Here is a 61,630-nt window from a genome sequence, read left to right on the forward strand (position 1 = left end):
GAAAAGAAAAGCATTTTGTGCCAATGTTCCTGGGAAAGAAAGTACCAGAATTTGGGAGTGGAGCTAATAGAGAGCTGTGCAATATGAAGCTCATGCAAAACCGTGCTATAGTCATCGTCCATATTCTCGGCATTGTCACAGGTGACGGACATTTCGGTTGATTTTATCGATCTGCTGCATACACTGTGTCGTATAGTTTGTCGTTAAAATCGTCATACATAAACAAGGGAGGATGAACTTTGTGGGCAAAAGCCTTATATGACATTGTGGGGATGAAGACTCGTAGCACAAGTCATACATCTGGCACCGGAGATCGAAAAAAGCATGCATGAATGCATGATTGGCATTGATTTGATACATATTGGACATGGAGATCCGATTGTACTAGTTCAATGTACGTAAAAGGACGGGTAGAAATATATATTCAACTCTGTCACTCTCTTTGATTTATTATTCATGCAGGGCGGCAGTGGCTCACGTAATATAATCGTTAATTACTATGATGAATGAGAATTATATGATCTGTTTCTTCCAATATATAACATGTCGATGACAATGACTCGATCGATATAATCCTCACATTTTCCAGATAATGAACATTATCAACACCAGGTACAGTTATCCATGTGCTTCCTATAAATCTTTAACTTTTCCTCTAATTAATTGGTTTTGTTGAGTTTTATATGAAAGAAAAAGTCAACCCCTATATATATATATATACACATGCATATATGTAGATATACAGTTCCTGCAGCTAAGGATTAAGTTCCGTGTGGATTTGTCTCACTCTGTCATCGTCGACATACTCACAACTAGCTACATGTTACGATCGATTGTAACGAGGCATATTTGTTGATTTTCTTTTATAATTTATTTATGTACAAAAATATATTGATGTTTTCAACTTACAGAACTTGTCTAGTACCATTTGGTTTAGTGGCATAATAGTTTCTCATTTAGTTAGTGGAATGATGTGAGTTCGATTCACGCAATTGTAATTTACTTGATAAAAAAAATAAACTTACACATGAACTTGTTAGAGTTTATTCATGCACAACAATATATCGATATATTAAAAATACCAACTTCATGTGATAATAATTTAGTGTTTTATTATGATCACGAGTCAGTATGTAATTATGTATGTTGTTGGAGTTCGAGAGATGAAGAAATGTAATAAAAACTGTATCAATACCATAATATGTTGTAAACTTTCTCTCGTCGATGATGCAGATCGAGTAATCAACCTGACACCGAAATGAGTGGATCTACACAGACCTAAAATCTTAGCTCTACCACTGTCCTGTGGCAAATAAGATGTTTCTCGATGACGTCTAAAACAATTTGAACCAAACAAGACTCGCCCGTGGAAGCATTTCATGTATAATTAGTCCAACAAATTAAAACCAATCATCTTTCGAATTGATTGTCAACAAAACAGTGTTCTATATATTCTATAATTTTTCTAACTTCAACCGCTGCTCGTGTCAACTAAGTTGAATTCTCGTTTCCTAAACTCATACATGTCATAATATCATGCATAAACGTACACTACTGAGCTATGTCAGATGTCAAACACAGCAATGAGCAATCAGCTAACTAGCTAGTTAGTCCTGTCATGGTAGCCGACCTATCAATGTTTTAGGCTAGGGTTTCGTGAATATCAGCTACAGCAAGCTTGACATCCCAACCAAAACAATGCAGATAATCGAGGAGGAAGAAGAGGAGCAACATGTCTAATCAGAAATTAGTAGTCTAATATATCTTAACGAGCTTAGCTTCGCTAAGATAATGGTAGAACCCTAGAAGTCAAACAAGGTTGGATTAATTGGTTGATACCGATCGAGTTGGTAATAATATTCCTGCTGTTCATCTTTTCCCTGAATTTTTACGTTTTTGGTTTCAAACTTTCAGACTTTCAGGCTTTCAGCAAAGTAAGGTAAGCATTTATGCATGCCCCAATTACCAATTCATGAAAGTCTCTGAAAAGAGCAAATCACCAAACACATATTTGTAAACCTTGCAAACTGGCCTTTACTCTCTATAAAGCCCTTTCTATAGTTCTTTTTCTTCTACCCCCCACTGTATCGATCTCACTTTCTTCAGTGTGTGTGTCTATATATATATATATAATATATATATATATATATATATATATATATATATATATCTCTCTCTCTCTCTCTCTCCGAAAACAACAAAATTAAGCTCCGGCTTTTCTGGGCTAGCTAGAAAGTTTGGCTTGCTAATTGATATATAAACATGCAGGTTCTTACTTTACTGTAATGATTCAACCTCCCATTGACAATACTAAACGCGATCTAAACAAACGAATGAAACCCACTCGTAAATACAATTTGATATAGGAATAGGTGAGATTTGGAGCTCGAGCAGTGTAACACCTACATATAAGAAGCATAAATTTCATGTAGCTTAGCTAGAAAGCAAAAAAGTATGCATGAAGGGTCGGTGAAAGGCTTTAAAATGCTCAACAGTGCGCTCAATGATATAGATAGATACAGCAGCAAGCTAGCAAGCATTCTGAATCGAATCTTGTCATATATATTATTGTAGTGGGTTTTTCTGTTTTTCTGAAAGTTGGAAGTTGCAACTGTAAAAGCTGAGAAGGACCGCAGGAACGTACAATCACTGGTCGAGGCTGAAGATTGTATGATTTTACGAGTCATGGGCATCTATTCATTGATTTGAAGTCGGTTGATGAGTCGGATTTATCATGTAGTACTGTGCACTCAATTAATTGTGAAAGTTCGTTGTTTTTTAGTACAAAATTATGAAATGTTAGTTTTGAAGTTTGTTAGATATACAACACTAGATCGTGGTCTGAAATATAACTTAGATCGAAAGTTAATAGTTGGTTGTTCTTCTTTGAGTTGAATATTGATAGAGCTTGACACATACGGTCAAGTAAACAGTTCGATGTAAGTTATTGTTAAACCATAAAATGTTGATGCTCGATAAAACAATTGTTATCGTGCTTAAGTTATTATAATTTACGAACTTTTGTAATAAACTTTTACATACTGTATAGAGAAATGTACCAAATAATTCTCCTTTGAAAATTAGAGCCAATACAGATTGCGGACACAATCGAACTATCGAAGTATCCATACCATTCAATGCAAAAGATTTGTAGAACAACCACATAACAATTTGTTATACCTTTTGATATTATATAATATACATGATCTATGCAAATACATAAATGATTTGGATTCGTCAGTGCTCATATAAATCTTAGTGTAGGTGTCAATTAATAAGGCAAACAAGAAGATTGGAGACAACCACAAAAGGATCATTCCATATAGTTTCTTTTATCATTCCATATAGTTTTTTTAAGTGAACCACCACATGTTGTTAAATATGATGCGTGAAAACGATGAAACCAAAGGTGTGGAACTGTGTATGTGGCATTATATGCATTGTGACAAGTACGGGCTGCAAAGTATAATACTCCCTATAATTGAATCTCACATACTAAATTGCTTCCTAATTTTCACTAGATCGAAATGTTATTGCTACATAATAATGTAGTTAGGTATATATTGTGATTAGACTTTTAGTCGATTAGACTTTCTAAAAATGCATGGGACTAATAGTCTAAATGATAAAGTCAAGAAATAACTTCCAAAATTATCTAGATAAAGATATACTCTTTTTTAGTACGTAGTAAATGATTTTATTTTTTTTAGAGACATCAATCCGTATATTAATCAAATGTAGAAATACAACATGAACATGAGCTGTTCTCGTGGACTACGTAAAAAATAAACCATGCAAAACTACCTAGGCAATCATAAGCAATCTCTACGTCGCAAACTATAACCTTGAAGCTCAAAGAGTAACTACGTAACAAGGCCTGAAGAAAACACACCCAGTTTAAGCCCACCAACATGATCCCTATGGTTGTTTCAGTCTCTTGCCCGTAGCCAGCCAACACAACCCCCAGATCGAAGTCGAAACCAAGCCTGCCACCAGCCGCCAAGACCACCACATCGCTGGCAATCTCATAGTTGTCAACCATTCCCACCTTGTCACCGTCAAGCTCGGCAACAATAGAGAAATCGATCCCAGCTATGGCAAGGTAGCCTCTATGATCCAACTGAAACCCACTACATTTGTTCGACAACGCCACTATAGCTGCTTCAGATCCGAGCCACCAACCAATAACACAACGCCTAGGCCACCATCTCTCAAAGCAAAACGTATAAAGTCGAACCTTGCCTCCACAACCACGAGGAGAGAATATCAAAAAGCATAAAGGTGGCAGCTGCGACCATCCCGGTACCAAGAGAGTCAGTTGAAACTGCCCTCACAAGGCCCATGTCCACCACCCTCCCAACACCCACTTTGCCCTTATCCATAGGGCTCAAACCTGCATCAGTAGCCACATGCAATGTAATGCGCAATGGAGGCGCATCCGACTTCTTACCGTGACAAGATTTCTTGTTCTTAATAAAGCAATTTATCTATTTATACATAGCAGGGATGAAAATTACCTCTTTTTAATTTCAGGGTAGATTTGGTTACACGTCAGTTCACATTGGAACTAAGAGTCAAAAATTTTGACTTAGCTAACACCATAACTGAGTAGTTTCTCGAATTGGCCAGTACATTCGAGAAAGTTTGTTCTAAATGCTAGCGGCTCCCATATTCGAGATAACGTCAACATTTAGTGAAAACTGATCAAATAATATAATCATCATTATAAAACTAAATTGTTGACCCACAATCGTTATATATCTTCTTGTCTTGAATTTTGAATTGTATGATATCATAGCAACGACATTGTGAAAATCAAACTTTCACCCTCCTTTAGTTTTTTTATTAGTGTTGTTCTACTATTAGAAAGGACAAGATCATTCAACTCTTGAACTCTACAGTTAAATCTACGAAATCCATGTTTGTCTCACTACTGATGTCTATTGTTCTTGAAACCTTAACCTTGTTACAAACTAAAAAACGTTTACTGACAATTTTGATGGTTTTTTTTTTTTTCCTAGATATCTCTCTAGCTAGACTCTTCTCGACATAAACTGTAGAGTGTGGGGTTATATGTTGTTTGCTTTCTTTGTTGCTTCGTTTCTCACTTGAAGTTTCGAGACTGATCTACTTCATTCTCCATCTTTCCATTGTCAAAACCCTCAATCTTGACCTCTCAGGCTACTGCTTGACGACCAATCCAACAACTGTGACAAAATTTGAAACCCATCCCCATTGAGAAGCATCGGTCTGAAGGTTGAATTTGATCCTGTGCCTACGAATTTTCACTTTTTGATTCATTTTAGCTTCTAAATTTTTCTGAATTTGTATTATTTTGTTGCTAAAATTGTTTCTAGGTTTTGGCAGCCACGAGCTATTTGGAGTTGAAGCTGAGAAAAAAGAAGGATTTCGGTAATCGATTTTCAATTCGATTTCAATTCGACTGGTTTTTTTCCTGCAAGCATGTTGCGAGAAAAATCTACCTCTATACAGGATAGTTGCTAAAATTTATTGTCTATAAGAAATTCATCATTTCAAATACCCTATGCGTATGCGTAGGACATTTGGGATTCAATCAGTTAATGGTCATTGTTGTATTCATTAAAACTACGCCATTTGATTCGACCGCCAAAATTTGTCTACCGCAATCACCATTTTAGCGGTAAAATCTGGGAACCAAACCGAAAAGAAAATAAAAATTATACAAAAGGAAAAAAAGAAAAAAAAAAAGATTTAGGTACCAAACCTTTCTGGTATAAACTATAAATAATAAGGATGGCCCAATCATATGAGGTACAAGTATTTCCCATTTACTTTAGTGGGTCATCTATACAGGTGAAATGTTCGTTTTACCCTTTCGGCTATAACAAATACAAGGTCAGCAAAGGGTAGAATTTGGCATCGGAGGAAATCGTTATGGCGTGGAGGGAAAAGTCAATTCCTAACAGTTTATATTAAGCAAAAGAAAAATAATGAAAACCAATTTCTAAAGTAAATAGTTTATGTTGTGTTTGGTGTGTTATACTTGGGCAACTTTGAAATAATTAAAGACTTGATCGATAAGTGTAAGTCATAAGCTAAAAGGGAAAGAATATACAATTATCTGTCTGCTATGACGATTGAATGAGTGAAAGTGATGAAACATTCATTAATATCATGTTAGATTATTTCAAAGATTTTTGCAACTATGTAGCACATAAGTTCATATTATGAATAGCTAATAGTAGTCAATTACGCCTTAATGTTATAGGTTAGATATAGGGACCAACTAGCTAGACAACAATCGTATTTTCACAGTTTCGTTATGTTTCGTCAGACAATTAACTTTTTATATCTTTATTTAGATTGGTAAAGAAAATATTATTTAACTTAATCTTGATATATAAAATAGTAAAGAAGACTATCCTAACATATTGCAAAAATATATCATTTCACTAATGCATCCTGTCCATTATAAATGAGAAACAGGGAGTTTTTTCTTTCACAACCTTTGCATTCCACTTCTTCTCCCCTTGGCCACAAACAGACAGCTAGCTCTCTCATCACTACCTCCACCATTGAGTAGATATTTCAATTCAGTTTAGAGCTATTTAATAACATCATTACCATTATTTTACATCCTCAATTCCTCATGAGTGTAACCCCCAATTCATTTCGCAGAAAAATCCATAACTCGTATGCCAAAGAAGCATAGATCCCTCCCTTTCTCTCCCACCCTCCCTTTTTTGCCAAGTAAGACAGACTCCTGAGTCTGACAAACCCCCGAAAAAAGGAAAATATAAAACCCAAAACGAAAATAAAAAAGAAATCGGTGCGATTGTGTCGGTGAATTTGGATTTTCTCTCGGGGGGTTTTAGACAAAAAGAAATTTTCTTTTTCTCTCATTTGTTTGTTGGGTTTCAGAGACGTGGAGGGTTACCCAGATGACAAGCTTAGTGGCCAAGTAGCATGCAACCCCTTCCTTCCTTCTCTCCCCAAAAACCCATTCGCCTTCTTCTTCCTCTTCATCTTCTAATCGTGCCCAAATTTCTTCTCATACCCAGAACAGAATAAAGAGCACCAGAATCATGGAGGGACAAGAAGAACCTAGAAAGAGGGGCGAGAACAACAACGACAAGCCGTACAAGGGGATAAGGATGCGGAAGTGGGGCAAGTGGGTGGCCGAGATTCGCGAGCCCAACAAGCGCTCCCGGATTTGGCTCGGCTCCTACTCCACCCCCGTCGCCGCCGCCCGGGCCTACGACACCGCCGTCTTCTACTTGCGCGGCCCCTCCGCCAGGCTCAATTTCCCCGAGGCCTTGCCGGTCGGCGGCGGCGGGTGCGGCTGCGACGGCGACATGTCCGCCGCGTCGATACGGAAGAAGGCCACCGAGGTCGGCGCGAGGGTCGACGCGGTCGAGACGGCCATGCGAGGCGGACAGCACAAGGCGGTGAAGGAGATGAAGGCGCGCGGGTCGGTGGATCGGGTCGACTTGAATAAGATTCCTGACCCGGAGGAAACGGAGGGCGGGTTAAATTAGTTGAGTGGGTGCTGACGTTGCGCAGGGGAGGAGTATGTGACGGCTGAAGCAATGATGAAGCTTTCGTCCTGGTCCTGGGGATTTACAACTTAAGTCAGTCTACTGCTGCTACTCTATTTTTTTTTCTCTTTTCGTTAATTTTTTTTTCCTCTTTGCGTTTTAATGAGAAATTTTGGTAAAATATGAATTATGAAATGTAAATTATGGCATGCATCCTCCTCTATATTTAAATTTTCTGTGCTTGTTGCTGCTGTCTGTTTAAAATTTTTTCTGTTTTACTTGGAAGAATGTGGGAAAGATCAGGGTGTTGTTGCAGGTTCTTTTTTTACCATATAGGATATACCTCGTTTTGGGCAATGTGAATGTCCTATGGCTACTTTTACAGTTAGATTCGGTTAATATTTGATACTCCGGAGTACTATAGAGCTTATGCGGCGGACTCTATAAATCGGGTTGCAAGCGACACTATAGATATCAGTACGGTCGAATTTTGGGCGATTTTTCGGTTGTTTGAGTTTTGGGGAGGGGAACAGAAAGGGCCTACGGAGGGCCAGCAGTTGGTCGCAAGGGACCGAAGCTTAACCACTAAAGTGTACAGTAACAAAAGCAATGGGGCAATGAGACTTTGTTTTTGTGATTTCTGGTTTCTCCCCACTGTTGCTGATTCAGAGTTTTGGGTTCTTTCTTCTTTTTGTTGTTCTTTTTTTGGGTAAGTGAGATGAAATGTGGGATTCCTTTGTTGCTGGTGGAGGTGGTGCCTGATGGAAGTGATTGAAGATATGATGGGTTCACAGTGCACTGTCGATTTTGTTCCATTGGTTTTTGGCTCTCAGCCAGGACTCACAAGATTCTAATTTTAGCCAATTAAGTTGCACACTTTCTCTGGTCTCTCCAGGAATATGACTTCTTAGCTGTAAGCCATGTTTTAGATCACTATTTCTGTGACGATTTCCAGTAGAGGACAACAACTAGTCCATGATTAGCGGTAAACTGGGAGCTTCTTCTTATGCTAACAGTGGGGTTTAGAAATATGAAAAAGAGGTTTTACATGTCTTAATGATGTAGATGTTCTTGGTTAATCACTAATCCTCTCAAAAACTAGAAAGCGACTTTCCCCACGAGATGTGTAATATGTAACAGATTGCAGTTATGTGTGATCAAAGCAAGATCTTTATAGTTTCAATTAGACGATCATTTTGGGTAACTCTATGGTACATTTTCAATGCAAAATAATGGAAGCTCAATTAAAGAAGGATCATGACAAATCATAATCATGAGAAAGTCTACAACCTCCCCATCCACAAAATCAACCTTATGGTTGAACAACTAGTACGGCAAATTTGCAATCATGCTCTAATCTGGAAGTCACTTCAGCTCAACCAACACTTGCCATGGTAAATCCGAGAGGAAGAGTGTCCAAACAGAATCCAATGCACAAAGACCAACACAAATCGATGCCTTCTTTATTTTGTTCTTTCGTATCTGGGTGAGGGGCATAACTGTTTGATCATGGAGGGTACTCGTGTCGTTCATATTCGAGACACTTTTGGTTTATATACAAACACTTGCCAAAATAGTACCTACAAATAAAGCGGATCAGCTTCTTGATCACCTTTTACGATTTGCTCCATGAACATGAGGTTAGGTCATAGTGTCGGGGGCTCTGGAGTGTCATATTTTCATTTCACTTGCATGTTTCATTTGAAGGGCAGCTCTGATGATGTTCCCTCTTGTAATAATTCCAACCTGTGGAGTGACAACAATGGAGTTATGAGAAAAGAAAAAAGAGAGATCAAGAGAGAAGGAACACATGAACTCTTACCAGTTTACCGCTGTCATCTACAACCGGAAGTCGGCGATATTTTGTTTCAAGCAATATCCTGACATCAAATAAATAATAGGAGTTAATGTTTCACAGCTAGATCAATTTAAGCCTGTGGAAAGGGGGAAAGAATAGAGAAAATCGAAAAGCAACAGAACAACATACCTAGCAACATCCTCAAGATTAGTGGTTTCACGAACAACAACTGGAGCTGGTGTCATCACATCGCCCACCACCTGGCCATTGGTTTTACTGAGCAACTTTTGTACCTCATTAAAAGTCTGCAAAATGAATAATATTGGCGAGAAGAAAGCGCTGGTCAGACTTCAAAGTTTTCCTCTTTGCAAAGAAGTGAATGAAAATGCTTTGGAACCCACAGCACTATATCTCTTCATAACCATATAATGGATATAACACTGGTCGTCTAGAAAAAGATCTATAAATGATACGCCCATAAAATCCACCGCAATTGCTAAGACATACTATGCTAATAATAGATCCAGAAAATTATCAAGGAAAGAAATGAATTTGATCCAGAACAATTCTCACATACTTTCCAAGAGCTGTCAACTTCGGGAAACATGCTGTTGTCAGTTTTTCCACCACCACCTATCACATCAAATATTGCAATGATTTGTAATATGTATGAGAAGGTTATCTTGATCATTGTTTACAAAATATCTGATAGTCCATAGGACCTATATAGAAAATAATCCATTCATAACCTGACACTGAAACCAGTTCAGGCGAAAAAATTGATCAAACATAAATTTCCAATTCATTGTTTGAAACTACATGGAGTACATGCTTGAATTCATCTGTTCAAAACAAGTGAGGAAACAATTGGATATACCTCATTACTATCTTTTCGTTTTTTTATCAATAGCTCATCACCATTTTACCAGTCTTATAAGTAGAGAAGCCTTGAGCATTCTGGTAGTATGCAACAGTTGAACAGACTTAAATTTGATTAAGCCTCCAAACAAGCTACCAAACAAGAACCCCAGAGTCCATCACACAACACCCAACGGCCCAACCTCACTACCCAAAAAAAGATAATATATAAGTGTGTACTAAGTTCAGCTAAGCCACACAAATAACAGTAGGAGGACAGTGCTCAATTGACTGAAGACCAATCTACTGTTTTCTTTACGTCTGTAACATAATCTAGACACAAAAATATAAGTGGAAACATACAACTTCGAAGATAACACCAGGTAAATGGAGTGTTGGGGTGAGAGAGCTCTATGAAGAATAAGGAAAAGTGGTAGTTCAAAAGTGCAGAACCATGAGTGGGATGCAGGAAAACCTACTTCCTTTTCTTTGGAACGGGAGATACAGGAAAATGTTTGGAATCAGAAGGAGTGTGAGAGAAAATTCACTGATTTCTAGCCAAGTTGAATCAGTTTTGGTTGAACTGGTCTTTTGAACATGCAGGGAAAACCATTCTCTGCAGGACAAATTAATCCTTCGGCGCAGGGCCATTCAAAAGTAGTTATAATTCAAAGAAATTGTAAAGGTTTATTTTGTTCTCAATTGGAAAGAGGTGCCAGAAAGGCAGTCAATAAAATTCCAAGTATGATTATTTGGACAGAATTCAATTAGCAAGATCCAGACCACCATCTTTTGATATCTTAAGCCTCAATTAACAATATAAATAACTTGAATGGCAAGTATAGTTCCATATACACTTTACATGTTTAATTACCTGATATTGTATCCAGTGCAAGCAAGTCATAATCTGAAACAAGACCGACCTGCACCAACAAAGAACCGACATACATTATAATTTGCAGAATGTACTATGCTAACCTTGCCTCAGGTATATCATGCTTGTTTCCCTCACCCAAACATATAAAAATCAACAAGGCAGATATCGGGCACACAAATAGGATGCTAGAACTTCTCAGAAAACAAAGATATAAGATATTATACGGCAGTAACATCCAAACACTAAAAAAAAAATTTGGATGTTGTGACCTAGGCATCAGCATACTTACTTAAATGCATCATAAAATTTATACCGGACCAATCAAAGAAAGCAGTACAACACACAAGCAAATAGTTTCCTTGTCCGTTGTTAGTTCAGACCCTCAGATTAAGAACCAGGACTCTCAATGTGAATGCCTAAATTTCACAAATAATCAGACCGAGTATGTGTTACGTAAGAGACGACTCTGATACATAAGTTTCAGTCTTAAATAACAAATCACTTGTAAAGTCTAGCATTAAAATTGAACAGATTATATACAATGCAGTCAATGGCTAAATGCAATACCACCAAGAACAACCATATAATCAACTATACATTTAGACGAAGAAAAACATACACCAACTCAGAAAAATAAAAGCTTTACCAATTTCCAGTCACCGTCGATCACCGGAAACCCAGTGATTCTGTTCTCCACAAGAAGCTCTATAGCTGCAGTCACAAATGTCGATCCATCAGCAAAATGTCAAAATCAAAATTCGAATTGTTAAGCAAAGCTTCACTCAGATCAAAATCACCTTCATCTACAGTCGTAGTAGGATTCACCACATGCAAATCCTCTCTTCTCGTCATGAAATCACCAACCGTAAGAACTCCATTTTTGGACTGCAACATTTATGAAACTCCAATTTAATATACTGTAACTAAGTAAGCGTGCATTGCTCGATGAACGAAATTGAAATCAAATAAACTCCAAGGATGATGATATTTACCGAATTAGCCATGAAGGTGTCGCTAGCGGCGCCGGAGACGGCGAAGGACCTCCGCATGCCCAAACCGCGACACGTGGCGACGGACACCGAGAACGGCCTCCGGCCGGGAGAAGATAGAAGCAGCAGGCACGGCAGACGACTCGCCGGAGCTGCCGAGAGGTTAGAGAGAAGCGAAGGGTCTGGAACGAAAATCGAGGCCATTGGGTTTTGGTTTCCGGTGACGGAGTGTAGAAATGAGGGGGTTTTGTTTGCCGAGGAGTAACCGCCCAGTGATAGAGACTTGGGGTTAGCTAGCTGTTAAAATAACTGATTTAAAAATAATAAGTTTGCTGAGCTGGCATTTGTACGCGTGGCGCTCTAGCAGGGACGGTCTGGTGTACGACGGTGGGTGCGATGCCGTATTGGGGATGTAAACGCACGTCGTCGTCGTATCTTGGTGATTGGCTTTAAAACTTTGGCAGTATTACACTACGAAAGTACTTCTAACGAGGACCCTTAAGTTGAGGACTTTTTGGCTTATCTCATTTTTCGACTTATATCCATATCTTAACCGTTCAGTTTATAGGTATTTATGAGTAGATCATTTCTGCAAATTTTCAGCCATATTGAAAATCGTTAAGACATTCATAAGTGTTATTTACCAATTATAAACTTGAACGGTTCATGTTTGACATATTTGGTTCGTCCATTATTTTGATCTAGTTTGTTACCTTAATGATTACCGATTTGGCTAAAAATTTGTAGAGTTGATCTACACATATAGACCTAAAAACAGAACGGATGAGATGCCAAGATGTGAACGAAAAATAGGTCTTTTAAACCATAAACTGAAAAGTCCTCAATTTAAGGGTCTTTACTAGAAAGGTTTCCATTACACTATTACGTCCAACTCCAAAAAAAAGAACTAGTTTGCTTAAGCATCCACATTGAAGCAAACAATGGCGATTTCAGTGCCATCTCCTCGTCTGGTACTTATGGCATTGGCAATGGCGCTGCTGTCTCGGTTATGCCAGTAGCATGTGGTCATATTTGTACACATTGCATGAACTTTCTCACTTCACCATCTGCCAGTCTGAGAGTTTCTACTGTCTTGAACCCACCTCATCTGCTGAATCGTCAGAATTGATGAACAGAAAATGACCATCATGAACAAGGGACTCTGAAGCTCCATCATCTACTGCTGGGTGCCGCCCACTTCTGACTCCGACTCCATCGGCTGCTGTGCCTTCTTGCTCTGTATTTTCAGCAGTTCTGGTGTTCTAGTTTTACTAGTAGGAGGATCATGTGCATCTCTAGTTTTCTATGCATCCATTGATACATATATTGTGTGGCTATTTATTTTCTAGGTCGTGTTCTTTTGTATTATATATCATGAATGAATACAAGTATTTATTCATTTTGTATAGATTTTTAATATTCAGTAGCTTCTGGATGCTCTTTCCTATTTTGATATGGAAACTTACCCTTATTGGACTGAGCAATACCGATTCCTATCATGCTCGGTAATGATTTTTCCTAGGTCTATTACGATTCCTCTTGTCTTTAGAAAAGGAAAAATTAGCACTATATATTGAGGCATTGGCTCTGTTATTGTTATCAAATTCTTAGTTTAGATTCAGTAGCTATTTGTTCACTGATTTTGCTCAACTATGCACAACCCTCGGCATAGTTATACTTACAGGGACTCGTTTGTCATAAGTTCATAGGGAACATCTCTTTCAACGGTGGGTTTCATAATTTTTGGGGTTTTCCGGCAAACAAACATATGGAAGATCTATATAATTGTGTCGGACATGGAAAACAAATGTGAAGCTACAATCTAAAAGTTTATATTGTAGTTTTGCATTTGTTTTCCAAAACATGGCCCGTCTAACACGTTTATTTATATCTTTTATATGTCTTTATCAAAAATATCAAAAATTATAGAATCCTAGCTTGAAAGAGATGGTTCCAATAAACTCATACGACATTCGAGTTTCTATAAGGAAAACAATATCGAGATCATAAATATCAACTCATGCTCTCATCATGCCGATGGTCGAGTTGGATTGATCATAGATATCGTCCTTGAGTCATTGTTTCTCCTCGAACTCCCTCTTCATTGCGTTTGGGTTTTGTAATCCCTTTGGGGGCTGTTCCATTTGACACCCGTCCTCTTTCCTCGCTTGTGCTAGCCCATCGGGCCTGCTCTTGTCAATCAAGGTTTCTCTAGAAATATTGGTCTATTTTGAAATTGCCTATGATGTACACTAAGGTTTTTTTTTTTTTTGAGAACACCATAGAGAGGTTTCAAATTTTAAGCATCATAAACTTGAATACTTGATTAGCCAAGAAAGACAAAGAAAGAGACTCCTCATCATGCGACTCTTTGTTTTGTTTAGGCAATCCATCACAAAGGCAATTCTCGGGTCATGAACATCAAGTATGAGCAAGATGCAAATGTGACTCATACACTTAGAAGAAAAGCAAATCTTCTATAAAGGAACAAAAAGTTGCACCCAGTTTTGGGATGTAAGCTTTATCCTAAACTAAAAAAGAGCCTCTTGGTCACTTAGCCATGTGAAAAAGAGGGTACCTTTCTCTCCTTAGAGCTTCTTCAACCTTTCTCATAATGTATGGTCCCCTTCCTCATTCATTCTCCTCTCATTTTCATAATGTTGACAAAACAAGGACTAGATGCATGCAAAACAAGCAACCTCTAACTTATAACTGGCCTTTCCCCAATTGAGATGTTCTGTTTAGCATGAACTTCAAAATCTGGGGACTATTGTCTAATCACATATCATTTTCAGAGCAAATTAGACAACAATCCACCTTCTCCAACTTAAAAGCGTGGCTGGTGGTTTTTGGGAAATTTGAGAAGGTGGATTATTGATACTCAAAGGCTTTGGGACCATAGATGTGAATTGGGACCATGATAGAGTTGAATTGGTGTTTGCATTTGGGCTGGAACTTAGTACCATAAGACAGTACTAGACTAAAGAAAATGTGTTCCTAAGCCCACAGCTTGTCTTTTCACCCAGACAAACGTCTCTATCTGTTCGAAATTAGATAAGAACCACATTGAAGAAGAGTGGGCGAGATCCTTTGCAATGGTAAGGAGAACTTCAATAATGCCTTCAACCTTTGTCTTCAACGAGTTTCACGAACAAAATGATCAATGAGTTTTCAATGTTACGCGGAAGTGGCTGACGGGCCCCAAGGGTCTCACACACACGGGTTCAAAAATGTCAATATTGTCTTCAGTTTAGCCACCCGGATACAAAATGGGTATGTGGTTTTACACAAAAGACCTCGACATTAGTGTGAGTGGTATCATTCCTTATAACCCAATCATAACTCTTTCATGTTTTTGATGTGAGATTCCAAATAGCTCATATGTAAGCCACATTTTTCCAAGAATCTCCACCTGGCGTGATTCGAGCCATCTCCAACTGTCTCACGATCCAAATTCTAATAGCTCAACCTTGATCACAACCATCTAAATCTTATGATCCCAATCCAAACGGGAGCTCCACCAAATTGCAACTCGATTGTATGAGACACCAAGTCTTAAGCGTCGCCTGGGCTCTGATACCACTTGTTACGCGGAAGCGGCCGACGAGCGCCACGGGTCCAATACTGTCGATACTCTCTTCACTTTAGCCACCCGGTGGAGAAAAGGGTATGAGGTTTTACACAAAAGGTCTTGGCATTAGTGTGTGTGATATCATTCCTTATAACATAAGGATAACTCTTTCACGTTTCCGATGTGGGATTCTAAATGGCTCATATCTAAGTCACACTTTTTCAATAATCTCCATTGGCATCAGAGCTCTTGTTTTGAACTGAGAGTTGATTATTGATTGGAAATCATGGTTGACGGCGTTGTTGATAAAAATAAAAAGAAAGGGACTGAGTCGCCTTCAGGTTCGGGTTCTTCACATGCTAAGCCATCAATTGGCATTGCCAAATTTGAGGTTGAGAAGTTCGATGGAACAAATAATTTTGGCATGTGGCAGTGTGAGATGATGGATGTCTTGTGACAACAAGAATTGGATATAGCTCTTGAAGACAAACCAACATATATGAGTGAGGCGCAGTGGAAGCAGATTAATAAGTGGGCTTGTGGTTCTATCAGATTATGTCTTACAAATGATGTGAAGTTCTTTATCATGAGGGAGACTTCGGCAAAGGAGTTGTGGAAGAAAATGGAAGACCAATACATTATAAAGAATGTTGAAAACCGGTTTCACCTGAAGAGGAGGCTTTTCCGATTTGACTACAGACAAGGTATGTCAAGACCCACTCTAAATTTTTTCCTAAAACCTGGAGTAAGTCCTGCGGGGACCACCTCCAAGGAAAATTTACCGAAAAATTCGGCATAACCTCCCTTGAAAATTGACAACCCTCTCTTGAAAAATTCAGATAACACTTCTATACCAGCACATCTAACCTCAACACCTGGAGCCACCCGCTCCCTCACAACACATCCACCACACACAAAAAAAAAAATAATCATCTTCTAATCCAACACATAAATATCCAATTTATATCATACACCATCCTTTGGATATTTCCCAAATTAATAAACAAAGACTTAGCACACAACCGAACTATTATACAAATATTCCCAAGGTAATTAGAGCTACTAAACACTAGCGGAAGCAAGAAAATATGATAATAGGTTAACAGGTAACCTACTGATGAAATGTGGAAGAGATGTGGGTGACTATGCCTCGCCTTTGACTAGTGCCAACCCGAACTCTGCAGACTAGGCATTTTAAAACGAATGGCCCATAGGAAAACATTTGAAACCGTTAGAGTAAGTGAACAAAAATAAATTAATAAATAAAATATTTATGCATTCCCATTTGAATTTCCAAAGAAATTATGTTGCATGCGAAAATTCAAAAGCGCTCAACTCATACCCTGGCAATTTCATAACTAGCTCTGGCTAGTCTCCAAACTCAATAAACTGGAGCCTCTCGAGCTAAAGTATATATAAACATATATACTCGTCAGACTTCTTGTATGAATTCTATGAACAAATTTGAAAAGTAGAAATTCATACAAGGCTATGACGCTTGCGTCTAACGCTCACGTCGCACCATAATTGAATTTTTCCTCATTATGACCGAAGAGGACGGGTGTATATATACGTGTGGACTCCCTATATCAAAACCTATATAAACCAGAAAAGAAAGTAGTTTTCATATAGGGCTATGACGCTTGTGTCTAACACTCACATCACGCCATAATGGTATTTTACCTCATTATGACAGACCAAGCACGTATGGCTAGCTAGCATTTATATACATACTATACTCATAAACATCCAAAATACATATCCACCGAAAATCTCATTTTCGGGAACTCTCCAAAAGAGGAAAATTTTCAAATATCTGAGAAAGAAATAAATCTCAGCAGAAGAAATAATGATCAACAAAATAATTCATCGCATGTTTTTCAATTAAAACAAAGGTCCACTCACAAATTAGGCCTAAGCCTGATGTCGCTCCGAGGCTTCTTTTGCTCGGGCCTCCTCTCGTCCTGTTTCAAATATATAATTAATTTCCCACTAAAAATCTAATATTTACAAAATAGACAAAATTAACCGAGAGCCATAAACATGCTCATCAATGTCTAACTTCGATACGGTCCACACCTCAACATTTAAACTAGCAGCCTTAACTACACCCTGCTACAGATTTTACGACTTAAATCCAACGGCCGGATTCTACCTTATTAATCCGCCACAATTACTAAACTTTAAAAATTCCCAAATCTATCCAAAACTCATCAAAAAATTCTAAAATTCACCTCAATAACTCCCATTAATATAACCAATCAAAAACCATGAAAATCCCCTAAACAGCGGCGGCCGGAGGCCGACTCTGGCGACCTCCAATGCCTACCAAATTTTAACAGCAGCTTCCTTTCATCTCCCTCTACAACTTTCTTAACTAGCACAACACCAAATTCTAAGCCTAACTATGCCAATCGAACGAAAACATCCAAGAAAACCCTAGAGCTTCAACACCAATATCTCTTTACCTAGCTCAACAGAGGGTGAGACCTTTGGAGGGGTTGCTGCACGGGAGGAGGGCTTTCTTCCAAGCCAAGCAGCTCCGGCTATGGCGGCCCCGGAAGAGAGAGTTCCTGCGAGAAGACCACCGGGCTTCTAAGGAGGACTTCCTCCGTTCGGCGGCGTTGCAGTGTCGCTCACCAATCCAGGACGACGGTGGAGCGAACGGCGGACTATGCTGAACCGGTGCGGCGTCTCCTCTTGGCCGGACGGCGGCGATGGTGCTCGGGGAGTCTCCGGTAGTGTGATGAAGAATGAAGAAGTGAGAAGATCGGGAAGAAGAAGGAAAGAAAGAGAGGAAAGAAATGGTTTGGGCCTCCCCAAACCGGTCCAACACAAAATACCCACACCCAACATAAACCCAACTCCAAAAAATAACACCACAAAATAATACCCCACTAAAAGTTACCATTTACTAGCCGAAATTTATCATTTTTTCCGTCATCGCAATTTCTCTTACGAATAATTCCTCCGAAATAATCGTCCCTCATAACCCCTCTAGAGACCAAATAAACTATAAATTCATTGACCAAGACAGTAAAATTCTTATTAAAACCAAGCTAGTAAATAAGGTGAAAATTCGTCACACGTGCAGCGGCGTGTTGAGATATCAATCCCACATCAGGAATATGAGACATTGCCTGTGGGTTTATAAAGGTTTGGGTCACTCCACCTATAGCCAATTGGTCTTGGATGTGAACCTCAAACTACTTTGTCATGATTGAAACTCAGACCGGTCAGAAAATTAAGAGGCTCAGGTCAGATAATGGTGGTGAATATAAATCTGATCCGTTCTTCAAATTATGTCAAGATGAAGGCATTGTGAGACACTTCACAGTTAGAGGGAGACCGTAGCAGAATGGGATGGCAAAGCGCATGAATAAGACTTTATTGGAGAAAGTTCGATATATGTTGTCTAATGTTGGATTAGGCAAAGAGTTTTAGGCAGAGGCAGTCACATATGTAGGTCATCTCATTAATAGGTTGCCTTCTGCTGCAATTGAGGGTAAAACTCCTATGGGGGTATGGTCTGGTAAACCTGCTACTGATTATAATTATCTTCATATTTTTGGTTGTCCTACTTATTTTCATGTCAGGGAAAGCAAGCTTGATCCAAGGGCCAAGAAAGCAATATTCTTGGGATTTAATGATGGTGTTAAGGGATTCAAGCTTTGGTGTCCGGATGTGAAGAAAGTTGTTGTGAGCAGAGATGTGACTTTTGATGAAGGTATTATGGTTTATCACCTAGAATTGAAGTATCCATTTACACTCTAGCTATGATCAACAATCATATATACGATATGGGACAACTAAGTTTGATTCAGATGCACTGTACCTCACCGTAGACAACTTGATCTGTTCATCATCTTTGAACAAAATCATTTACTGGTTTTTGAATTTTATGAGCGATGTACTCTTACATGTTTTGTAATTCATATTCGAGAGTCTTTCACCTACCTTGAGTTGAAGAATCGTGTACATAAGTACGTTTCTCTTTTCCGTATGCATTCTTCATTCACCGTACGTAGTCCTCTAGCTCAGATAAACAACCATATGTACGTAGTTTCTCCTTGCATTATATCAGTATCATATCTTATTTAACTAAATAACATAAGTGCGGAGCAAAACATAAAATGCCTCGATACAATTTAGAGAAGCATATAACTGAGCTACCCCTTAATAGTTTAATAAACGGTAATTCTCCCTGCTACCACACAACTGCGATTGATCTACAAACTAACACATAAATCCTGTTGTTGCAATGCAATTTTTCTTGTGTCAGTTCATTTCTACTTGGTAATTAAGTAAAATACTTGCATTGTCAGTTTTCACTTGTAAAAGATCATATATTAGTCCTGTTTGGTGTTGCTCCTTCCAAACTGTCGCACAACGTTGTCTACAAATCGGTTTACATTTAACACAAACCCATTAAACCAACAGAAGCAACCTCATACAATAATTGGATGCCTGTTCGCTTGCGTTTGACATGTTTCACCGCCCCTACGTACGTACAGAGTAGAACTGCACAAGAGAGACGGTTCATATCCCACACCAGACGTACACTTTGTTTTGTTTTGTACGTGGGTCTCATTTGAACTCAACAGCCTAGCTAGATTTTGATTAAACAATCAGAATAGTAAGATATAATGTCGACAACTTTAGGTTTCATCCATTTCTGTGATAAAAGCCATTAGGAGCGAGCATGGTCCAGCTAGCTAGCTGGTGCATGCAGGAGATCGATTATTGTCTTCCTATTCTTCGTCTAGTTTGTAAAGTTGTAGATTGAAGATTCAGCAAGATCAATATGGTATGAATTGCCAGAACAGTGCTATGATTAATGGCCAGTTTGTTTTGCCTTTGTTTGACATGATTTATCGGTTTGGTAAAATATCTCAGATCCATCACAACCTGCTGAGAAGAATATGGTCGTTTCTTGTTTGGGTGGGCCAAAACCTTTTGCCAAAGGTTTCTCAAGTCTGAAGGATCGTCATGTTTTCTGCTTAAAAAAAAAACCGAGATCTTTAGCTATTTCTAGTTGCTCGGATGTGCATGATTAGACTGATCTTTCTAATAAAGCTGCGAAGATGTTCGATGAATTATTGAAGTTTTGATGGGGAGAAATTCATAATTATCAAAAATGATACAATTTCAAACAATAATATACACTTGTTGAGATGTTTGACGAGATCGATCATTTAGAAATGACTCAAATGAGCATTATGATTCATCTTGAATTAAATCTAAAGTTTCTAGTTTTGTTGCCGGTAAAGATATTTCAAGTCTACAAAAATTTGACAAATAAAATATGAAATCAAACAACATATAAACTTTATGTGAAGATTAATAGATTATGCCGATATTTATAACCATGGATAGATTGATAAATTGTTTCATATAGATGTTTAAAACCTTCCATTGAGTCCACAAATGTCTTAATCTCTTTCACAAAATAGGGACGGATCACAAACAAAAATATGTCGGTAATCCAATCAATTTATCAACATGACTTTATAGAAAACACTAAGTCACCAAGTATATAATATAAATGTAACACATTTTGAGGATAAGCCATGAAATTTTTTTGGGGTCAACCCACAAGATCTCCACATAAATCTTAGGACAACTCGTCATCTCCCAGAAGAAGTATGAGTTGAGATCCGACTGAGCTCATTTTTAGCTCATTTTTAGAAATGTATGAAATATTAGATTCCCAAAATTATGATACTATCGTTAAAACGTCCTATTTATAGGAAGTAGACCAAAGACAAATGGCCAATATATGGTATAAATTACATGAAATTTGTCTCGAACATTCAATATCATTGCTGTCCATAAACACATGGTGCGATTTGATGATGTCTTTTGTTGTTTCTCATGTGGAGCTTTATGCAAAATTCATATTTTTTTATCGAAGGTAGGGTTTGGGTGTGATGCCATAGGCTTGTTGTTTACTTTGGTGGATGTGATGCCTAAGTTAGGTATATGACTTTTCGTTCTCCCTTGTTTAATCTTCTTAGGTAAGTTATATAATCATGGAGGTCGACATTAATTCATGTTATAGGAACTTAGGACCCGCTCCATATCCACCATATTTTGTTGAGTGTTATGTTAATTGTAACAGAATATTAAAAATTCTTACTAGGATGTTAACATTACTTCAAGAACAAGAAAAGGAAAGGCAATTACATAACCGATCCCATGGTAAATTAGAAACAAAAAGAACTTGAAGGTTTCTTTACAAGTAGCTTTGCCAATTGTTAAAGTAATTAATCTAGTTACGACATGGTTATTGTTCATAATCATTTCATCAATCTAGCAGAATACATATATGAGAGGTCGATCTCAAGTTCTCAACCGCAAATCAAATACCGTCAATTTTCGTACATTATTTGCTAAAAGAAAATTCAAAAAACATGTTTGTGTAATTGCTTCAAACTCTTAACATACCTATTGGACTTTCCTCATATAACCAGAAAAGTTTGATTAATGACATTTCCGTTTCTAAATGTTCTTCTTCTTTCCAATAAAAGAAGATTATTGGTAACCAATAAATGAAATACAACCCACGCAAGGAAAGAAAATACACTAAACGTACTACAGTGGTTTGCATTTAACAAGTTGCTAATAATTGTTAGGTAGTACTAATGAGAAATAGTTGTCATTTTCAATGTGTATAAACATGTGAACTCAAGATAAGTAAATAGGACGTAATTATTTACTACCCTCCCCCGCACGAGGGAGTTCACACAATCACCATGTGGCTACCGGAGCAGTACACCGGCTGCCGACCACCGGGTAGCCAAGCCTGACACCCGGACAGGGCAATGGCACCCAAGAACGCCCCACCCCCCTTTTTCTCGATCATAATGGTTGTTGAGATGGTTTGTGTAGCGAACCAGTCTCTCATCAAGAGGGACTAACACATTTTTCAAGACAAATTTCATAAACAGGTAAGACCTCCCAAGAGAGGTAAATTCTCTCTCTCCCCACATTTAACCTAACTAAGCATCGTAGCTAACTTAGGCAACGGAGAGTCATAAGCCACAAACATGGTAGCGAACCAGTCTCTCATCAAGGGGGACTAACACATTTCCCAAGACAAACTTTATAAACAGGTAAGACCTCCCAAAAAAGGTAAATTCTCTCTCTCTCTCTCTCCACACTTAACTTTCTCGCACCTAATCAATCACGCATCGTAACTAACTTAGGCAACGGAGAGTCATAAGTCGGCAATGCCGGTCTTGACTCCCTGATCCGTCGCTTCTAATGCATGTCCTGAAAGGATCGAACCCCCAAAAGTTTGTACAAAACTGGACCGCTTTCGAACCATACAGAAACAATAATCAATATGGCACATTTCACATTTAATTAATCAAACTTTGATATGGCACATTTCACATCTCTAATCAATCCAACTTAGGTATGTCCTTTTTTCTTTTGTTAATTGAAAGTTACAATCAGATGACTTAATAATAATTTTGTTCATTAAATGTTCACCAAGGAAAATATTTTCTAATCCATGCTTAACCATTACTATAACAAAGACATATCTAATATTAACCGTACACGTACATATGTCTCCATACTCAAACCTTAATTAGCAACAACCTTAAGAGTTAGATCCCCTAAATATTATGACACCCCTCCATCTCTTTCTATGGGCTCTGTCGATCTTCACCTAGATTTCGATCCCTTTGTTCTTGTTTATTCAAGTAAGCAAACCATTAGCTTTAGAGTCAAGCTTCGGATTAGGAATAGGAGAGTTCCTTTGTAGTTAATCCACATTTAATACAAAGTTGAAGTTTATTACATTTGCTTGGTGTAACCGGTAACATTCAATGAAGCTCCATATTCCATATTAGGAATTGGGTACCTAATTTCAGACATAGAATTGAAGCTTTTGTAAAATATGGTAAATTTTGTGATCTAGTAGGTAAATCCCAAATCGGAATGCAGCTACATTTTAGGAACTTATGGTTGGCAATGGGTATCTTATTGGTTTTGTCACGGACATATTGTTTATTTACCATGAGAACCCAACAAAAGGAGATAATAATATATGGTTTTGATTTCGTTAATGAAGCTCCAACAACTATGATTACTTTGAGGAAATGAAGATTACTTGAACCATAATTTTTTTACATCGTACTCTTGAATGATGAGTTAGTTTATGTAATTTCGTATTGAGAAAAAATCTAGAGATCTTTTTAGGTCCCATCGTGTAATATCAACACACGTCAACCACCCAATTTTGCAAAATTAAAGTTTATGATTAGAGAGTGGTAATAATCGAAGAAAGGAATAATGTCGCAGATATCCAACGGTGCATGTTGCGATTAGGTTAAGGATAATAAAAGGTTGTGGGCCTAGAAAGGGATAGGTGGGCCTGGGCCATCATTATTGAATGGGGGGAGTGGTAGGCCCAGGTTGAAGGAACTGTTTCCACTTGGGGAAAATAGCCTCTTGAACCAAAGCCTCGTCGCACTTCCATTATTGGAAGGTTTGTATTTTCCATCATATGAAATGAAATGAAAATTGAATAAGGAGCGTGACAAGATGTTTCAGGATTAGACGTGATGGGGCTTTTGGGTATTTCGTCTCGTGCTTTGAGACGTGGCCGCTCCCTTTTTTAACCCCTCCTTCCTAGACCATGTTTGTTTCCCCACTTAACAACAAACAACTCTCCCACCTCTATTGGAATTTTCACTTTGCTTGGGTAACTTTCTCTTACCAACTCTTCATTCCTTTGGTAATTAAACATTTCATCTTCAAAATTACTACAATTTTCTAAGATGTTTCTAAAGATCCCACTGAGTCTCTTACTTACGACAACAACTGATCTGAAAAATTTCAGTAACGATTTCTAATGTTTTTGTTTTATGTATCATCTATTGTTATGTAGTAATCAGATGCTTTGACGTTTATAATGATCGATAGCAACTCATGGTATACTGGGTAGTATAATACTTTATGAAAGGAGGACATTTTCTTATAATTGAGTCTTAATTATTGACTTGTACTAAGTTTTGTGATGGCGTTGGTTTGTATCATATGCATGGTGGGTTTGGCTACACAATTCTTTCGTCTTTTAGGTCCTAATTTTGCATTAATCTTTTGTTGTTCCTTTTTCAGGTTTATGGTATTATCACGATGTCTAGATGATTGACTAGTAGTATTATGATCTTTCGTGAACGTCAAGCGGATTCGTTGGTGTTTCTCTACTAACTGTTTCGAGTGATCTTAAGTCGATAATTTGCTAGTGACCTTGAAGTAAACCTAATGGAACCCGACCTTTGAGCCTCCTGGCCAAATAGTCTGGTTTATAGCTTGTCCCATTTATGGGTTGATTTCGAACTGGTCTCTAGTATTGTGCAGGCCGGAGTGCAGGACACAACGAGCGAGGGTCACAATACGAAGTATAAGTTGGGTGCCTCAGTTGGTTAATCTATAATTCATTACCAAGGTTTATTTAATTGAATCGTAGTTAATTATCATGATATGTGCTTGTGTTTCCATTTATTGTGTTACAAGATCAAGTGAACATGCTTGAGTAATTACTATTTATATTATATGGTTCGAAAAGAGGGTTATGTTAAGAAATAACTTAGATGACTAGTTATGGTTACTGATGGGTGACAAATACCTTCCATCATGTTATCTATTATATAATCTATCTCTCACTGTCTGAGTCGGCTTCAACGTTAAGTTAGTAATATAAACTCACACATTAGCCGAGTGTTTACAACAGCTCACTATTCTTTTTAAAAATTGATTTTGTAAATAATTTTTGTAATATATTTTATTACTATAAAAGAGTAAAAAATAATTAAATAAATTGTGCTTTAGTTTAGTTTATTTTCGTTCTCCTCCCACATTGAATTCAAGTTAGAGACAACAGATTTTTTGTTAATAACAATAACTTTTAGTTTTAAATACTAATTTTACTTATATTTAAATATCGTCGTATTCAGATGCTAACACGATAATGTATATTAACTCGTTACCCATTGAGAAATCACCACAATTCAAAACGGGCCGACACTTTGATGTGTCATAGATATCATATATCTAAGCAAAATCAGATAATTAGAGAATTTTCTGCTTTTAGTTGTCATTTTGGAAATAGACTTGAATTCCAGGATGATTAATGTACCATACATCATTGGTCCCCTAGCAGTGTTACAAAAAAATCCACAAATTAAAGTGATAAGGAAGTGCAGTACACGCGTCGGAATCTGAGAGTGGTGGGGGATAAATAAGAGAGCGAGAGATTAAAAATACGAGGTACAGCAAATAGGGAAGAGCCAATGGTCCGCTGGAAGAACGAAAGAGGCAAAAGGTGGCCCTCTTCCCGTACTCTTGGATTGGACTTTTTTGGAAACCCCTTCCTTTTCCTACCATTATTCCCATTTCCTTTTCTGATACCAAACCAAACCCGGTAATAAGTTAACCCACCTTTCCCTTTCCCATTCCCCTCCTTCCTCTCTCCGAGTCACAACATTTCCCCCTTTCTTCCCGAACTGCCCCTGGTAAAAAAAAACCCAGGTGAAAAAACTCAGATGCCTGGCGCGTTCAATAATCAAAGTTGCTAAGAATGGGAATTGAGTAATTAGCCATCTATTTTAGTCTTTCCGCTGTCCATTTCCATTAGCGGGTAAAATACACAGAAGGGTAGGAAATATATAGAGATAGAGAGAGAGAGACTGGGAATGGGAATGCTTTTCGATTTGGTTAACGTGGGAAAGTTGTGTAAGAAAGAGATGGTTCTTTCTTTTCTTTATTTTAATTAATTTTTTTATTTTTATCATCTGATTATGGTCCTCTGATGAGAACCCACCATGAATAAAAGAATAAAAGAATGAGAGAGAGGAGGAGGAAAGAGGCAACAGTAAAGTTGTACAGAAATGGGTCTAGTTTGTGTATAATGATGCCAAAAATATACACTAGAGAAAAATAATAATAAAAATGATTGAGTTTGCATAAATTAGAAAACTAAAATAAATAATAATGGAAAATAGGGTATTATGAGTCATTGAAAAGAAAAGGAGGAGGAGGGGGCAAGTTGTTTAGAAAAGAGAGGAGAGAGAGAGGTGGGTTTGGATGCTTGAGCTCAAGCTTTGCTGAAACTGGCCTCGTCTATGCTGTACTACTGGGCAGTTTCCCATACCTCAACTAGATCTTCATAGCTTCTCTCAATCTCTTGTTCTTTGTTTTCTCTCGTAGAGTCTTAGGTTTATCGGCTTTTGTTTGTTTTCTGTGCTGTTTGTTTGGTTCGGACAGTTTTGTTGCGACGAGGAAATCTGAGTTTCATGTTCAAAACCTGAGTTTGTTTACGGATTTAAGCAAGTTAGAGATATTTGTGAGAGAAACAAAAAAAATGTGGGATCTCAATGACTGTCCTGATCAGAGAGCAGTGGACGATGAATCCGAAGGCTGCTCGTCCCAGAAGACCAACTCCGGCGACGGCGACGACGACAAGGGCAAGAGGGTCGGATCCGTGTCCAACTCCAGCTCCTCCGCCGTGGTCATCGAGGACGGATCAGACGTCGACGAAGACGCCAACCCCAGCAGGAAGCGCGGCAGCAAGATATTCGGGTTCTCCGTCACCGACGACGACGCCGTCGACGGCGCTGATCCTCCTCCTGTCACCCATCAGTTCTTCCCGGTCGACGACTCCTCCGAAACCGGAGCCGCGGCTGCTGCTTCGTCATCTTCTGCTTTCCCGAGGGCCCACTGGGTCGGAGTCAAGTTCTGCCAGGCGGACTCTGCCGGCCCCGGAAAACCGGCGGAGGCGTCGCCGCAGCAGAATCAGCAGCAGCAGCCGATGAAGAAGAGCCGGCGTGGTCCCCGGTCGAGGAGCTCTCAGTACAGAGGGGTAACGTTTTACCGGAGGACCGGCCGTTGGGAATCCCATATATGGTTAGTTTATTACTAAACCAAAATAGTAACTCTTACCCTATTCTTCCTTAATATTCAAGTACAACACCATTTTTCATGTTTTTGAGGGCTGCCCAATCATACTTATCTTCTTCTTTCTTGATACAGGGATTGCGGGAAGCAAGTTTATCTTGGTAAGACAAAAGGACACCTATTTTGATCATTGCAAATAAAATTTCCATCTTGGTTTTTTTTTTCTGATGAGTTTTTTCTGTTTTTGTTTTTTGGCATACTATAGGTGGATTCGACACAGCACATGCAGCTGCTCGGTGAGTACTATTTGTTGGCCGTAAAAATCTTACATTTTCTGGGGAAACAAACAAAAATTTCTTCGAGAAAATGTGAGCCAAAAATCTTACAATTGAGATAGTAGTTATTCATTCATTTTTTTCTGCAGAGCTTATGATAGAGCGGCGATCAAGTTTAGGGGAGTAGAGGCTGATATAAATTTCAACATTGAAGATTATGAAGAAGACTTGAAACAGGTGAGTCATGACTTGAGCTAAGAAAGCTGGGTTTTTCGATAGTGGTTTTCTCTGTTATCTTGAACAGTTTTATGACTTATCTTCAACAGTAAAACCAGCTTTATACTTTCTTTTTTTCTTTTGAAATTTTGTGGATATGGGGAAGATTGATTGTTCTTTGGTGATATGTTGCGGAACAGATGAGCAATTTAACAAAGGAGGAATTTGTGCATGTACTTCGCCGACAAAGCACCGGGTTCCCTCGAGGTAGCTCAAAATATAGAGGAGTGACTTTGCACAAGTGTGGGAGATGGGAGGCTCGGATGGGCCAATTCTTAGGCAAAAAGTAAGTAAACGCTTATTCTTAATCATCACTCATTTTGTTATCCCGTATGTTTTGTTGTCGACCCAATTTTGACCGCATAATTTTTACAATTATTGGTCTAAATTGACGATCGATGACATGAAATACCGGTAAGAAATTTCTGTGCCCCATTTCTAATCGCTTAATGATTAATTGTGCAGGTACGTTTATTTGGGATTGTTTGATACTGAGATTGATGCGGCAAGGTGAAGTGTCTGTAATGTTGAATTTTATTACTTTCTGGGCAGAAGACAAGCCACTGGTTAAAGATTAGAGTGAGAACTTTTGTTCATTTTTTTTTGTAGGGCCTATGACAAAGCTGCAATCAAGTGCAATGGGAAAGAAGCTGTCACTAACTTCGATCCCAGCATCTATGAGAGTGAGCTGAACACAACTGGTAATTAAGTAATTTATGTTTTACTAATTCATCTTGGTTTTTGCAAATATTTATTTAGATGTGTATTTATGCAGAGCCTGCTTCTGGTAATAATAATGCTGCAGATCATAATCTGGATTTGAGTTTGGGAAATTCAAACCGGAAGAAGAACAACCCAGCATTTGGGACTGCTCAAAATCACTCACATCAAAACACTGCAATCGAACAACAGCAGCAGCAGCAACAGCAACAGCAACAGCAACAACATTCTGCCTCTACGCAATTTGAATCCAATTGGAGGAACAATCAAGGATTTCGGGCCAAGGTGTGTGTTAACTGTAATTTCCTTCTTGATTCCGTGCGACCACTAATCAAAATTTTGGTGTTCTAAACTCTTGTTATTTTCATTAATTAGCCTAGAGAGGATAATGACATCCGTAGAAGAGATGGGTACTTGGAGAATGAAGCCATGCAACTTCTTCTCCGCACAAACCTCCAATCTCCATCCCCGACTCAAATGCACAAGTATGGGCAGTTTAATCAGTTCCGAAGCCCTGCCGGAGAGACACCGGCACAAATGCCTCCCCATTTTCCACCACATAGTTTTAACTCTCCAAATTATCCGGTGAGGTTATTTCTTAATTAGCGAAGTAATTAACATTTTCAAACTAGTTTGAGTTGGGTCTAACACTTGCATTACATTGTCATGTAGGTTCAGTTTCCGAGCAGCAGCGAGGTCGGAGCGCGCATTGGGAGTGATCTCACGCTGTCGATGAGTGATCGACAACAATGGCAACCTGGTCATGCCTCCGAGTTATTCGCTAGTGCTGCAGCATCATCAGGATTCCCACCGCAAATTAGACCACCACCATCACAAAATGGCTGGCTGCAGAAGAATAATGGCTTCCACTCCCTCGCTAGGCGCAGTTGAGATCGATATTTGGACTAGGGAGATCACCCTCTAACAATTTTCTCTGCCTTTCTTTACCAGAAATCATCAAGATTGTCCTAACTAGTTGATCAAGCTAGCCAAGTACTCTATTATGTAAGCTAATTAAATCTTCCAAAAACGATGTCGTTTGGTAGCATGAATGAAGAGAAGAAAAAAAAAAATCGGAAGTAAGGTAATTCCAATTTCCTGGGGAATATTTGGTGATTGGTCAAACTAACCAAAATGGAACAGAAAATCTTGAACTAGATATTCTGGGCGTTCTATATACCCCCCATGTGTTACTGACTTAGTCTACTAGTTTAACTTATCCTCTATATTTTCCCAAAGGGTTGTCATCTTTTTACTATTTTTAATAGTTTCTGTTCTACAATAACCAAAAGTGGTTGAATGCTCTGATTCCTTAGTTCCCTAATAGGGTAATTCCCAGTTACATCAGTCTAGTTTCAGCTTTGCTATAAACTAATGCCTTAGCTGGGGGATTTAGTAAAAACGTCCTCGTCTTGGAACTATCAAACTGGGATGGTGATGAATAGTCACTGTCATTTGCGTCCTTTGAATCAGTTCTCTCATGGCTAAAAGCAGTCAGACTCTGGCCGGCACTGGCCTCTATTATGACGAGAGTGACCTTTCATTGTAGCCCCAATTAGCTTCCGGCACAGAAGCGAAACCACAGACATCAGTGAATGCAAAGAACCCAGATCAATGTCCAAAAGGGTATAAGCGTTAAGGGTTCACTCCCGGTTTAATCTGATTACCAGAAGCCAACCAGATCAGAGCTCCGGCTCGTCAGGTCAAACGGGTCCGGATAATATATCCATGATCCCCATCTGGGTTCTTGGTCGACCTAAGACTTATAGAACATGCGACAACACGAAGAACCTTTTGGAAAGATGATGATCTTAAATAGTATAAGGTATTATTGTTTGTTGTTGATTAAGATTATCTTAATCATCCACCATACTCATTATCAGATATTCTAAGTTGTTGGGTAGCTTTGGTGAGTATAATACAAGAGCTGCTTGCATCATCTGGCGCGTCATCGTTAACCCCTGAGATATTTTTTTATCTCTCTCTCTCCCTCGCTACAGGTATATTCTCTCCTCGACTGATCTGCACCATTCTTGAAATCTCTGCAACATTATAATAGAAATGCCTAAGAACTTTTTTTTTTTTTGGTCTGAGAACTTGAAAGGCATATAAAATGGAAGCTAATATAGTATATGAATTTTCTGGTGATGTATCTGGTGAAAGCTTAGCTATAAGGTGGATGAACATTCTTGTGCTCTAAACGAGGACATGAATTTTATGAAGAAAGAACAACGTAAAAAACAATGAGAGTGATTAAAGTAGTGGTAAAAACAAAGAAGGGAGAGGGAGAGGGAGAGGGAGAGGGAGAGGGTTGTTCTCTGTGTGCTTTGCATGTGAAGATTGGCAGGAAATTATGGCTAGCTCTGAAGCAAGGATTCGTACTACTCTTCTCAGAATTTTACTGCCACTTTCCTTGATTAGTCTTTTGACCCGAGAAACCCTATACTTCTTTTGTTCGTTTGTTTTTCTTGTTGGACAGACTAGGGTTTTATCTTTTCTTTTCTTTTTACATATATATATATAATTTCAGATTATTTTTTGAGAAGAAACGAAAAAATATATATAATTTCAGATGATTAGACAAGTAAAATAGGGTCATTTTGTCACGTATATTATCGATATGTTATGCTTTTAGTCTAAATAATTAGTGTATGTGGCCTAATCAGTTGTCTATTATTGAAAAAACAAAAACAAATATGTACATCCATTTCCTAATTAGGTATGTTTCGATGTATTACGTTTTAGACTTATAGTAACATGAGTGTTGACTTATTCCACTTACATATCTGTGATGGAATACAACAAATTATTGAGTAATATTTAGAATTTAAAATTCATGATGTGAAGTACTTGAAAACTTTGGTTTATCATAAGGTATTCTTATAAAAGCCATTTTGTTTCCAAATTGGTGATTAAATAATCAAATATATATTTCATATTAAGTTTGTCATAGAAGGCTCTCGAATGTGTCGGTCCGCTTTCCAAAAGAGAATCGTCACACATTTTATTAAAACTAATTATCGATGAGCTAATATCGCCTATTTTCTATTCATTGGAGCAAATTCTAGTAAAGTTTGAAGCATCATTTTTTTAGAGACAAAGCTAGCTTGTACATGGAGCATGGTTTTCTTTATAAGTGATGTATGAAGTGGTCCAAAGCACTAAGGCAGCCACGAGGCTTTATATAATTTTAGGGTTTGTGGAAATTGAATGGAGGAAAATAATCCAAAATTTCCCAAGAGGGAACAAAGCGACATAGTCCTCGAGTTTGGCTTTAAGATCCGTTCTCCCCTTTTCCATCTCTCGGATCTATGAAACTAAGCAAATCTCTCTGCCCAAAATCTCAGATCGGAGTTATCTCCGTCGTCTTTATATATATGCTTTGCTTTTACCAGTTGTGAAAAGATCAAAAAGAAAGAGAAAGCTTGCTAGTTTAACTGGTAACATGGCCATGGTTGGTCTAGCTTTGCTTGCATACTTAGTGTTACAGACTTGCAGGTACGTACTAGGAGCATTCTTGGGTGCGAGGGGACCAATGCCAAATTCAATTTTCACAGGAAGATGATGAGAAAAACGAGGTATATATCCTGGAAATGTATACTCGATTTTATTTGTCGTGTTAGGTGGGTTCGTTTTAGGTACATCCATGTTTGATCGGTTTCATATATGTAGTGCCCAAGTTTCATCCAACAATTTACTAGGTTTGTAACTAATTAATTAACTCGTGTGTGATTTATTATTTTATCGAGAAAAGAAAAAAACTTAAAACATCGATCCCGGATTAAGTGACTAACTACATGGTTGAGCTGTTTATATGACACCCCATGTTAAGAGTTCGAGTCTCAATTCTCAACAGCCTGTGACCAGTAAGTTTGAGGAGTCTTCGAATTTGTGTGACTGCTACAGGAGATTAGGAGATTAGTCTGATTTTGATGGGATACTTATGAATTTCAATATAAATACTAGTATGATGAGTGTTACTGACTCGCTAACATAACTAACGTGACTTGCTATCTCATTCCTAATTAAAATAAGTAAATAAGACATCATCAGACTCAAAAACATACAGGATGATAAATTTTGGATAAATCTAGCATCTAATAATTGTCCACCTAAAATGAATAATTGAACATCATTCTAGCTAGCTAGATATTTTTTATCAATAGAAAAAGAAAGGGTAAAGACAAACAAAGGTTGTGCCTTGGGTCTCAACTTTGTATACTTTTTTAAGAAGAATAAGGGTTTCCATAAATGTGATTACTTGGAAATGGTTTTGAGGGTTGTTTTTGCTTTATTTGCTATCTTCCTCTCACTCATTATTGGAGTAGAGAATGGTGGTGTTTTGTTTCTCTTTTCACTCTTGTTTGTGTCCTGCACACCCTAAGACCTCTCCCTCCTCCTCTTTCATTATTTTCTTCTCTGTTTGATGATGAATGTGAAATGACTGTAACTGTGTGTGAGTCGTGAGATGAGAAAGAGGCCAGCTAGGTACGTAAAAACACAGAGACTGAGACTTGACTATGGAGGTGGGCATTTCTACATTACAATTCAGTCATTTCTGCATTCGCATTGGGTCCTCGTCATAACATTAACAGTGATGAGTGAGAGAGCAGCAGTACTCTTGGTTCTGTGTTAGATCGCTTTCATCATTCAACTCAGACAAACTACTTCTTTGGTTTCCCTTTCCAGGACGCGCTCAAAGCTTTCACTCATCTCTTTTAAAACCACCACCTCCACCACCCATCAATTCGATTCCCAACTTTTGCTTTTATGTGTGTCTATTATATCTTTCTCTGTCGACTCAATGACTCACTCACTCATCAAACTCTCTCTCTCTCTCTCTCTCTCTCTCTCTCTCTCTCTCTCTCTCTCTCTCTCTCTCTCTCTCTCTCTCTCTCTCTCTCTCTCTCTCTCTCTCTCACCTTAGCTGCATCCGGCATCCAAGTATTTCTATTTTTGGCAGTTTTTTTTGGTGTCCACTAAAATTTAACACCAACCTGTTGCTTTGCCACCTTCTTCTTGCACGGACATCTTCGATAATGTTAAGAACATTAAACCACTTGACCCACCATTCTAAAGTTCCATGTCAACTAGCTCTTAATTCCCGATCCATCTTGTTTAATTTGTTTTCTATTTCATTCGATCAAACCCTAAACCCTAAGTGCCATTGGATTTCTAAGTTCCTTTGATACCATTTATATATAATCGACTTTAGCTTGGTGAATTATTGTGACCTCGATCCAATTCTTCATTACTTCTTGTTTATGGGGCAAGTTTGGCAAGGTTTTTTTTTTTTTTTTTTTTTTTAATAACTCACACACCCTACATATGTCAATGAGGTTTGAACCCATGACCTCAAAGTTGTCAGTTAAACACCTTAACCAACCAAACCACGGCTCACCGACAGTTTGGCAAGGTTCATGACTTGAAGATGTAGAATATAACATATAAAAGTTTTGTTTTGGGATTTGGTACTCTGAGTTTTTTACCCCCGGCCTATTGAAATAAATAAAGTTAATTCGAATTTTAACTATCTACATATGAGAATAAATAAAATGAATAGATAGACATTAAACTTAAAACTAATTTCATCTAACATAACTCGAATGTGTTTTTGATCATTACACTCAAGAGCTTAGTACTAAAGCACAATGCTGCTACTTGCTATAGAAGTCCCCCCGCTAAGAAAAGAACATGCATTCAAAGGATTGGGACGGATCGATCTAACCTAGCCTGACATATAATTAGATTCCTAGAGATGGAGCTAACTTATTTAGCTAGGCCTAACCATATACCCAGCTCATGCAGTACGTTCTTCAACAAATTAAGTACCGTCTCTAGCACCTAGTAGCGGTTTAGGTAATGTACTCAGAGAAAAGAGATTGCACTCGGGCTACCCTTTTGCTGGCTGTTATATATACACAACGACAATGGAAGATCGATAAGTAACATCAAACTCTTGGACAAAGCACGTTTTAGGCAAAAGTAACCCAGCTAGAATACTCAGTAGAAAAATCGGCGAAAAGCCAGTTGGGTAGAATGGGGGAAGATTGAAGGTTTTAGAACAATGGTTTAGGTTAGCTTAAGAAAAGAATAAAAAGAGTGTAAACACAAAAGTGAATATAACTCATCAGAAACTAAACCAATTCAGAAACAGACGAACAAATCGTGAGCATAATTTATATTATGCTTCGCCCATTTGAGGGAAGACAACCAAAATTATGATACACATGCAATGATGCGAACCTAATTTCGTTTCGATTAATATGAGGAGCAAAGATTTATTAATCACCTGTAACTAGCTAGGTCATGTTTTTCTGGGTTTGGTTGGTATCATGGGAATTCAGTGAGACAGTTGGGAAGGGAATCGGTTTCCTATAATAATCCAACAAGTTTATGGTTGAAAACGAAAACGATAGTGAAAGTTGTTGCCTAGGAATCTAACAATAGTTGGGCAGATACATACCTCAGATATCAAAATAATCTCATCCATAGGTTGGTTCTTGTATATTTGCAAAAGAGATATAATGAGCTGTTATGAATTCTTTCCTTGGTCTTATTACATGAAGCAGATTGAAATGGACCACCCAGAAGAAAACTCTGTGTGGAATTGGAACCTAGAGATTGAAAAGTCGGTTCATATTATGGTCCCGTTTCGATAAAGAGTTAGGTTTCGAAAGTTGGATGCTCTTAAAAAGTTGACCATATATGGATGCAGTACTGATCATGCAAGTTTTTACCTTTCGTAATTGGAATGCCGTATGCTAAACGATTATACCAAAGATGTCCGGCCACTACTAACAAATGCAATGGATCTTACTTGGTTCAAATCAAGTGTTTCGTATTTGCCTGTCGTCATTTGTCAAGAAAAACAATACGAAAGAGTTAATGATAATGTTTTTGCACATCGATCTGAAACAACCTCATTGCTAATTTTTCTCAATTTTGAACACCGTTAGATCATGTTGACACCGGCTTAAAAAACCGATAGAGGTTCAATCGTACTCTAACTTATAAGATAGAATTTACAAGGCAACTGTATTAGAGCGTATTGTTTGTTGTTTTAGCTCCAACGGAAGCCTAGCTAATGGTCATTTAAGACTAGAGACGAAGAGAACCAATATATATATATATATATATGCAAAATTTTACATATGTGAGAATTCATTTGGCAAGATTAATTGTTCTTCTGTGTGGTGAGACTTACTCTGAACTAGCAAACATATCTAATCTTCTTCAAAATTACAAGTCATGAGAGATATCAGTGGTGAAGATAGATTCTCACTCTTCTAAAACATTGCAATTACAGTGGACAAGAACCGATCGATGGAGGTTCAACCGTAACCTAATTTAATAAATCTTGTATAAATAAAAAAAGTAAAAACTCATGTTTGAGGATATGAGGCCACGTATGTATATCTTGCATGTAATACACAACTTGATCGGATACCGTATTAGTCAGGTTGGCTCTAAATGATTTCCGAAAAAATGGTTTACTTAACATTATTCATGTACGTAACTAGCACAATATGAAAACCAATTAGTTATGAAACTAGCACAATCCACACACTACGTGTGTGGAGAGAAGTTAATCGAGGCAACCGAGTCGTCAATGCATGAAACATTTTATTTGGCCGACGGTAAATGAAACTTAAATTCCGACGGAGCTAGGAAAATGGCCCATTGCATTAACATCTTCACATGCACACGTACTATTCTTCACATACAATGAAACCGACCTCTCATACAACATGTTTCCACGCGCGCCCTTCTGCAAACTTGTGTAAGTACTGGTACTACTGTTACCTTAAGACACACACCTACAAACTTTAATGCGATTCGAAATCCAGATTGAGTCGAGATCAATGAGCTGTGTGATGAGGAAATTAAGTTCAACTAGCCAGACATGGATGAAGGTAATGAGGGAGGGCCCTCTCCCTCTCCATCTCTCTCTATCTCTCTCTGTGCATACCTTAATTTTACATGGAAGTAGATAATGAAGGATTTTCCAAGAAGGGGAAAGTTTCTCAACAGAAACACAGAAACTTGGTGAGGGTTTTTAAAGCGGCCATACGAAAGGGAGGAGACATTCATCTCTGGCCATTCGTTCCGTCTGAGGAGGTACTAATTATAATTTGGTGAAAGGGAATTATTGGGTTTGTGTTTTTTGAAAGGTTGGCTTGCTGCATAATTGCATGTTAGGTATGCAATCCCCCACATTCACGTTCAGTTTCCTCTCCACATTGAAAAAGAACCTCCGGTGGGTTAAAAAAGAGGAAGCTAGCAATAATACTGTTCTAAACTCATGAATTGCCACTTCCACACTTACCTCTCTTTAATTTGCTTTGTATGCATCTTTTTCTTTCGGAGATTTAGGATATTGATCATGATCATGTTAAAATTCAGGTTTTCAGTATGGACATTAATCTAGAACGATCGAACTTGTTGTGAATGAAATGAGTGATTAGTGAGCACGTCGCGGTGTTTTAACGAAAATCAACGAAGTGTGTTAGCAGAATAACAGTCAGAATACATGTTAGATGTGAGTAAAAACAAATACATAGGAAAGAAAGATATATCTAGGTGGATATATATGGGCAAAACGCAGAAGCATTTCAGACAATTCAATTGAGATGGGACGTGAAATTATGATCATGGTCTTGCTTAATGATGGAAGCTAGCACACTATGTTGTGCATGAAAGATGTGACACAAAAGCATTCTTTTAATTTTTCCTATTAATTTTACTCTCAAACCCTAAACAAGCTAGCAGCTGGGATAATCATTAAATTTCTCATAAATCAGGATCATCGGCCTAGCCTGCATAAAACTAAATCCAGGTGCATGAAAAAGAAATTCAAATTTCTCAGCGCAAAACAATGACATATATCTTCCTTAAACTTTCAGATAAGATTTCGATGTCACTTGATACACTGCTCTAAAGTGGATGCATGAACCTGTCAACAGAGTATGAAATGCATCAGGCATTAGCAACAAGAATCTGAGTTATTCAACTGTTTCCATTTTCAGGTCAGAAAAATCGGTACGAGTTTCCATTTTAAAGAGGACGACTGTCTGATGATGCAGCACGCAGTAACTGTGGCGAGCACCCTAAACTAGCAAATGTGCTACAGCTTTGATAGATTAAGATTTTTCATACATTTCCCATTACGGTTTTCTTTTTTTGTGTTGATTCTCTCCGCGAAGGTCGTTTCAGACGAACTTTTTTGACAGTGATGTTTTCATATATGGAAGTATCTTGGATTTCAAGGCAAGGTTTTTCTTTGTCAGTTGTCACCTACCTGGCCTCCATATTGAGTCTGTTCCATTTTCTAAGCCAAGCATCATACGAATGCCTCAAGTGACGTGTGTGTGGTTTTGCTTGCAGGTTTGGACTGGATGTTGCTAAAAGAGGAATCTGAATGAGACTGGAAATGGCTACGTTAAGGAAAACAATGTACGCATGCATATCCATCTCTTTATCTTGCAATTTTGTAGTTTGGGAAGAACTCATGAATTTCCAACAGTTGTGCCACGGGGTTACTTGTTCATACCAAATCTGTCTTACGGGGCATGGAACTGTGTATACTCCAGTTATAGAAGAGAAATGCTTTAGGATAATTAACCAAAACCCAAATTTTAAAAATAAAAATAAAAACTAAGATAGAGAAGCAACTACTAATTAGCCATCCTGATGCCCGATTGTTGAGTGCCTGCGAATTTTCAAGAATATCGAGCTAACGTGGTCTGACTGCTCTTACATGATAATAATTGACGGTGGACATAAATGTTAATTAGGTTTCTACAAGGCACGACTGTTTCATAATGTTTCTGTTTTAGCGAGCTACATCCGTGTCTATCCAAGGGAAAAAAAAACAAATAGCCAATAGGTAGTCCAGATTTTAGTCTAGGAGTCTGGCAAGGCCTTACGGTTTTTCAGGACCAACTAGCTAGGCCGCCTAAAAAGATGATGGTCAATATATTGGTGTAGACTGTAGAGTTTGCATCGGAAGCTGTCTAGCATGAAAAGCAAATAATGTACTTGAGGTGTCATTTTGAGAAGTCAGCTACACCTAGATTAGCTCCTTTCTTCATGAATAATGGCCTGTGATCATGTATGCATTGCTATTGATAATGCAAGAGTGCAATGACTATAAGTCTTCACTTATACAGGGTATGTTCCAAATGAGGTGCAAAGTGATGAAGACATCCTATTGTGTGTTGGGTGTTGCCATTGTTTACCCAAAAATGAAAGAAAAATAATAGGTATTTCAATATGTGCTCTGTTCCATCATTTTCTAGATGGTTAGATTTGACAAGAAAACAATGGTTTTGGGAGTGAATGTTGGTTGGTTGTATTAAAGTATGGGCTTTATATTGTATGGGCCTTATGATATATTGGAAAACTTCATCTAATGTCTGCTCATTAAAACCCAAACAAGGTTAGGGCTTGAGGAAAAGTATGGATCTTATGACTTGTTTAACTGGTAGAAGCTTACAATCCCACCTAGCTTTGGGCTCGATGAATAAACCCAATATATGCATTATCTGCAAAAACGAGAGCATCGGCTAAATCTTGTTCCTCTTCGTGTTATGAGAATGTTGCCAACAAATCTTCATTCCTATATTCTTTTTTCTGAATAGAATGAATAATTTTATTGATTTTTGTTTATGGCGAGAAGACTGTTACATCTATTTGTATACTTAACCACGAGTCTAATTGACAACATGCAATAACAAAATGACGGATAGCTCTCATTGAGCGCTCAGTTAAAACTACCACAAATGATTTCCAACTATCCCTATCGCTAACTCCTATGTAACGGTGTTACTAGTCACATATGGACCTCAGTTGGTGTACAACTAAGTAAAACATTGAAAAGATATAGTATTTCATTAAATGTTTAATTAGGTAAGAAAACAAGAAAATCAAGCTACCTCTTTGCCCCGATTGTTAGAGCTAGCCTCACCCCGCCCAAACTTAGGGTTGTTATGCGCAGAGACGGAGTAACCAGATTTTTAGCACGTTTTGACACCTTGTTCTTGCTACCAAGAGACTCACTCAGTGGCGTAGCGAAAAACTCGATTTAGAAGGGTCAAGACTTAAAAAACTCGATTTAGAAGGGTCAAGACTTAAGTGGCTATTAAGTTAACATAAAATATCGATAACATAGTTGCTTCATGAAAAATCTTTTAATTATTGGATTATACCTAACTTTATAAATTACCTCATTATATTGATTAATTATAGAACCATCAAATATGAATTCCTCTTTCCTTTGTATTTATAAAAATTGAGAAGGAATTTATCAAACATTACCACTAGAAAATAAAGTAATTAAGGACATTTGTAGTAACTTGATTGGGAGGGTCATTTCTATGTAGAACATTTAACTAATCAACCAAATATTATGTATGAGCCCCCCTCTCCCTACGCCGCTGGACTTTGGAGAGGTTGCCGGATTAACAAATCTTCACTTACTTGAGAATTGTGTGTATGATGTATTCATATAAATCTTCTAATATTTTCCGTGGAGGCTTTCGTTAAAGAATCATTTGTCACTAAAGATGCAAGTGTCATAGAAGAAAATGCATGCCTCAAACCTTAATTACTGCATGAAACATTAAATCCTCACCCTCCTTCACTGCTTGATGCCTTGATCGAGCATACTTTTTGAGGTTATCAAAATTGAGGTCGACTTACGTTTCAGCCTTGAAGGCTTGGAGCATTAGTGATTGAGATATTAAGACGAAGTTGAAAGCATCCGAAGAGAATCCATCATCTAGATATAGTTCCCTTTCACTATAGATCCATCTTCATTTTCACGTCTGGTAGGTTCAGGTACTAAATGCAGTCAGGTCTCAGACCCACATGTTCTTCAAAATTATTGTTGCCCTTTTGAGGCTGAACGTCTTTACAAGGAGAAGAAGCCAAATGGGGACCTTGAGAACTTATTCAAACCGACGAAGAAGAAAAAGAAGAAATAGAACCATGTAGCCTGAAATGTGAAGAACACAATGTAACCAAAAAACAAAAAAAGTGAAGAACACAACAAACACAGTCCACTCAGATTACGACTGCTCTTTTCTCTCAGTTTGGCAAAGTGGGGCTTCTAGGGTTTTGAAGGTTGGAAATGTTTCACAGAAGTTGGTGGTGTGTAATTAGAATATGGCAAAATGACAAAGGTGAAGATGCTGTGCTATTGAGAAAGAGAATTCAATATAATCGCTGAAGTTGATAATGGTTTTGGTTGTTAGGTATGGCGGTATGGGATGTGACTTTGCTTTTCCTTGAGCTATTCCATGATGTGTAGCAAAGTTGATCACACGCCTAGTTCAAGCAACCATAAAAGGTTTATATTGACATTGAAATGATTGAATGCATATCAACTTAACCATAAACTGTTTTGAGAAAGTGGCTCAGAAGTAAGGAGTCATTCAATTTGAATAACAGGGATTTGGTGTTGATTTAATGCAATTTTAAGAAAGTTTGATGTACTTCAATAACATACGAAAATATAATGCATCAACTTTCATCTTGTGACACTTTATATTGTTTGTTGTTAAGGTGAGAGTGGCCAAATTGATAACAACATCGACATATGTATTATCATGTGTATATTTTGAAACCTTATTTCACTTTTGGTAAAAATATTAATTTATCGAATTCTAAGTAATAATACTACATACACTAATCTTGAAACCTTTAATAATAAAAAAAATCCATACCCTTGTTTCACCGGAATATTATGGTTACAATCATTCAGTTGATATTGTAAATTGTACCAAATAAACACAAAATGAAAATGGTTGAAAGGAATTTAACCATTCAAGAAGTTTAAGGAAGAGTTGTTAGCATGTTTATTTGGCACTAGATTTAATAGAGTCCGTCATATGATGTGCAAGTCTAAATCATATGAAATGTTTCGCTCAAGTTATGACTATTATCAAACAAAATGCCTAATTATTAAAGCTAGTTCACTATTTCACCAACTTTATATATAGTTACTTGGCACCTTAGATCAACATGGTGATGTTGATAACTTCGATACATCTCAATTATGGGTTTTTGTGCTTATACACTGCATGCACACAAAGCAAGGGAATACAAAAATGGAGATCGAATACAGATGGCAGAATCAACGAGGAGTGTCACATAAGATATATATTGCTAGCAGCTGGTTAAACATCATTATTGAAAATCTAATTAAAGATTAAAAGAGCAGAATATTGAGGATACTATAATCTAAATTCTGTTGTGGGGGCAAGTGCATATATTAATCAAAATTATAATCTGACGCTATACCAGAAAAATGAGGGACCTCTCAACACTGGTGAACCAGATAATATCATAACTCATTATGATATTTTGGAACAAATATATAATGAAATACAAGCTTCATCAATCATAAAGTTTTTTGTAACTAAAAGAAGAAAGAGCTTAAGGCTACCAAAGAGCAAGCACAATGGCAATAGATGTTCATATATTAAAGCACTGAAGCATATATGTAATGCCATCTCCTCTTTTGTGTAGTTACATAAAGCATTGAAGCATCACAAGTGCTTTACCTCTTTACCTTAGAAAAACAAGTAGCACAAGGTCAAACCTTTATTTTTTTGCTAACTAAAAGAAAAATTAAATACGCTCACCTACCAACTATTATAACACCTTTAAAGTTACAAAGTTATTAGATTATTCGAAGTTGTTTTTTACAAGTAATTTTAATACGTAACATTTTCAATGATACATTATTAATTACACGAGAACTATGGTATACTTTTGAAGTTCAATATCTTTATTTTTGACAAAAGAAAGTAAGGTGATTACTTCGGGTAACACTTCTATTTTTGTTTTACGAAACGCACGTCAAATATCTCTTCAAAATTCAACAAGAAATGCCTATAATTCATAGCATTTTTTTTTTACTATTTTGTAGAATGCGCGCCTAAAACACTCTTATTAAGTCTTAAAAAAAGAGACCAACACAACATTCTCAAAAAAGAAAAACGTGACCAATACAAAAGCTTTAGTGATATGTCAAACATTCTTATCAAAGTTGAAGACCGAAGTTACTTTTAAACGAACGAAAGAAATTAGCTATTCTCAATTTTCTAACCATTACTATGAATAACAAACCAATTACCGATAGAATTGGTCATACAAATATCGCAAGCGAAAACGAGATGCTGTTAGATACAATCTCTGGCACAAACCCTGTTGAGGTCAAGTTTTCTTTAAAAAAAAGGCCATCTTTACCAAAAACTTGACCTCAAAACCAAAAATCTAGAAAACATAATTTTGTTTTCAGGCATGTGAAGAAGAAGAAGACTGTTGTTGTCTCAAACTGTCATGTATAGACACAGACTTCTACTCTCTTCTCCACTGTTTCGTTTATTTTCACACGAAGACCGTGAAAAACGCAGCAAACCCCATATACAGTATAAACGACTCCAATCTCACACGCTTCTTTACTTCTCTTACATCGTGTCGGATCCCTAATCCAAGTCCATCTCAGAGTCAGAGACTAAGCTATACTCGTACACTCTCCACAGTAGTCTCTCTCTTTCACTCTTTTCTATCTTCATCCACATATTGCTTCCCCTCACCTCCTTACTTTGCCTTCATTTCACTTTTCCCTGTTTACCAAACTCTGTTTTCTTCCTCTCTCGCTGCTTCTAAAAAGCTTAAAGCGTTGTGGGTGTGGTGGTTTCAGCTTCGTTATCAAATCAAAATCTTTTTGAGTCCTCTCTCTTTTAAGTGTCGGTGGGATCCGAGCCCCGCGCTCTTCTCATGATAGCCATCATTGACTCTAGTTAAGGCTGTCTCTCTGCTTCGCATTGTAGCAAGTTTCCCTGATCATCATCCATGCAATGTATGTAGTGCTTCTTTTTTTTTTTTTCCCAGTTTTCAGGTTTGGTTTTGGTGATTTGGTTATAATGATTGTTGGGTTAACTTGTTTGCATTTGCGATGATTGTATTTGGTTGTAAGAATCGAGCTTTGTTAGTGAATGAAGCATGGACAAGGCGTGGCTATGGAGGAAGAAATCCACAGAGAAGCTGCCCATTGTTGCTGACAAAGTCAACGGTTCATCAAGAGGAAATGAAGAAGAGGTAAGCTTTTTAATTTACAGAGATTTTCCCAATTTGTATTAGTCCTCTGTAGTTTTTGTTTACTGTGTTTGTTGCTAATTTGATGTAAGAACATGTGCTTTCAAACTTTATATAGCTTAGTGAATCCAGGTCTATTCCAATTTTACCATTTAGTCCTACCTTAAAAATTTTGATGAAGAAATTTCTATTTGTTTTATGAAGAATACTGGTTATGTTAATCTGGAAGAGTCAATTATCACTTGTAGCATTTTTTGGAATCATGAATCACTTAAACTTGATAGGCTCTTCTGAATAAATAGCAATTGTCTAACACTGCCTATTGGTGATACCAAGATGGCGGTTCAGAATTTGGATAAATGTTTCTCTCATAACTTGAGATCAAAATTTGAAGTCAGTTTCATATTTGAAAGGAAAAGTTGCCATAGCTTAGTTGCTTTACATTCTCAGATTTTCTTATTATTTGGAGATCAACATAAGGTAGAGGAACTATAATGATCAGGTCTATTTATCCACATATCAAGGTTTGATTTGGTCTACGACACTATGGTAATACAATTTTTATTTCAAACTGCATACTGCATTATGAAACTACCTAGGTATCAGATATGCAACCCTTATGTAGCTGTATAGAATATCCTGGAACTCAGAGCTTTGAGCACCTAGTGATATCATGTCCAATGTATTCTGTTTCTTATTTAGATGGAGGCAATGCTTAATGAGAAGGCAGAGCTAGAGAAAGATCTGAAAGCTTTAAGTGATAAGCTGGCTTCTGCTCTCTCTGATTGTAAGAATAAAGATGAACTGGTGAAGAAACATGCCAACATGGCACAGGAAGCTGTTCACGGTAATTGTTTCTGTTGGTAAAAGTAATGATCTCCTATACATTGTGTTAATATATCGTCTTATATTTTATTTATTAGGCTGGGAGAATTTAGAAGCTGAAGCAGGGTTTCTAAAGCAAGAATTGGATAAATCTTTGCAACTCAGAGACGCTGCTGAAGAAAGAATAGCTCAATTGGATGGAGCCCTCAAGGAGTGCATGCAGCAGCTACGATATGTTCGAGATGAACAAGAGCAAAGGGTTCATGATGCTGTGATGAAGACAACAAGGGAATTCGAGAAATCTCAGATGGTGTTGGAAGAGAAGCTAACAGAGACCAGTAAAAGGCTTTCTAAAATAGGTGCTGAAAATACCCATCTAAGTAAGGCTCTTTCAGTGAAGGAAAAGTTGACTGAAGATTTAAGAAGACAAATGAGTCAGATGGAAACAGATTTGAATGCACTTATGGCCAGAGTAGAGTCCAGAGAGAAAGATAATGCTTCTTTGACATATGAGGTTCGAGTGCTTGAGAAAGAGCTTGAGATCAGGAATGAGGAGAGAGAATTCAATCGTCGGACTGCTGATGCAGCACATAAGCAACATCTTGAGGGTGCAAAAAAAATCGCAAAGTTAGAATCAGAATGTCAGAGGTTGCGTGTCCTGGTCAGGAAGCGATTGCCAGGTCCTGCTGCCTTGGCTAAAATGAAAAATGAAGTTGAAATGCTTGGAAGGGATTCGGTTGACATGAGGAGGAGAAGTTTGAGCCCAAATGGTTTAAGGTATGACTCGACTGCTGACAAGTTTCCTGAGGCTCCCACTAAAAAGATCAATTTTCTAACTGAGCAGTTATGCGCTATGGAAGAAGAAAATGCGATTCTCAAGGAAGCACTCAATAAGAAGATGAATGAGTTACAGTTTTCCAAAAACATGTATAACCGTGCAGCCTCCAAATTATCACAAGTTGAAACAGCGGTCGGAGAATCCCCACGAGGCACTCTTATGCAACATGAACTCTCTGTAGCATCTATGTCTGATATTGGTAGCGATGATAAGGCTAGTTGTGCCGAATCATGGGCTTCTGCTTTGATTACAGAACTGGAGCATTTTAGAAATGAAAAGCAAAAAGGCTCGCCGACATGCAAAACTGTTGGAGCTTCAGACATAAATCTGATGGATGATTTTGTTGAAATGGAAAAACTAGCAGTGGTCTCTGCTGATAAAGTAAGTGTTGGTTCTTATGCTTCCTCACCAGCTAATACATTTGCTGGCCATTTTGAAAATCAGTTTTCCTTGGAACTAGGGGGTAGCGATGTAGTTCCTTTATCTGACAGCGAGTCAGGCTTCAGTTTGTCAAACAGGGAGTCCAACCGTATTCTGGATGGCAAAGCTCCTCATTGGCTCCAGGATATAGTGAAATTGGTGTTAGAGCACAGCCGTGTTGCACGAAGAAGCCCTGAACAAATACTAGAGGATATAAGAATGGCTTTGGCAACTACAACTAATCCTTCTTCTGCTAAAAGCTGCATCTCATGGAAAGACTCAAATCAGTGTGCAGTAACTGATTCACCCAATGGAGCAAGTGATGAGCAGTTACAACCAGATCTTAGGAAATCAATATGCAAAATAATTGAGCTTATCGAAGGAATCAGTGTGCCGTCTCCAGATTATAACACAGATGCCAGACACAAGAATTCAGAAACACAGGCAGGCTACATGGTTCGTGTTTTCCAATGGAAATCTTCTGAACTTGGGACTCTTCTACAACAATTTGTTCATGCTTGTTACAATCTATTAAATGGGAAGGCTGGCCTTGATAGATTTGCTGAAGAACTAACTACGGCCCTGGACTGGATTTTGAACCACTGCTTTTCACTTCAAGATGTTTCAAGCATGAAGGATGCAATTAAGAAGCAATTTGATTGGGATGATACACGAAGTGAAAGCGAAGCAGAAGTTGTTGGATTGGTTGGTCACTATTCAGATACAGATAAATTTCGAGTTCCCAGAGAACACACATCATTAAGGCCTATGGCTGCTTCTTCAAATGGTCATAGCAGCCAAATAGAAGAGCTGCAGTTCAATTTGGTCAAAGAAAACAGAAAGTTAAAGGACGATCTTGTGAATACAGAATCTGGCAAAAATGAGTTGGAAGGCAGACTTCAGTCAGCCAATGATAAGAGTGAATCCCTGATCAATGAGCTTAAGGAATCCGAGAAAATTATTGCCAGCTTGCAAGAAGAGTTAAAAAGTTTAAGAGAGTCGAAGAGTATGATTGAGGATCAACTCAAAACTCAAAAGACTATGAACGAAGATCTTGACACGCAGCTCAGAGTGGCCAGAGTTGACTTGAGTGAAGCTCATCAGAAGTTTTCATCTCTAGAAGATGAACTTGAGAACAAATACAACTGCTGTGAAGAATTGGAAGCTTCATGCGTTGACCTGCAGCTTCAGCTTGAAAGGTACCTACACAAACAAATTAAAACAAGGATGTATCTCATAGTTAACTATTGTACCAAGTATTACAGAATTGCTTATGCATCTTTTTCATGCTTGTATTAGCAGTTTGAAGAAGAAAAGCCCTGGCTCCAGTCATAATCAAGAGGAAACGCAAGACAAAACTGTAAGTAAATATCCTCTACATTTGCATTTACCAATTTGTTAAAAGGAGAAAAAAGAATGACCATGCCTTTAGTTACACTAGAATTTGCATGCATTTGACAAAGTAGATATTTAGTTATTTACAATGTAGTACTTTTTTCCCTCGCTGGAGTATTATTTGTGAATAAGAAGTTCAAGAATGAAGTCTTTATTTGCAGCCTTTAATATGCAACTTCAATCATATTTCTAGATCCGATGTCTGATTTAACTAATAAGACCAAGCAGATATAGAACCCTGTCTCAAGGAAAACCATAACTTTACTGTTTCATATCAGACACAGTGAAAACTTTGAAAGAAGTAATGATCCACTTTTGATGCAACATCTTCTCATTCTTTTCATTGTGCTTTAGTATCATTCAATTGTGATATTACACTATAATTCAAAGTTATCTATACTTGTGGGTGTTTGCAGGAATGGGAGATAACAGCTGCTTCAGAAAAATTGGCAGAATGCCAAGAGACTATACTTAACCTCGGGAAGCAGTTAAAGGCAATGGCTGCACCAAGAGAAGCAGCCCTTTTTGACAAGGTCATCACTGATCCCGCTAATGTAAATACCACAACAGCCATAGCCACAGTCCCTACCTCAAACAAGACCATGAGCCGCAGGTCCTCTCTCCTTGATAAAATGCTTGCAGAAGATGGCACTACCACCAAAGATTCTACATCTCCAAAGACAAAAGAAGTTGACGATAATTCCACTTCCACATTCGGTCCCAAGAAGGTAGTAGAGCCCCTCGAGAATATTCTCAATTTAAAAGTTAAATACCAGGATGAGGATGCTACAACTGGTTCATTTGCTCTGGTGCCTAGCAAGAAACGAAATGGGAGTTTATGGAGAAAGCTAATCTGGAGAAGGAAGAAAAGTAGCAGCAAGAAAGCACCCCTTCCGATCACCTCATGATAGATCACTATCGTATGATAAAACCACAGTTGGAGCTCCGAGCTCTATTTTTTGGTAGTTTGGTTTGTTACATACCTGGAATGGATAATAATAAGGCTACAAGTTCTGTTGGTCAATAGAGAGAAATTGGAGTGCTGGGGAGTGATTTTTCTTTTGTTTGGCATACTTTGTGTATCACTCCTGTGTATATATATACATAATATCAATGCCTAGCTAACTAGGAATTTGTACCATCTTGTAATTCCAGTTTTGTACAACCTTAATTTTCAAATCAATAAAGTAACTCTTCCTTTCTGAAAATCAATAAAGTAAGTTTTGGAACACTGGTTGGAAATATTAACCTTCTAAGTATAAACACAACTGCATTTTATTAATCAAAAAGAGGCATTAGTCGCATTACAGCAGATGAGCAATGTCAAACGGTCACCAGCATTCTCAAGAAAAACAAAATTATAATGATGCCATAAAACGTGTCCAGAAAAAATGTAATAGATAAATTCAGAAAGATCTGTCACAAATTAATGCTCAACTAAATAACTTCATCTCCAGTCATGAAGCCAGTTTCATGACGCTGTACATTCAGTTTGACTTAAATCCCTTTATCTTAACTATCAACGTATCAATCTCTGTATAGCACAAATTTTGCAATATCGGGGAGACCACCCTCTTTATAACAATTAGCAACCTGCTCCACATATTCATCCCAACTCTCTTCAACAGAAGCTAAATCCAATAAAAAAGCGGCTTCATCCAATGCAACCTGAAAAAATATGGAACTGTGAGGATAAGAAATTGGCTCACCAACTATTGTTTCCTCCTTTGATGTTCATTAGGAAAATTTAGAAACCTGTGCAGGGGCTTTCCCCTTCTTCAGATCTGCTTGCCTTCCCTCTTCGCTCACCCTCTCCTTAATGTACTCAATTTGCTCATCCTCCCATTGTGCTATTTCAGCAACTTCCTGAATTATATGTCACAAGAGAATCTTAGCAGAGAAGAGGAGGCTAAAACAATGTGGGAATAATCAAATGAAGTTGAAACCTGGTATTTGCAACCCAGAGTCCACCAGGGTGATTTTAAAGCTCCCCTAGCAGCATCCTTAGCTTCAACTGTACGACCGACCCTTTAAAAAAACACATAGGAGGTTCAGTAAACTTTTTACAACAATGAATAGGAGAAAGTAAATGGGGAATTGTCCTACGAACTTCAGCAAAACCTCAGCATTGAATACAAAAGGCCGTGCAAATCCAGGAAAATGCTCCTTCTTTGTATAGAATTCTCCCGTTACCAGAGCCGAGACCTTTCAAAAGTACAAACAAATTAGGCTGCCTAGTTACTAATCAAATTCTACAAAGAGACAGCAGAAAAACACAGGTGCTTACTTGGTCCCCTTCCTCAAAATGCGTATTCACTTTGCGCTCCAAGACATCTGGAAATAAACCAACCTAAAAATAAACTACTTATTAGAATTAATAATAGGACACAAAGAAGCAGAAAGACAAATTAGTGAAATTACAATATAAATCTTCCATACGTTTCTTAAGATATAGATATCTAGTTTTGATATCTGTGACTTGGCAAAGTCACCCTTCTTATAAAGTTTCTCCCCAGCATCACCAGACGCATGAAATATCTCCTCATTGCTTTCCCCAGCGTGTTTAGCATCCTCTTCAACTAGAATTCTATGGATAAGTTGGTCCACCTGTGGACAAAAGATATGAGATTACTCCAATGGGAGTTCCATACCAGTAGAATAATTCCAGTTATATTGAAACAGTAGCTCAAGGGTTGCACAATGCTTTACTTACATCCTTTGCTAATAGCCACACCCCATGCTTCTTGACCTCAACTACTGGCATATCCATACTGCAGGAATAGGATGGATGAATAAAGTATCCGAAAAAGGATTAAGACTGTTCTTGACAAACACTCACCCTGGTGGAGCTGTAGGCCACCGGAGCAATGCAGTTACAACACCTGTTCACAAGGTGCTCAAAATTACAACAGCTTTAACAACTACATAAAGGTAACAGATAATTATCAACTATATGATGGTAACCCTTTTCCATACCTGAGCTATTTTTTGAAAGTGGTACGGCAAGGGGGATTAAACCTTGCTTTGCTCCTGGAGAAATAATAGAATCACCTGTTTCATAGTAATGTATGTAAGAACTCACCTAGAAACTCTTATTTTACAAGATGAGCACACAAAACACTAATCATAATGTATAGATCCCATAAACTCAGCACAAGATTGTCTTTTAAAGATGATATTTACGCATTGTGCCCAGAAAAAAGTAATCTATTGATGCAGAACATGTCAACATTGAAGGAAGCAACCAACATATGCAAACCCCATAACAAATAAAATGAGTAACACTCAACAAAGTAATGATCTTGAGCTTGAAAAATTGAATCTTGAAGAGACTAACAAAGCAATGATGACCCACCTCTTGTCTTGAGCATTTTCATCAACTCACTCAAATGCTGAGGAGGTTGAGTTCCTGCCACCTCCTTAATGAAAGAGACATGGTCTGCAAATCAATTCCCCAAAACAAAACTTAGAAAAAGACACAACAAACTGATAAGCACTTGCAGAATTACAAACCAAACAGGGCATTAGCTCACCAGAACAGGCAGAGGAATAAGAACAGCGCGGACTAGCTCTTTCATGGCCAAGAAGCACAGTGGGAAAGGCAGTGGCTCGAGGACGTCCGTACAATACTCCGCCGCCAACTTTCATTTTTGTGCAACAGACCGGGGGTCTGGTGTTGTTCTGTGTCCTTGTTTATCTTGATGTTTTCTCAGCCACATTAGGTTCTAAATTGACTACCCATCCCAAGGGCCTCACACAGTCAGGCCCAGATGATCTTTCGACCCGTTTTTAACTGTAAAATTGTCAAAAATGTACCCGGAGCATCTCCAACAGTGTTGATAAAAATGAAATTTCTCAATTTTTGAGGTATATTGATGCTATAGCAGAATACATAAATCATTGCTAAATTTGATAATTGCTAAATGAAATTGACAAATTTGTCAATGATCCATGCATAACTAAAGCAATAGTTAAATCTTCTTTCTCCTCTCTTGCTCACGTGTCATTTCACAATTTGTTAAAACATAATAAATAGCAATGACTGATGGAACAATATTGTTAAATCGATACCTAAATTTTAAAATTTTTGTTAAATATATTAATTTCTGAATTTCATTGCTGAAGATGCACTATTGTAAAGAAAATAGAAAGACATTTTTAGACATTTCCATAATAAAAAATGGGTCAAGGAATGCAGGTTGTAATCGATGGTGTGGTATCTGTTTTATAAATCATTAACTTTGACCAATGATACAAGAAAAGAGGAGTTTGGACTTGAGAGGGAATTTCATTACGGCAAGGCTGCTGCCTAAACCTTGAAGAAGAGTGGCATGATGCATCATAAGCTCTTACGTCCTCATTACTACAAAGACTGGAAAATATTTGATACCTTATCCATTCTGATGATGTTCCACTCCTGTTTTAGAAAAACTGTTACATGACCAAAAGAGGAATATATCTCATAATTTATAGTTATGCTTACCAAAGTTGACAATATGAATGGATTATGACTAATGTTATGTATATTACTTAGAAACCACACCTCATAATATTATGTGGCTAAGAAAACAACATTTAAGGAATTCTTTATAAGATAATGTGTCAATGTCATGTCCGGGGGTTACATGAAAATGTGGAGAAATTTTTGAGGTGTGGTTGTCACACACAAGAAGTGTGACCGTCCTATCCTCCAACACAAAAATTTAAATTGCCAGGCCTGCTCACCTGCCGAGGGTTTTTAAGGGACAAAAAGGGACAGGTCAATGATGACCATTAGATCTAAATGAAATTGATCTGAGGGCTGAGACAAATTTTGCTCCAATTCATGAGTCCACAGCTGATTACTCGATCCATTCTCTTCTCTCCTTTGAGTCCTTTCTCTCTCATTACGGTTCCCAGACACAGCTCCGACACCACCACCACAGCCCCGACGAAGAGCAACGAGTCTGATTCTTATTTGGGGTTTCTTCAATTTGAACGAACGATAACGATAAAAAAAAAAAAAAACTCACAACTCTCAGCTTGCAAATGGGTTGCTATATCCTCCTCTTCCAGGTAAATTTGGAAGATGATTGATGACGAAAAGAGATTGAAGATCAAATCTTTCACCGGAAAACAACCCAAACTTTTCATCTTCTTCATACCCAGATCCAAAGATCCCATCTTTGTTTTCTTATCCGACTTTAAATGTTGTCCTTCATTCTCTCTCCCACCAAGAAATCTTCTTCCCCATTCTTTTTCTTCTGTAAAAATGAAACTTTCACTTGTTCACATTCTTGATTTCACCTCCAAATTTTTGTTCTTTGGGCTCTACTGATTAGTGGTTATTTTCAGATTTTGCAATCAATTTTGGGTATTGGAGGGTATTCGTTTAAGCATTGTTCTTGGGTTTCAATAAGGATTTTGGGGTTTTTGTAATTTAGCAATGGAGAGGAGGTGTCGGAGCTGCTTGGGAACGGCGGNTAAAGAGAGAGAGAGAGAGAGAGAGAGAGAGAGAGAGAGAGAGAGAGAGAGAGGACTCGACAGAGAGGAGAGAAGAGAATGATCAGCTGTGGACTTACGAATTGGGGCAAAATTTGTCTCAGCCTTAAGATCAGCTTCATTTAGATCTGATGGTCATTAGTGACCTGTCCTTTTTTGTCCCTTAAAAACCCTCCCGCAGATGAGCAGGCCTGTTTAAATTGCTTTCCATTCTTCCTCACGTACTCTCTTGGGCGGCCAACAATATCACTGATATTTGAGGCCACTGCTTGACCGGTTGACCCATCGATCAATTATACTTCACAAAAAGGCAGCAACACCACTTGCCCACTTGCTTTCCTTTCCTGCCATCACAAATTAATGGACATCCCTATGAATCCAAAGGTTCAATAATTCATCTGTGCGACTATGACCCACGGTCGACAACACCGTATTCTATATACAGCCACAAAAGTTCACCCTACTCAGAATTCTGAACCTTGTGCTTTGGTTTCCATGGAGAACATCCGCTTCATCTCCACAACTTATGTTCAACCCAAAAACCAAATTGATCACCAGTTTACTAAACTAGAATTAACTCCCTGTGATGTTCAATTACTGCTTGTGGACACAATCCAAAAAGGCCTCCTCTTCCACAAACCCGACAAGCAGAGCTTGAAGCTCATTGAGCACCTGAAAGTCTCCTTCTCACGCACATTGGACATCTTCTACCCACTTGCTGGCAGGCTCGCCGTCACGGCAAACGAGGACGACAACACCACTTCATTCTCCTTGGACTGCAATGGGGCCGGGGCCGAATTTGTCCATGCAGCCGCGGATGGTGTCACCGTGGCCCATATCCTCGACCCTGTACTTGTTCCGGACAACATCGTCTACTCTCTCTTTTTGATGAATGGGGTTCTAAACGACGAAGGTAAATCCAAACCCTTGCTTGCAGTGCAAGTAACCGACCTTGTTGATGGCATTTTCATTGGTATGACTATGAACCACTCTGTTGGTGATGGTACATGCTTCTGGAATTTCTTCAACACTTGGTCCGAAATCTCTCGATCCGGAACTTCCACCATGGCGAAGCCCATTTTCGGCCGTGAATTTCTTGACGGAATCATCCATCTCCCGATCCGAATTCCCTTCTTCCAATATCCAAACCCGGAAGATAAAGTTGTGCCACCAATGGCATCGCTACAACAGAGAGTTTTCCATTTCCGGAAGGAAAAGATTGCAGCTCTTAAATCCAAAGCCAATGTGCAGATGGCAACGTGCAAGATCTCTTCCCTCCAAGCACTCATGGGGCATCTTTGGGTATCCATAACCCGAGCTCGAGGTCTCATTTCCAGTGCTACTGAATATGAAGTAAGTCAAGAAATAACCAAGTACATGGTAATAGTAGGCATGAGGCAGAGACTTCATGTTCCATTGTCCGATCAATACCTTGGAAATGCGGTACTATTTGGTACCGCAACAACCACTGTAGGTGAACTGCTTCAGGGTGGACTAGGCTTCGCCGCTATGGAACTGAACAAGGTGATAGCGTTACAGACGGAACAAGAAGTGAAGAAGTTCTTGGAGGCCTTTGTTGAGAATCCTAGTCTACCAAAAAGAGGTGCGGTGATGAAAAGTAATTCGTTGTTGACGGGAAGCTCGCCGCGGTTTGATGTGTACGGTAATGACTTTGGTTGGGGGAGGCCGGTGGCGGTTCGAAGCGGCTCCGGTAACAAAGTTGATGGCAAGTTGACTGTGTTTGCTGGGGCTGAAGAAGGTAGTATTGATTTTGAGGCTTGCCTTTCGCCTCAGACTCTGCAAGCTTTGGTGGAGGATGAAGAGTTCATGCAGAGTGTGGCTGTGTGAAATATTAAATTGTTACAAACTTTAGTTTGTTGTTCTTTCTAATACAATATTTGGTTCAATAAGGACGATTCAGTATCGATTAGATTACAATTTGTCATTTTCATTTGTACCTTCATTTTTTTTTTCTTTTCTTATTTTTAGTAATAAAACAAGAGCTGGAAATGCATAGTGCTCTCCGACCCAAATTTATTGAGAGAGAGAGAGAGAGAGAGAGAGAGTTTACAATCTAAAAGGGTGGCAAAATAGCAAAATTTTGACATCAAACTAAACCAATGCAGCTAACATAAAAGGAAATATAACCATCAAAACGAAAGTTTAGCTAGGGGGGTCAAGCTTATCTCTTTGATATAAGTCTAGAATGAAGTGATGAGGTTTGTACCACCAGCAATGATGCAAACACCGACACACCAATATTAGCAACAACATCTTAAACTTGATTACATCTCTTAAAAATCCAAAATTCATCTGAAAAATGCGATACAAACAGTTACGTCACGGTGGTCGTTATTGCCGCGAAACAAGATCACGCAGTGAAGCAGAATTTTTACCTTATCCATCCCATCTCTTGCAGACTGCTAGCTAGCTAGCTATTAAAAACATATCTTCCCTGTACAAATGATGCATGAGTTTGGGATTATTGGTCATCTATGACCACCCACTAAACACATGACATGTGTTTAAAAACTTAACTATAGTTAGTGTTAATAAATCAATAATTTTTAAATCAATTAATCAACTACTAATCAATTAATACTGATTGCTCTTACTCCCCTCTTTTCTCTCTCTCATTCCCCTCGTTTTCTCTCATCACCGTTCACCAGAACAGCAACATTGTATTGCTTGCAACTCGATGCCACCACACCCAACCGCCGAATCTCTTTCTTTTCCTTCACCAAAACGTTCCCAATTTTTCCATTTTGTTCTTCAACATACCCAAACGTAGATGATAAATTGCTGCATAGTTTAATTGTGTAGTTGAGGAGAAGATGAACATCTGAAATTGCAAAAAAACAGAAAAGAGATTGAACATCTGGGTTTGCAAATTTATAATTGGAATATGAATTCGGCGCGGGCGGCGCCGCGTTAGGAAACGTTGAAGAACCCGAACGGGTCGGCCGGCGGTTGGACCGTGCTGGGCGCGAATCCATTGACGACGGGAGTTTTGACCGGAGGAGCGGCAACGGTGATGAAATCGTTCCAATCGTCGTCGGAGGTGGCGAATTGACGTTGGGTGGTGGAGGGATTGGGATAGAATATGGCGGCAGAGAAGAAATTGAAGTCTCTGAACCCCTCGTCGTTCGCTATTGGAGTTCTGGTGGTGAGGGAGAGAGAGAGAGAGGGGGGAGAGAGAGTATCAGTATTAATTTATGATTTAGGAATTATTTTTTTATTTATTAACACTGACTACAGCTAATTCTAAAGAACCACTCACTGTAGTTAAGTTTTTAAACACATGTTATATGTTGGGTGGGTGATCGGCAAATTTGAATCCACAGCTCACTGCCTACTGCTATCCCTACAATATAGTCACACGTCCAAGAAGGATTTCGTAATATGGTAATATATGTGAAGCATAGAAACCAGTACCCCTCGTTATAATACAAAATTATTGATGAGATTCGATTTCATAGTGTAAGGTATTCATGAGTCATGGTCCAATAATAGTTGCCAGTACGTGTAGCATATCGTGTAATGGGCTATCAAAGCAGAAATCCCATGTGCTGTACTGTTCTTGGTACAATCTATAAGTTGCAGCAAACGGACCGGAGTCTCAGTCTTCCCAAATTAACATGGAGCACTTTCGATTTATATGTTCTACTACTGTGCAACCCTCGAGCCAAATTGATCAGCCTACTCTTAGAATTGAGTTAACACCTTGTGATCTGCAACTCATTGTGTTAGATTACATCCAAAAGGGCATTCTCTTCCACAAACCTCAATCCAATTACCCGAAAGATCCCAACAAGAGCTTACTCGAGCATCTAAAAGCCTCCTTCTCCCGCACATTGGACATCTTCTATCCCCTCGCCGGCCGTCTCGCCATAACTGAAAATGATCAAGATAACACAACCTCATTTTCCGTTGACTGCAACGGCGTCGGAGCCCAATTTGTCCATGCAGCCGCCGATGGTGTCACGGTGGCGGATGTCCTCGATCCTATTTTAGTTCCCGACGACATCGTTTACTCATTCTTCCCGTTGAATGGTGTTTTGAACTACCAAGGCACGTCCACGCCGTTGCTTGCAGTGCAAGTCACAGAGCTTGTTGATGGCATATTCATTGGTCTTAGTATGAATCACTCAGTTGTTGATGGTACGTCGTTTTGGAACTTCTTCAATACTTGGTCCGACATCTCTCGTTGCGGGAAAACTTCGCAGCCGGTGCCGATTTTCAGCCGTCAGTTTCTTGATGGCATAATTGATCTCCCGGTTCGCATACCTCACTTCCGGGACCAAATCCCTGCTGCAGAAAGTACTTCTTCTTTACCTCCAGTTCTCCTGCAACAAAGAGTGTTTCACTTCTCTAAAGAAAAAATTGCAGGGATTAAAGCTAAAGCAAATTCCCAAATGGGAACGAGCAAGATCTCATCCCTTCAAGCACTCTTGGGTCGTCTTTGGTTATCCATAGCCCGAGCTGAATGTCACAGTTCAGGCACTGACCAAGAGACTAAATACAAGATCTTAGTAGGGATGAGGCAGAGATTGAAGCCGCCATTGCCGGACCAATACCTCGGAAATGCGGTTCTATTTGGGGTAGTGAAGTCCACGGTAGGCAATCTGGTTGAGCAATAAGGACTAGGGTGGGCGGCTTGGGAAGTGAACAGGATGGTTGCTTCGCAGACGGAGCAGGAAGTGAAGAAGTTCTTGGAGGATTGGATGGAAAGTCCACAAGTGACAAATATTAGTGGTGTCGCAAATAGGATACTGCTGACAGGAAGCTCGCCGAGGTTCAATGTGTATTGTAATGATTTTGGTTGGGGAAGGCCTGTGGCGGTGAGAAGTGGCGCAGGGAATAAGTATGATGGGAAGTTGACGGTGTTTCCCGGGGCCGAGGAAGGAAGTATTGAGTTTGAAGCTTGCCTTTCTTCCGAGACACTGCAAGCTCTGGCTGAGGATGCAGAGTTCATGGACAGTGTGACCAAGTGACTTTCTCAGTTTCTCTTCTTCTTTAATTTCATTCTTAATTTGGTTATTCTGGATTGTTAGGGTCTTCAATTTTTTATCAAATTTTGTTGACCAAAAGATGTTGTGTCAAAAAAAAAAAAATGTTGTGTCACCCCTGACTAGCTCATGGACGACTGTACATTTATTTAATGTTATTGAACGAGTTAATGATTTCTGTTTTTCTTTGATTTTTGGTTGAGATGATCATTAAAGTTTGACAGAATGTATGACGGTTTAATCCTGAATTTACATTACCCAACATAAACATGCAAATATGATATAGGTTGGACGCAGGCATCCAATGCAAACCAGTTTGGATGAAAGTTTTTTTTTTTTTTTTGGTTTACATTTGGATGAAAGCTTTTTTCTTTAAGAATTAGTTAATATCTTTCGTACCAAAAAAAAAATAAAATATTAGTTAATATCTAGTGTTTGTCGGCTGCAGACTTCGATGATCACAAAACAAGGGCTCGAGGAGGCATCGAGATCGAAGGAGGGGACCTTCTCTTCTCCCTGTTTGGCTTTGGATCTTCTCCTCTAGATCAAGACCAGGAGGGATGGCTTTGAGGCATGGGCGGCCGCCAGAGGTGCTAGAGGTGGATGGGGTGCAGAACGATGTTTCAGCATCTACCTTCTTGGTATGGGTTTGGGTCTGGGTTCTTGGGCCAGCTGAGTCCTTGGGCCTAGGTTCAATCTTGGGCCATTAAGGGTGATGTCTTTTGTTTTAATTTAAATTGTTATAATCTCCAAGCCTAGTGCATACTAGGGTTAGTGATTTTTCTCCTAGGATAGTTTGTAACTTACTTGTGCCACAAATACGTGTTTATGACATGTAGGTTGCAGATGTCGTAATTAATTAAGAGATGCAGTTACTTTGGATTGTATTAAGCTACTTACCGTGAGTCGTTGTAATGAGCTGCATACTTGACAAGGAACTTGGATGTTTACCGGCTAAGTTATATATATTAAGAAGTACGTAGTCTCTAGCCGATTTCTTCATTCAGTCTTATGGCCCCTAACAATTATAGTGTCGTCATTTCAATTCGATCGATTGCTTCTCTTTCTTTCTCTTAACTTGTTGCAATTGTCGGATTGTTCATAAAGATTGGATCCAGTTGGAAATAATTGAAAATAATGTGCATGCTTTCGATTCTATCAGTCCCAATGATCATATCAACCTCATCATAATTATCTACACTACCAAATTACGGCTCCTTCAAATTGAAGCCAGTGTAAGAGCTAGGGAAAACCATGACTCAGATTCGGCAAATCTCCACTAGTACTGTCCGACCGACGAGTCATACTGGTCAGTTACTTCATAGAATCGAGTTGACTCCATGGGATCTTACACTCGTGAAATTTAGCTACATGCAAAAGGGGCTTCTCTTCCACAAATATCATTCATCAGAGAAAGAAGTGAACCACCAGATTGTTGAGATTGGTGATTCATTCTCATGCAACAAGGAACCATGTGATAGTTTTATGCATCAAATATAGACATGGGTGAATAGCTAGCTATGTCATAGCTGGGAACAAAGCTTTAAATAATGTTTGTGGAAATTGAAAGCTATGGAAGTCTTCTATGGTGCGCTTGCAGCAAATTGAATAGGTGGGAAGAAAAAGCCTTGGCTTTTTCACATGGTATGATTGTTGCCTATAAATACTTAAACAGGCTGCATGGAAACTCATTTGAAGCATGCAAGCAAGTTTGCATCGGACAAGCAATATAGAGCTTGTGGGTTGTGCATGAGAGTGAGAGAGAAAAAAGTGCTAATTAAGAGGGAAATTTTCTTAGGTGAGATATAGTGTGCTTGGGTATTTTATGAGTGAGGGTGTACAAGGGTTTTGGGATTTGGGATTTGGGTTATGAGATTTAACTCATGTATGTTGTACTAGTTTTATTCTCATAGTGAAAAAGCTATATCTTGGGGTGGACGTAGGCATGAAATTTGTCAAACCACGTTGAATCTCGTGTCAACTGTTTTTTCATCCCTGTTTGTTATTCTGCTTTATTGCAGTGTTGTTGGGTGTGTCTGTTTCTGAATCTCAGTTCGTTCATGGGGTTGAAATCCCAACACATATGAGCTTGGTCAAACACCTATTATCCTCACTTTCTCAAGCTTTGGTCTACCCACTTGCTGGCCAACTTTGAAAGTATGTTTAGGACCTATTTGCTGGTTTATTCCAATTTCAAGATCAATATAAATTGCAAGAAAATAAGAACACTAGATTTTAACTACAGTGTAAACCTTCCTCAAGGAAACCTCACTGCGAGACTTTATAGTAGTCCACACTCAAATCAATCCACTAAAAACAAATAGAATTACAGTTTCTATCAAGCAGTGATGTATAATACATTCACGTTTACTTGCACAAAAACTAGCTTGATCTTTTTACAACTGATCTTCCTATTTTACAAGAAATTAATCAAGTCTTGAACGAAGGAACTGAGCACTCCTTCTTAGCCAAATCACTGATCTCGGTCACTATAGAATGACAAATACAAGAGGAAAATGCAGCGCCGGTACCCCAACTTTGATGGCACGGTCAAAGTGGTACCCATACTTTAAAAACTATCAATGTGGTACCTAAACTTCTATTTCGCTACCAAGAAAAGGCTTGAGGCCAATTTCCGTAACTGTGCCGTTAGTTTGTTGACGTGGCTGACATAGGGCCCACCAAAAAAAGGTGCAATGACAAAAATAACCTTCTAACTCTCACCAAAACCGTTTTCCTTCTATAAGCTTTAAATTTGAATTTTCCTGAGTATCACATTGATTAGTACAGAAGAGTTTAGACACTGCTGCTGTGTTTATCTGCTGACAAGAAATATTATGCAATAGCTGGAAATGTAACATAGAAATTCAAACATAGAACTAAAAAGGGCTGTCAATATCACTGAATTAAAACCAACATCAACATGAGAAACATACTATACATCATAATTCAAGCTTAATTGGTTTCCAAAAACTCAAGGAACCACATTGTTTGCAAAAAATTGATTCCAAACCATGATGAAGTACACATTATGTTTCTCTAATTTAAAAGCCAACACATTCACTATGTAGAACCCCTTGCTGTATGATTTTGGCTGCTTTGAGTAGGAGGCTGTGTTGAAGTTGATGCACTACCATTTCCAGCAGAACTACCCGCCATTGCCAACTTCATTTTCTTCCATCCCGTTTTAGACTTTATGGCCTGGTCCTTAATAGGTCTTGATTCTTTGGGTGGGGCTGGTGCCCTTTGGACCTGTGGAACACAAACAAGACATTTCCAACACAATTCAACAACCATTTTTGGCTTCACACTTCAATAAGACATTTCCAACACAATGCAACAACAACATTATTTCCAACAGTTAACAAAACATTTCAGCAATAGTTGACTTCACAACAAGAACAACAATCAACAATCAACAATCACCACCAGATACATACCTTTACTAAGATGTCTAGACTCAACTATACAAAAGATTACTCCTAAAATCACTAAATATCCATAAGTCCACCCATTCCTTTACCCATGATGCATAGCATGCTATATGCAGACATGCATACTAATATGAATCAACACATATCTTGTACATGGAATCCAAATATCATCAATGAAATCAAGACAAACAGTGTTAACTAAAATGACATAACAACTAAGCACATAAAATCAGTATCCAATCATAAAAAAGTTTTTCCTAAGATCCCCCTACCTTTGTCAATTCTCACAGCAAGTTCCTGACCAAGACAACAAAGTACTTTTTAGT

The 61,630-nt window shown here is 38.3% G+C and overlaps 7 protein-coding genes across 7 annotated transcripts; 5 read left to right on the forward strand and 2 right to left on the reverse strand.

Moving 5' to 3' along the window:
* The first annotated feature begins 6,963 nt into the window (after positions 1-6,963).
* On the forward strand, positions 6,964-7,609 carry LOC101312479 (ethylene-responsive transcription factor ERF010-like). Its single transcript, XM_004287964.1, has one exon. The coding sequence runs from the start codon at positions 7,068-7,070 to the stop codon at positions 7,518-7,520; it is 453 nt and encodes a 150-aa protein (XP_004288012.1). The 5' UTR covers positions 6,964-7,067; the 3' UTR covers positions 7,521-7,609.
* Positions 7,610-8,673: 1,064 nt separating this feature from the next.
* LOC101312764 (CBS domain-containing protein CBSX1, chloroplastic-like) lies at positions 8,674-12,299 on the reverse strand. The gene is made up of 8 exons (XM_004287965.1): positions 12,046-12,299; positions 11,851-11,938; positions 11,700-11,764; positions 11,051-11,099; positions 9,896-9,951; positions 9,508-9,623; positions 9,343-9,400; positions 8,674-9,266 (listed from the first exon to the last, which is right to left on the reverse strand). Exons 1-8 carry the CDS (start codon positions 12,244-12,246, stop codon positions 9,192-9,194), a joined length of 708 nt encoding a protein of 235 aa, XP_004288013.1. The 5' UTR covers positions 12,247-12,299; the 3' UTR covers positions 8,674-9,191.
* Positions 12,300-26,716: 14,417 nt separating this feature from the next.
* Positions 26,717-29,898, forward strand: LOC101313055 (floral homeotic protein APETALA 2-like). The gene is made up of 10 exons (XM_004287966.1): positions 26,717-27,532; positions 27,659-27,684; positions 27,789-27,819; positions 27,948-28,035; positions 28,215-28,360; positions 28,540-28,584; positions 28,684-28,775; positions 28,850-29,079; positions 29,170-29,379; positions 29,467-29,898. The coding sequence occupies exons 1-10, from the start codon at positions 26,991-26,993 to the stop codon at positions 29,683-29,685; spliced, it is 1,629 nt and encodes a 542-aa protein (XP_004288014.1). The 5' UTR covers positions 26,717-26,990; the 3' UTR covers positions 29,686-29,898.
* A 13,457-nt stretch (positions 29,899-43,355) lies between these two features.
* Positions 43,356-48,585, forward strand: LOC101313348 (filament-like plant protein 7-like). Its single transcript, XM_004287967.1, has 6 exons — positions 43,356-43,666; positions 43,784-43,905; positions 44,605-44,749; positions 44,826-47,184; positions 47,285-47,345; positions 47,797-48,585. Exons 2-6 carry the CDS (start codon positions 43,810-43,812, stop codon positions 48,286-48,288), a joined length of 3,153 nt encoding a protein of 1,050 aa, XP_004288015.1. The 5' UTR covers positions 43,356-43,666; positions 43,784-43,809; the 3' UTR covers positions 48,289-48,585.
* Positions 48,586-48,744: 159 nt separating this feature from the next.
* LOC101313639 lies at positions 48,745-51,080 on the reverse strand. Its single transcript, XM_004287968.1, has 11 exons — positions 50,914-51,080; positions 50,736-50,819; positions 50,357-50,431; positions 50,220-50,262; positions 50,094-50,151; positions 49,820-49,987; positions 49,668-49,730; positions 49,491-49,585; positions 49,327-49,408; positions 49,136-49,246; positions 48,745-49,048 (listed from the first exon to the last, which is right to left on the reverse strand). The coding sequence occupies exons 1-11, from the start codon at positions 51,026-51,028 to the stop codon at positions 48,908-48,910; spliced, it is 1,035 nt and encodes a 344-aa protein (XP_004288016.1). The 5' UTR covers positions 51,029-51,080; the 3' UTR covers positions 48,745-48,907.
* A 2,189-nt stretch (positions 51,081-53,269) lies between these two features.
* Positions 53,270-54,709, forward strand: LOC101313067 (uncharacterized acetyltransferase At3g50280-like). Its single transcript, XM_004289160.1, has one exon. It carries the CDS (start codon positions 53,270-53,272, stop codon positions 54,707-54,709), a length of 1,440 nt encoding a protein of 479 aa, XP_004289208.1.
* Positions 54,710-56,499: 1,790 nt separating this feature from the next.
* LOC101313360 (uncharacterized acetyltransferase At3g50280-like) lies at positions 56,500-57,501 on the forward strand. Its single transcript, XM_004289161.1, has one exon. The coding sequence runs from the start codon at positions 56,500-56,502 to the stop codon at positions 57,499-57,501; it is 1,002 nt and encodes a 333-aa protein (XP_004289209.1).
* The last annotated feature ends 4,129 nt before the right edge of the window (positions 57,502-61,630 follow it).

Source organism: Fragaria vesca, linkage group LG1 (genome assembly GCF_000184155.1).
Source record: "Fragaria vesca subsp. vesca linkage group LG1, FraVesHawaii_1.0, whole genome shotgun sequence".
NCBI lineage: Eukaryota > Viridiplantae > Streptophyta > Magnoliopsida > Rosales > Rosaceae > Fragaria > Fragaria vesca.

Bases quoted from the DNA above. Each gene is read 5' to 3' on its own strand.
- LOC101313360 (XM_004289161.1), top strand. From the start codon at position 56,500: ATGGAGCACTTTCGATTTATATGTTCTACTACTGTGCAACCCTCGAGC.
- LOC101312479 (XM_004287964.1), top strand. From the start codon at position 7,068: ATGGAGGGACAAGAAGAACCTAGAAAGAGGGGCGAGAACAACAACGAC.
- LOC101313067 (XM_004289160.1), top strand. From the start codon at position 53,270: ATGACCCACGGTCGACAACACCGTATTCTATATACAGCCACAAAAGTT.
- LOC101313639 (XM_004287968.1), bottom strand. From the start codon at position 51,028: ATGAAAGTTGGCGGCGGAGTATTGTACGGACGTCCTCGAGCCACTGCC. The intron at 50,820-50,913 runs GTGAGCTAATGC...ATTGATTTGCAG, and splicing joins TTATTCCTCTGCCTGTTCTG to ACCATGTCTCTTTCATTAAG. The intron at 49,247-49,326 runs GTTTCAACTTCA...CATATAATTCAG, and splicing joins CTCTGGGTTGCAAATACCAG to GAAGTTGCTGAAATAGCACA.
- LOC101312764 (XM_004287965.1), bottom strand. From the start codon at position 12,246: ATGGCCTCGATTTTCGTTCCAGACCCTTCGCTTCTCTCTAACCTCTCG. The intron at 11,765-11,850 runs GTGATTTTGATC...TTGTGACTGCAG, and splicing joins TACTACGACTGTAGATGAAG to CTATAGAGCTTCTTGTGGAG. The intron at 9,267-9,342 runs GTAAGAGTTCAT...GTCACTCCACAG, and splicing joins TAGATGACAGCGGTAAACTG to GTTGGAATTATTACAAGAGG.
- LOC101313348 (XM_004287967.1), top strand. From the start codon at position 43,810: ATGGACAAGGCGTGGCTATGGAGGAAGAAATCCACAGAGAAGCTGCCC. The intron at 43,906-44,604 runs GTAAGCTTTTTA...TTTCTTATTTAG, and splicing joins CAAGAGGAAATGAAGAAGAG to ATGGAGGCAATGCTTAATGA. The intron at 47,185-47,284 runs GTACCTACACAA...TGCTTGTATTAG, and splicing joins CTGCAGCTTCAGCTTGAAAG to CAGTTTGAAGAAGAAAAGCC.
- LOC101313055 (XM_004287966.1), top strand. From the start codon at position 26,991: ATGTGGGATCTCAATGACTGTCCTGATCAGAGAGCAGTGGACGATGAA. The intron at 28,361-28,539 runs GTAAGTAAACGC...TTAATTGTGCAG, and splicing joins GGCCAATTCTTAGGCAAAAA to GTACGTTTATTTGGGATTGT. The intron at 29,380-29,466 runs GTGAGGTTATTT...ATTGTCATGTAG, and splicing joins TTAACTCTCCAAATTATCCG to GTTCAGTTTCCGAGCAGCAG.